This window comes from Musca autumnalis, unplaced genomic scaffold, assembly GCF_047663935.1.
Source record: "Musca autumnalis isolate F117 unplaced genomic scaffold, ASM4766393v1 scaffold_4, whole genome shotgun sequence".
In the NCBI taxonomy this organism is placed as follows: domain Eukaryota; kingdom Metazoa; phylum Arthropoda; class Insecta; order Diptera; family Muscidae; genus Musca; species Musca autumnalis.
The window spans coordinates 208942417-209014505 of record NW_027411977.1 but is presented as its reverse complement, the minus strand read 5'-3'; positions in this window follow the sequence as shown (position 1 = coordinate 209014505).

The window sequence follows — 72089 nt, the reverse complement described above, 5'->3', positions numbered from 1 at the left end:
TGTTGTCAAAACAAACTCAAAGCAAACAAAAAGTCAAATAATGTCTATTAAAAAGAACCTAAAAGAAAATGATGAAACAAAACACGTACTATTTGTAAATGACTTTTTAAGTCGTGAGACAATGGGTCTATTCAATTATGCAAAAACTCTAAAAAAGATTGGGTTTCGCTCGGTTTATGCTGTTGATGGTAGAGTATTTGCTAGAAGAAGCGAATTGTCGAAACCAAGGGTTATTCGAAATGAAGACGATGTCAATAAATTGCTTCTTGAAGCATCAACACACAGATCTGGAAGAGATTTAAATGCAGTTGAAGAAGATGATGAAACATACCTTTCTTCGTAACTACGATATATGTAGCAGTTATTATTATATTGATGCTCAACTTCATTTATTTCAAAAACTGAGAAGCCAATTGATAATTCCCTTCGCCGGGATGAAATCATGATATTGGTAGCGATCAGTAAAATTTTGCAACACTGTCAGTTCGTTTTGAAAAACATTACTCTCTGTAATAGAGGGTAATAAATGAAGTTGAGCCAATGGGGGAATACTCCACACAAACAATCGAAAATGAGATTGAACTTCAACAATAAACAAAACAAACAAGAAATTTCTCAAATTTACGCAATAGATGGCTACAGAGTTGTACACTGCTGTAGAGCAGATGGATATGGGGGAACTTCTGTATACGTTAGGGGTGATATAGAATTCGATATCGTTGAATGTGTCAGTAGAAACTTTATTGAGTACATTGAAATAAAATTAAATAATGTGAAATGGCATGGGAAACCTATACGTCTGATCTCATTTTATAGATCCCAGAAATGTTTGATTAGCACGTTTCTATCGTTTATTGAGGATATGTTTAATGTTTATGGAAGGTACCCCTGTGTATTTTTTGGAGATTCCAATATAGATTCACTGGATGCTAATGCATCCGATGAACTTTTAAATGTTCTTGCTAGTTATAATTTTAAAAATTGTCATACTAACATAACACGACCGGTAAGTGGTACATCAATCGATCACGTGTACTCTCACTTTGATGGGATTTCGCGAATTATTTCGGTGGAATGTGGCTTATCCGATCATAATTTTGTTCATTTTTGTGTTGGAGTTGCCACCGAATATCATGCCAATGAAGCGGAAACATATTCAGTCATTAATCAGGATCAGTTAGATTCGTGCTTGCATAGAGAATTTTCGCAGTTTAGATTGACGGGTAGTCCCTCGGCTGATATGAAATCCCTGATTACCTTAATGCAGCACTGTTTAGAAAAATCCTCGACTAACAAAACCTATACCCGACCAGGAAAACATAAAATTACGCCATGGATAAATGGAAATTTAGGGAAATTGATCAAATATAAAGAAAAACTGTTGAAATCTAGGAGGAAAAATCATGGCAACCACTTAATAGAAAGTCAACTTAAATCAATAAGCAAAGTAATAAGAACTGCCTGCAGGGATTCCAGGAATAATTTTTACATTGTTAATCTGGAAAACCTTCGCAGTGAACCAGGTAAATGCTGGAAGTTTTTAAACAAGCATTTGGGGGGACCAAAGACCCATCTCAAATTATTGTGAAGAATAATGATGGTAGTTTAATAACAGACGACATTCAAAAAGCTAACACCCTTAATAAATACTTCCTGGATTCTGTTGATGACCTAAAATCATGTATAAAACAAAATTATGACGATTATTGGAATTTTATGAGAACCGTAATTTGGTCTAGATGCAGCTTAAATCTGAATCATTCAACTGAGAATCAAATACTTGATACCATATCAATGATGTTCATTAGAAAAGGTTCTGGATTTGATAATATTTCTCCTAGAATTGTGTCACGATTTAGCAGTGTTCTTGCTCCATATCTTGTTGCTATTTTTAATAATATGATAGATACTGGTATATATCCAGAAGTCCTTAAGATCCATAAGGTTGTTCCAATACCCAAGGAACCAAACGTTAGTGCAGTGGGTAGTTATAGACCAATTGCTGTTTTACCTGTGTTCGATAAAATATATGAAAAGATTTTGTTTGATCAAATTGCAAATTATCTGGAAAACAATAGCATCCTTACTGATAATCAGTATGGTTTTAGGAAAGGCTGTGGGACGGAAGAAGCTGCTGTCAATGTTATATCAACTATTTGTAATGGCTTGGATGAGGGTGCCAAAGGAGTGGCAGCAATATTTTATGATTTTTCTAAAGCATTTGACCTTGTGGATCATACGATTCTTTTGGAAAAATTACAATTTTATGGCCTTAGAGGTAACACGATAAAAATCTTAAAAAGTTATCTAGAAAATAGAAGACAATTTGTGCAAATAAGAGATAAGAGAAGCTCTGAAGCCTGTGTAAAGTATGGGATACCCCAAGGAAGTGTTCTTGGTCCTTTACTTTTCAAATTATATATTAATGATATTTCCAATTTGGGACTGTGTGGTAAGATCTTTTTATATGCGGACGATATTTGTCTTGTTTACCCTTACAAACACGAAACAGTGGCTAGAATTAACATTGAACGCGATTCTTCATTAATAAACGAGTACGCAAGGATAAACAGATTGGTTTTAAATGCAAGTAAAACTAAGCTAATAAGGTTTAAACCCCATTATGATAACAATAGTTTCAGTGTGAACGTAAATGGCACTCAAGTGGTGGAAGTCAACTCTTTACAATACCTAGGATTGAGATTACAAAGTAATTTATCTTGGGATAACCACATTCTACATGTAAAACATAAGGTTTCTGCGGCATTGGGAATTCTATATAAATTTAAACATTTATTCAATTATGAAACGAAGTACCTAATTTATCAGGCTTTAGTTCACAGTAATCTAAGCTATTTAACTTTATTATATGGGTTTAGAAGGAGCGTTGAATTAAAATCCTTACTTAGATTACAGAACAAAGCTCTGAAATGCGTAGCAAATCTACCAATCTTATACCCTACAATAAAGCTATACAAAGAAGTGTACCCCTCTGTATTACCACTATACAGTATTTTTAAAATGCAATTATTGATGTATGTTTACAAATGTGTCCATGACATTGGACATCATACGGTTCGATTTATCGTAAATCAAAATAACTATAACACAAGGAATGACACAAACTTAAAGGTGGCTAGGTGCAGGCTTGAAATTACTAAGCCGAATGTGTTATATGTAGGTAGTGTTGAGTACAACAGATTACCGCATGAATTGAGAGACATGCAGCGAATTTCTGCATTTTAAAGAAATTTAAAGAAACATCTTTATGATGAATTAAATGAAATTTTACATTAAAATAATATATTTTTTTAATTTACAGTTTATGATAGATAATATTTATTTATGTAATAATTAAAGTACAATGCAATTTAACTTGCCAACTGTAGTCTCTACAATGTCTATATGACGCTGAGGCATCATTAAATAACGATTAATTTTCTGTACTTTTCTTTATCTTTTAGTTGATAACATAGTTTAAGTACTGAATTGTTAAATAAAGAATTAAAAACAAAAAAATAAAATCCCAATTGTTTGTCATCGCGGATTTGTAAGAGTAAGACATTAGGTCAAACTATTAGAAAGGTGCAGGCGTGACCACGACAGACGACCATTTTTCTTTCTTATTTCAGAAAATACGTAGATGTTGTTATTTTCTGAAGAAAGGAATATCAATTTTTCTCACTGATTTCCGGATCAGAAGGAGGGTAGAATTGAAACATATGTCAATTGGTTAAGTACTTCTAAATCACATGTCGCCAAATAAATATCACACTTTGCAAGGCACTGATACTACCCGTGCTAATAAATGTATGGATCTCAAGTATGGATGTATGGATCGGATTTATGGATTATGGATTTACTCCATAGTCATTTTAGATATGAAAATATTAATGTAGATTTTGTAACCGTATTTTTTTAATCCAAACACTTTTTTTGTTTAATATCTCATAACAATATTTTATTTATTTATAGAAACAGATGTTGAAACAATTAAAAAGAATAGAAATAACAATGTTTCACAAGATATTACATTTTTAAACAATCTAAATATTCACGTCCAGATTGAATTTTATTCTTAACACGACCTAAAGACAGGATCGACACTAAGTTCGGAATTACAACCAATTAAAATATTTTTGAAAATTTTCTTGGTAAGGTTTTCCACAGATCCTGCAATTTGTAGCTGTTTGAGCAATTCCCCCTTTATTATTCGGCTTGGGTCGGGGAGTCGGTCGATGCTTTCTTTTATCACTGTGAGCTAATACGTTTGGAGAAAATATTTGAATAGTCAGCAACAGGATGAGAAGAAACACCGTCCAAGTCGGAACCAACAACATTGTGGTCTAATATAAACGAACTGCTGATAATAACAAAATATTAAGGGCCTTTTATATGTTTTTTTTGCGTAGCTATATTTGTAGATTTATATATGTACACATTTTATTTTAATAACACGAAATGGAAAGAAAGTAAATAATGAAATCATCACATAGTCACAAGTGAATTAAATTTAATTTTAAACTTGGATAATTTCATGATATCCGTGATTTCCGGTTGCCAGTGAGTAACAGTAACTTTGGTGAATATAAATAACATCTAACATTTTGTATGTCCTCCACCCTAATGTGGAGGTCATCAAGATGGAGAATAATTTTAACTATGTAATTCCATTCGTAAGACATGCAAATAATTGTCGGAGACTCTATAAAGACGGAGGTCCTATAGAGAGCCGATTTTTGGAATACTGACGGTTTCAGCGTCATTATCAAACCGAAAATTATAATTATCAAAAGTCGATGGAGATATAAAAATTTTAGTATAGATTTATCAGTATATGATTTATTTTTCATATAGCTCCCGTAGTAGGGTACCTTCGGATTTCTGGTATTTTGAAGGTTGTGGTCTCAATATTCCACCGAAATTTCTGAAATTTGGTATTAAATCTTCGTAGGTGAAATTTGTCGGTTATAGCTTCCATAGAACGGTATATCCCAAAATTTCGGTATTTGGAAAGTTGTGGCCTCAATATCCCACCAAAATGTCTGAATGCTAGTACTCAGACTTCGTTGGGGGTATAAAACTTTTCACCTGAAATTTTTCGTTATTGGTCCACGTCGTGATATAGCCCCAAAATAGCCATACCTCCCGATTTTCGTTATTTGGAAGTTTGTGCCCTCAATATCCCACCGCAATGGCTGAAATTTGTTATTTAGTCTTCGTTGGGGTTATAAAACTTTTGATCTGAAAATTTTCGGTGTAGGTCCCCGTCTTCATATAGCCTCCATAGAAGGGTACCTCCCGATTTTCGGTTGAAATTTGGTATTTAGTCATCATTGGGGATATAAAATAAAACTTTACACCTTTTGTCGGTACATGCCCACGTCCGCATATAACCCGCACAGAAGAGTTCCTCCCGATTTCGATATTTTGAAGGATGTGGCAAAGCGAAATAGCTGAATGTTGGTATTTAGCGTTCGTTTAGGGTATAAAACACTGCAGTTGAAATTTGTCGGTACATGTCCACGCCTTCATATAGCCCCCATAGAAGGGTACCTCCCGATTTTCGGTATTTTGAAGGTTGTGAAGTCAATATTCCAACGAAATTTCTGAAATTTGGTATTTAGCCTCGCTGGTGGTATGAAATTTTCTACATGAAATTTTTCGGTGTAGGTCCCCGTCTTCATGTAGCCCCCATAGAACGGTACTTCCCGATTTTCCGTATTATGAAGACTGTGGCCCCAATATCCCACCAAAATGGCCGACATTTAGCATTTAGTCTACCTTGGGGGGTATAAAACATGCCACTAGAAATTGTCGGTATAGGTCGACGTCTTCATATAACCCCCATCCCTAGAACGGTCCCTCCGAATTTTCGGCATTTTTATAATTTTGGCCCCAATATCCTACCGAAGTTGTATCTCCCGGTATCTTCCGATTTTCGGTATTTTGAAGGTTGTGGTCTCAATATTCCACCGAAATGGCTGAAATTTTGCATTTTTCATCGGTGGGGGCTTACAATTATCCGCCTGAAATTTGTCGGTATAGGTCAACGCCTTCATATAGCCCCCACAGAACGGTACCTTCCGATTTTCGGTATTATGAAAATTGTGGTACCAATATCCCACCAAAATGGCCGCAATTTGGTGTTTAGCCTGCTTTGGGGGTATAAAATGTGTAAAATATGCCACTAGAAATTTGTCGGTATAGGTCCACGTCTTTATATAACCCCCATCGATAGAACGGTCCCTCCAAATGTTCGGCATTGTCATAATTTTGGCCCCAATATCCCACCGAAATTGCTGAAAATTTGGTATGTAGTCTTCGTTGGAGGTATTAAACTTTGCACCTTAAATTTGTCAATATAGGTCCACGTTCTGATATAGCCCCCATAGAACGGTATCACTCGATTTTCGGTATTTCGAAGGTTGTGGTCTCAATATTCCACCGACATGGCTAAAATTTGGTATGTAGTCTTCGTTGCAGGTATTAAACTTTCCATCTGAAATTTGTCAATATAGGTCCACGTTCTAATATAGCCCCCATAGAACGGTACCTCCCGATTTCGGTATTTTGAAGGTTGTTGTTTCAATACTCTACCGAATTGGATAAAATTTGGTATTTAGTCATGTTTGGAGGTAAAATTGGCGCAAATTTGGCGGTATAGGTCGTTTCACCTCGTCATATAGCCCCCATAGAACAATACCTGCCGATTTTCGTTATTTGGAAGATTGTACCTTTAATATCCCACCGAAATGGCTGAAATTTGGTATTTAGTCTTCGTGGGTTGTATAAAACTTTTGACCTGAAATTTGTTGTACTGCTCCATCTCGTCATATAGCCCCCATTTTTCCATTTTTCTTCAATAAAACTGGATGGTATAAAATGTTCGGCCGAACTTAATAGTATTTACTTTCTTAGCTGGCCCATTAGAGAACATTTGTTCCATAGGCCGAACTAAGAAAATATCTCCAATTCTCTCTATTTGTTGCTTCGCACTCTGGAATACCGTGCCTTTTCATCTCATCATCCAATTGTTTGCGCCATCTATTCCTTGGCCTGCCAATTCTGCGTGCACCGCCAAGCGGTCCGTATGTATACGCCTTTTTAGCGGGTTCATCATCGCTCATTCTTATGATATGGCCTAGCCAACGCAATCGCTGCATCTCGATACGTTTAACAATATTGATGTCGTTGTATAGCAGATACATTGGTCCGTAGATCTTTCGAAGAATTTTTCTCTCAAACACACCAAGCACTGCCATGTCTGCTTGCGCAAGTACCCAGGCTTCGGAGCCATACATCAGCACGGGTAGTATCAGTGTTTTGTAGAGCGTTATTTTTGTTTTACGAGATATGGCTTTGTTTTTAAACTGCTTCCTTAAGCCAAAGTAGCATCTGTTGGCCAATACAATTCTTCTTTTTATTTCACAACTGATGTCGTTTGTTGTGTTTACGGAGGTGCCGAGGTAGACGAAGTCTTTTACTACCTCAATATTCCACAGTCGGTCCGAGCTCAATGGACGCATTACGCGTCGACACTATCAACTTGGTCTTCTCGCCGTTTACCGCCAGACCCACTTTAGCAGATTCTCCTTCGACATTCATAAAGGTATCAGCTACTTCTTTTACTGACCGGCCCATGATGTCTATATCATCAGCATAAGCAAGTAAAATTTGACTATTGGTGAAGATTGTGCCACTTCTTTTGACGTTTGCCTCTCGTATAACCTTTTCCAGCAGGATGTTGAAGAGACCACACAAAAGGCTGTCTCCTTGTCTGAAACCTCTTTTAGTACCAAACTCTTCGGAGAGGTTCTTTCCTATTATAACTGAGGACCTTGTGTCTGTTAAAGTCATTTTACAAAGCCGGATGAGCTTTGCGGGGATACCAAATTCAGACATGGCTTGAAATACCTTTGAACGCAGCGGGCTGTCGAAGGCTGCTTTATAATCGACAAAAAGGCGGTAGGTGTCGATCTGGATGTCTTGGGTCTTCTCCGGGATTTGCCGCAGGGTAAATATCTGGTCAATGGTGGACTTGCCAGGTCTAAAGCCGCACTGATAGGGTCCAATAATTTCATTGACCATAGGCTTTAGTCTCTCACACAATATGCGAGATACTATCTTATATGCAATAGGGAGCAGACTTATGCCCCTGTAATTGGAGCACACAGTCTTATCACCCTTCTTGTGGACTGGACATAGGATGCTCACGTTCCAATCGTCGGGTACGCGTTCTTCCTGCCAGAAGGTGCTAACTAGCTGATGCATACACCTTATCTGCGTGTCGCCTCCGGTTTTGAACAGCTCGGCTGGTAGGCCATCTGCTCCTGCCGCCTTATTATTCTTTAGCCGGTTTATTGCTGTCCTTACCTCATCTTGGCTGGGCGGTATACATTCAATACCATCTTCTGTGATTGGATCTGTGGTATCTTCGCCGTCTTCACTGCTATCGGATACCAACAGTTTGGAAAAATGTTCTTTCCATATCCTGAGCACACTATCTGTATCAGTTACCAAATTACCTTGTTGGTCTCTACAGGAGGATATGCCTGTACCAAAGCCATCAGTTTGATGTTTGACTCTTTGGTAGAATTTTCGGACTTCGTTCTGTCTCCTGTACATCTCTATTTGTTCACACTCCCTCTTTTCCATCTCTCTCTTTTTCCTGCGGAAAAGACGTTTCTCCTATCTCCTTTTTCCCGATACCTCTCTCGTGCGCTACGCGTTGCTACTGATTGTAAAGTAGCCATATATGCCGCATTTTTTCTTCGGTAGCAGCACGGCACTCCTGGTCATACCATGGATTCTTTGGTGGAGGTCTCTGGTATCCAAGTACTGATTTTGCGGCAGTTTGCATGGAGTGGGCAATATTCTGCCATTGTGCTGATATGTTATCGGGACGAGAAGCGCTTTCATTAAGCAATTGGGTCAGTTGAGTGGAATATGCTGTGACTATCTGTTGCGTTTGCAGCTTAGCGATGTCCAACTTTCGTGTTGTGTCCGTCCGTGCTTTATTTGCAACGTTAAGACGGGTACGTACCTTTGCTGCAACGAGGTAATGGTCCGAATCTATGTTTGCTCCTCGGAACGATCGTACATCCAACACGCTCGATGAATGTCTTCTATCTATCACAACGTGATCAATTTGATTTATTGTTCTTTGGTCTGGAGGCAGCCAAGTGCCCTTATGAATATCGAGATGCTTAAATCTGGTACTGCTAACTACCATGTTTTTTGCCGCTGCGAAGTCTATCAGCCTCATTCCATTGTCTGATGTTTCACTATGTAGACTGAATTTCCCAACTGTTTGTCCAAAGATATTCTCCTTTCAAATTTTGGCATTAAAATCGCCTAGAACAATTTTAATGTCATGGGCAGGACAACGGCCATATGTTTCTTCTAAGCGCTCGTATAAAATATCTTTGGTCTGTTCGTCCTTGTCTTCGGTTGGAGCATGAGCGCAGATATAGCTGATGTTGAAGAATTTTGCTTTTAATCGAATTGTAGCAAGTCTTTCATTCACTGGGGTGAAGCTCGAGACCAGATGTTTTAACCTCTGACCAACTACAAAACCGCAACCAAACTCATGCTTTGTGTCATGGCAGCTATAATACAGTGCGTCACCTTTAGGTGTTGTTGTGACATCTTTCCCAGTCCATCGTATTTCCTGTATGGCAGTAATGTCGGCCTTGTACTTTTCAAGTACATCTGCCAGCGAGTAAACTGCACCTTCTCTATAAAGAGTGCGAACATTCCAGGTGCAGATTCGCAGATCATGGTCCTTAAAACGTTTGCGGGGGTCGTCAACTTTAGAGGGGTTTGTTTTTCTTTTTTTTCGTTTTTTCATAGTAGGCTGCTTTTTTCTAGGGGAGGGTTACTAACCCGACGCCCAAACCCAAGTTTTTAATGTTCTTATGGGTGAACGCGCGGCACATGTTAGCTCACTACCTTTAACGGGTGTTAAAGGCAGTTCCCCAGGTGACTCCACGGGGAGGTCAGTGTCCACTTGGGATGAAAGAGGGACCAAGATAAATCCTGGGCTGTGCCATGTTAAACCCGGTCAGGACCGTTGCTTGGTATCTTCCATCCCCTACGTCACCCAAGTCTGGATTATCATTTTTTTTGCAGAAATCGTTTTTACCCACAATACGGAGCTAAGACAGTTCTTTCAACGATTGGACCATAATTGTGGCATTTAGAGAATTGTCGTGAAAGTGCACTTTTGGTCTCATACAAATTACTATGGAAACAAAGATAGCAGCTAGGTTGGCACGGGTTAACCATAACTGATCACCATAAAATTGCATATACGGTTTTTATATCAGATGGAAAAATTTTAGTAGGTAGGAAATCAAAAAAAATTGTTTTTTTGGGTCACTCTAGTGGACACATACCGAAAAATTTCAAGAGGAAAGTTGTATAGCACCCACAAATACAAAATGTCAAATTTCAGTCATTTCGGTGGAATATTGGGAGGTACTGTTCTATGGGGGCTATATGAAGACGTGCACCTATACCGTCAAATTTCAGATGGAAAGTTTTATACCTCTAACAAAGACTAAATACCAAATTTCAGCCATGTCGGGGTTATAATCAGGCTAAAACCCTAAAAATACCGAAAATCGGGAGGTATGTCAAAACGTGGACCGATATAGCTCATCCTAGGAGTAATCAAATCTGCAATACCAAATTACGAAGCTCTATCTTGAAAATTGCGAGCTGTATCTTGATTTCAACAGACGGACGGTTGGATGGACAGCCAGCCAGAGATGGTTATATCGACTTAGAATTATATGCTGATCAAGAATATATGTATATACTTTCTATGATCTGCGACAAATATTCCGATGTGTTACAAACGGAATGTCAAATTTAATTATACCCTCCATATTATTGTGGAGGTTATAAAAACACCTTTTTTAATGTAGATAACCTGTTCAAGAGCTTTTTTTCCAACAGAAGATCCAAAAGATGTATTTTTCCCATAGAAGATTTTAAAGGTCTTTTTAGGGAACTATCTTCTCATTAAAAATGTCCTTCTTTTCTTGAAAAGTTTTGTTTCCATAGATGATATTCCCACAAAAGACTTTTTCAAAAGGGCTTCTCCCACCAAACAAAACCTTCGGAAAATATATTCTCCAATAGAACACCTTTTCAAAGGTCTTATTCCCACATAAGACCTTAACAAGGCCTTCTTTCCAATGAAGACCGTAAATAGGTATTTTACCTTATCAAAAGATCGTTTTCCATAAAATATCCTTTCAAAGAAAATTCCGTAGGTTCTTCTCAGAATTGGAAGACTTTCGTAGGGGTCTTCTTTGAGCTATACCTCTTTTAGGTTTTCTATGGGAAGGAAATGTAGATGACCTTCTCAAAAGGTCTTTTTCTCCTTTCCTTTCTTGAAAAGTCTTTTTCTCGTAGAAGATGTTCCCACAAAAGACCATTGCAAAAGTTCTTCCCCCAAGAAAACTCTCTCAAAAGACCATCTTCCCACAGAACATCTTTTCGAAAGGTCTTCTCCCTCTAGAAAGCCTTTTGAAAAGATCACCTTTACTTGGAAGACCTTCTAAATATGTCTTCTATACCCAGAAAGCCTTCGCAAAAGATCTTCTCCCATAGAAGACATTCACAAGAAATCTTCTCTCATAGAAGACTTTTTTCAAAAGGTATTTTTCCACAGAAGACCTTAACAAGGCCCTCTTCCCATTGAAGACCTAAAAAGGTATTTTTCTTTAGAAGAATTTCAAAAGGTCTTACCCCCATCACTAAAAGAAACACATATAAAGACATTTTTCCTTCTCAAAAGGTCTTCTTTCCATAAAATACCTTCTCATAGAAAAATCCAGAGGTTCTTCTAAGAAATATGAGACTTTTTAGGGTCTTCTATGAAATAAACCTCTTTTAGGTCTTCTGTGGGAAGAGAACCCTTTTTATGGAGATGACTTTCTCACAGGGTCTTTTCCCCACAGAAGACCTATAATATGTTTCTTCCCATAGAAGATCTTAAAGGTCTTTTTATGGAAGGGTATTCACAATTAAAAAGGCCTTCTTAAAAGGTCTTCTTCTCCTAAAAATCGTCTTCTCGTAGGAGAACTTCCCACAGAAGACTTTATAAAAAAGTCTTCTCCCTCCCCCATTAAAATCTCAAAAGACTTTCTTAACACATAAGATCTTTTCAAAATGTCTCCTAACCCCAGAAAAGCTTTTCAAGAGATCTTCTACCTTAGAAGACCTCTTCTTATCCCCACAGATGGCCTCCTAAGAAGGCATTTTTCCCACAGAAGACCTAAATATATATTCTTCCCATATAAGATCTAAGAGTCTTTTTTAGGAAATGGTCTTCCCCATTAAAAAGGTTTTTTTCCGATAGAAGACCTTTTTAAAGGTCCTTCTTCTCTTATAAAGTTTTCCCCCCATAGAATACTTTTTAAAAAGGTATCCAAATGATTTTCAAAAAATCATTTATAAGATTGTAGTACTTGCGATACTGAGTTATTTGATACATATATTGTGAATGTAATCTGCACAGCTTCATAGAAATCTCCATCAAAAAATCCTAAAAATCATATTTTTCGGGTCTTATATTTGCAATTGTCATTCGATTACCTCGTACTCCATTGCACATTTTAGTTTTTTACGTTCCGGATTTAATTTTAATTCATCTACTAAAACGCGAGTTACGAGAAATTCCAAGGTAGAAAAAAATCACCTAAAAGTGTTTTTAAAATTATCGCGTATCTTATCGCGTTTTCTGCGCGCCATTTCTACAGCAATGAAAAAACTGATATAGCATTTTCGATTTTGCGGAAACAGAGTTTTAACAAGTAAAAAAGTATCAGTCGGCTTTTCCGACAGAGATATACCCTCAGCCTATATGAATTGAAAGTTTCATCTACGGACAGATCGAATGTATTTAGGGTCTTCTAGGGGTTTTTACACCTTTCGGGCTGTTTTCTCAAGAAGTATAGAATTGCGCCTGAAAAAACGTTTACCGTCGTAATGGAGGCACCGAATGCTAGTTACTTCAATAAAAATCTAAGTAATTCTAGAGCAGGTCTTAGAGTGAACTTATCCAAAATTTTGTGTGGGAGGTACCCGAAGGAGTAAACACATATAGTCCATACTCGAACCTGATATATTTCTGGTAGATATATTAGGATGTGTAAATTATGGACTAAATCGATCACCCCTATCAAGAGTTATCGTGCGCACAATTTTTCTGAACATTTTTGAATTCTTGTGGGGGAGGTACCTAAGGAGTGGACCATATGGCTTATATTCGAACTTAAAATAAATTTGGACAAAATATGACGAAGGCCAACTTTTGGACTGAATCGTGCTCTCCAGCCACTACACATGGTGTCATAGGGTTTTTACACCTTTCGGGCTATTTTCTCAGGAAGTATGGACTTGCCCCTGATGAAACTCGTACCGTCGTATAGGGGACAGTAAATACATGTTGCTTCAATAAAAATCAAAGCGATTCGAGACAGGTGCTAAACTGAACTTTTCCGAAATTTGGTGTGAGAGGTACCTGAAGGAGTTGACATACATATATTGTCCATATTCAAATCAGATCTATGTCTCATAGAAATATTACGATGTTCAAAGTATGGACAAAATAGGTTACTCCCTTCAAGAGTTATCGTGCTCACAAATTTTCAGAACATTTTCGAGGCACCGAAAGGAGTGGACCGATAAAACCGATATAACCCATCTTCGAACTTAAACTAATTTTGGACAAAATATTACCGAAGCCAAATGTTTGACTGAATCGGTTGATCCATTCGAGAGTTATCGTGCGCACCAGCCAGACAGACAGACGGACGGACATGGCTACATCAACTCCAAATTGTCTGAAACGGCTTTCGTCCAAACATACTTGGGGTCTGAAACCATTATTTCGATGAGACACATTTTGCCCGTATGAAAGAGTATACCTCGTTAGCATAAATGCTGAGGGTGTAGATACCTCGAAATACACAAACTTGGGCAACGTCAGTTTATGGGGGTGTGGAGGTGGAAGGGAGAGGATTTTGTGTATTTGTAGACTAAAAAAGCGCGATAACAAAAGTCCAATTCACAGCCAATTCGGTTGAAAATAGCAAAAAATCTAAAATCTGGTGGGACTATAACAAAACGTGGACCCATGTTGTCTGGTTTTTTTGCAAGGTATGTTTTTTAGGTTAGGTTAAGTTTAGGATGCGCAGCTGCCGTGCTGGCAACCACTCCACTCGGAGACCTTGAGGTCCATTGTGATCATCCTGACTATTGAGGTATATGTGTTGTATGTGATGATGATGTTATGATGTGATGGAAATGTAAGTCGGCTATGGATGAATTGATTGTGGATCCGGCTATATGGTGATGTGTGCATGCAAATGGTGATGATGTGAAGTAGAAATGTGATGTGATGTTTGTTATGGATGAGGCTGTATGCTATTACGTGTCTGTAGATGATGATGTACGGATGATGGGTATATGGTGATTTGTGCATACGGTGATGATGGTGTGCAAGAGACATGGCTGTGATGTATATTCTGAATGGTGCTTTTTGCCTGCAGATGGTGATACAGGGCTGTTGATGATGATGATGATGAAGTGTGCTGTATGGGAGGAGATGGTGTATTAGGCTGGAAAGACGGGAAAGGAAGGAAGTTGAGAGTGATGAGACGAGAGGGAGAGAGAGAAATAAGAAGAATGAGTGATTGTAGAGGAAAATACCAGATTTAGAAGATGATTGATTATAAAAAAAGTATATATAGGACTACTCAAAGCCTATGTTGATCTGCCCCAGTGCCAATTTAGGCACTTGCAGTAAGCTAACAGGACTGTAGGGTCAATGGAGGAGAAGAAAGAGAGAGATTCAATCACATGCGCGCCAAAAAGTCTATGTCTTTTGACCATCAGTCTAGGACACCTACACAGAAGGTGCTCGATTGTCTCCGTCTCCTCCTCATCCTCGCATAACCTACAATACTCAATGTTGTTATCATCCCACTTACAAGTCATACATCTTATTCGGCAATGGCCAGTTATGACCCCTGTAACGATTCTGATTTCTGACTTGCAAAGTGAGTGAAGGGACGCAGTTCTACGCCCTGAGATTGACGGCCAGATTGACTTAGATACCTTACATCCAGGTATGTCTTGCCAAATTCTTACGGTTTTCTCTGCGTAGAACTGCCTGAGTTTGCCGAGGAAGTAGCAGAGCGGTGGCTTTACGCAGTCCTCCACCCTTAGGTGCGAGGATTGGGAGCCACGCCTCGCCAATTCATCAGATATCTCATTACCCTCAACATCACAGTGCCCTGGTACCCAACAAAAAATTGACGTCCAAATTGCTTCTTTTTATGAAAAGACCTACAGTTTTGAACAATCCTAGATTTGATGGTGTAGGATCCAAGCGCCTTCAAGGCAGCTTGGCTGTCCACGTAAATGGTCGCTGTCATACCTGCATTGTGCGTCATTTTCTCTAGTAGCTCTAAGGCTTTTAAAACAGCAAAAACCTCTGCCTGAAAGACACTGCAGTCGTCGCTAAGTTTATATGAGCGGCTAATATTCAACTCTTCACAGTACACACCAGCTCCCGTACCATCTTCCATTTTTGAGCCATTGGTAAAAATGGGTATACGATCGGGCAGTGGTCTGTCCTGCCTGCTCCCAAGCACTTCTGTCAGGGATAAACACATTCACTTTGTGAAACTCCAGGAATGGTGAAATATAGTCAGTATCACCCCCTCTGTCACATAGTCCAATCTGGCTGTCTATCCGTTTCAGAATACTAGCATGTCCAAGCTCTGACCAACGCCACTGATTTATCTCCTTAAGCCTCAAGGCACTCCTGGATGCTTGGTACTGTGTCACAATGTCCAGTGTGTGGAAATTCAAAACAGCATTCAGGGCTGTCTGAGAGGTGCTTTTTGCTGCCCCAGTTATGAGAACTGATGCAGCCCGTTGCACTGAAGATATCCTAGACAGGTTGGCGTTAATGTTCAGGGCTTGCCACCAGACGAGACATCCATAGGTCAGAATGGGGCAGACCACTGCCCTATACAGCCAATGTATTACATGTGGCCTTAAGCCCCAGCTCTTACCTATGGAGTTTTATACCCCCAACGAAGTCTGAGTACTAACTGGGATATTGAGGCCACAACTTTCCAAATACCGAAATTTTGGAATGTACCGTTCTATGGAAGCTATAACCGACAAATTTCACCTACGAAGACTAAATACCAAAGTTCAGAAATTTCGGTGGAATATTGAGACGACAACCTTCAAAATACCAGAAATCCGAAGGTACCCGTCTACGGGAGCTATATGAAAACTCTATCGTATACTGATAAATCTCTACTAAATTTTTTTATATCTCCATCGACTTTTGATAATTATAATTTTCGGTTTGATAATGACGCTGAAACCTTCAGTATTCCAAAAATCGGGTATTTATAGGACCTCCGTCTTTACAGAGTCTCCGACAATTATTTGCATGTTTTACGAATGGAATTACATAGTTAAAATTATTCTCCATCTTGATGCCCCCCTCCACATTAGGGTGGAGGACATACAAAATGTTAGATGTTATTTATATTCACCAAAGTTACTGTTACTCACTGGCAACCGGAAATCACGGATATCATGAAATTATCCAGGTTTAAAATTAAATTTTCTTTACTTGTGGCTATGTGATGATTTCATTATTTACTTTCTTTCCATTTCGTGTTATTAAAATAAAATGTGTACATATATAAATCTACAAATATACCTACGCAAAAAAAACATATAAAAGGCCCTTAATATTTTGTTATTATCAACAGTTCGTTTATATTAATTAGACCACAATGTTGTTGGTTCCGACTTGGACGGTGTTTCTTCTCATCCTGTTGCTGACTATTCAAATATTTTCTCCAAACGTATTAGCTCACAGTGATAAAAGAAAGCATCGACCGACTCCCCGACCCAAGCCGAATAATATAGGGGGAATTACTCAAACAGCTGCAAATTGTAGGATCTGTGGAAGTGATTTGTCAAAACCTTACCAAGAAAAATTTCAAAAATATTTTAATTGGTTGTAATTCCGAACTTAGTGTCGACCCTGTCTTTAGGTCGTGTTAAGAATAAAATTCAATCTGGAAGTGAATATTTAGATTGTTTAAAAATGTAATATCTTGTGAAACATCGTTATTTCTATTCTTTTTAATTGTTTGAACCTCTGTTTCTATAAATAAATAAAATATTGTTATGAGATAGACATTAAACAAAAAAGTGTTTGAATGAAAAAATACGGTTACAAAATCTACATTAATATTTTCATATCTAAAATGACTATGGAGTAAATTTGGAAGAGCGATCCATATATTCATACTTGAATTCCATACATTTATTAGCACGGGTAGTATCAGTACCTAGCAAAGTGTGATTTTTATTTGGCGACATGTGATTTAGAAGTACTTAACTAATTGACATATGTTTCAATTCTATCCTCCTTCTGATCCGGAAATCAGTGTGAAAAATTGATATTCCTTTCTTCACCTTTTTAATAGTCTGACCTAATGTTTTGGTTTAAGGAATTCGCGATGACAAACAATTGGGATTTTGGTCAGCAATATAGTCACTGTATTCCGGCATGAATATAAGTATGTATGTACTTCCACTTTAATGAAATTTTGGCGTACATCAATAAGGCCCCATGAAATAACACCCCAAATTAAAAATGAAAATAGGCCCCAATTAGGGCCTCAGTCGAAATATTTTTGAAAAAAATAGTGCGATCTTTTTTTACAAAAATATTTTTACTATTAAAAAAATACAGAGTTTTTGTAAAGAAATTCAAATACTTAAAAAATTTCCCGATTTTATTATGTCCGCTTTGCTGCTCGGACAAAACTCCCAACCAATTTTGGGAGCTATGCCCGTGGGTGTTACGTCCGGGCACCGTTTTTTTATTGTTTGTTCTTAATAAAATTTATGAAATTACACCATAATTTTCCTTCGTTTTCTTAATAATAACTTTCGAAAATTCACCCCAATTTATTGTTTCTATTAAACACTGGATTGCATTTGGGGCCTAAACATGTGAAAAAAGGCCTCAAAGCAAAATGCAATTAGACCCCAATTTGATTTTCAAATTTTCGATTTACTTGTTGTGAAGACAAATTGGCCCCAACAGCTGAATGAAAAAAGGTCCCAGAAAGAAGAAAATAGGCCCCAAAAGCATTGTTGTTGTTTTCCATATACGTGTTTGGGGCCTATTTTCATTTTTTAATTTTGGGGTGTTATTTCATGGGGCCTTATTTCTGTACGCCATTTCATTAAAGTGGAAGTACATACATACTTATATTCAAGCCGGAATACATTGACTATATTCCAGACCAAAATCCAAATTGTTTGTCATCGCGGATTTCTAAGACCAAGGCATTAGGTCAAACTATTAAAAAGGTGTAGGCGTGACCACGACAGACGACCATTTTTATACCCTCAGCCTTTAGGCTATGGAGGGTATATACACTTTGATAGGATGAAAATGTGCCTCATCGAAATAATGGTTTTAGACCAAAAGTATGTTTGGACGAAATGTGTTTCAGACAATTTGGAGTCGATCTAGCCATGTCCGTCTGTCTGTCTGTCTGTCCTGCTGGCTGGAGCACACGATAACTCTCGAACGGATGAACCGATTCGGTTCAAATTTTGGCTTTCGTAATATTTTGCCCAAACTTAGTTTAAGTTTGAAGATGGGCTATATCGGTCCACTCCTTCCGGTACCTCCCCCACAAAAGTTCGAAAATGTTCGGAATGTTTGTGCGCACGATAACTCTTGAAGGGAGTGACCGATTTGGTCCATACTTTGTATAGCGTAAACTTTCTACCAGGGTTATGTGAGGTTCCAATATGATCTCAATAGGTCCACTCCTTCGTGTACCTCCCACACAAAATTTCGGAAAAGTTCAGTTTAGGGCCATCTCTCGAATCGCTTTGATTTTTGCTTTAGAAACTTGTATTCAGTGCCCTTCATACGACGGTACAAGTACCATCAGGGGCAAGTCCATACTTCCTGAGAAAATAGCATGAAAGTTGCAAAAAACCCCTATGACACCGTGTGAGGTGGTTGGAGCTCAAGGTAACTCTCGAACGGATCTGCCGATTCGGTCCAAAATATGGCCTTAGTAATATTTTGTCCAAACATAGTTTAAGTTTGAAGATAAGCCATATCGGTCAACTCCTTCAGGTACCTCCCCCACAAAAGTTCAAAAATGTTTGGAAAAATTGTTCGTACGGTAACTATTGAAGGGAGTGGCCGAATTGGTCTATTCTTTTCACATCTTAATATATCTACCAGATATAGGTCAGGTTCAAATATGGACTATATTTGTCCACTCCATCCGGTACCTCCCACACAAAATTTCGGATAAGTTCACTTTAAGACCTAATATCGAACCACTTTGATTTTTGTTGAAGCAACTTGCATTCGCTGCCTCAATTACGAAGGGAAAAGTTTTTTTAGGGGCAAGTCCATACTTCTTGAGCAAACAGCCCGAAGAGTGTAAAAACCCCCTATAGCACCATATGTTGTGGCTGGAGATCCACTTCCATAACGGTCAATGTCGATCCATTCCTTTTAGTATCTCCTCCGCAAAACTTTTGATCTTTAATCCTAATCAACATTTTTGTCGGTTCAAACTCCCAAAATTTTTAAAACCCAATAAATACATACGTATTTTGGAAAAAAATTGTTTCAATATACACAGGCTGAGGGTATATCTCTGTCGGCAAAGCCGACTGATACTTTTTTACTTGTTCTTTCTTATTTCAGAAAATACGTATTTGTTGTTATTTTCTGAAGAAAGGAATATCAATTTTTCTCACTGATTTCCGGATCAGAAGGAGGATAGAATTGAAACATATGTCAATTGGTTAAGCACTTCTAAATCACATGTCGCCGAATAAAAATCACACTTTGCCGGGCACTGATACTACCCGTGCTAATAAATGTATGGATCTCAAGTATGGATGTATGGATCGCTCTTTCAAATTTACTCCATAGTCATTTTAGATATGAAAAAATATTAATGTAGATTTTGTAACCGTATTTTTTAATCCAAACACTTTCTTTGTTTAATGTTTATCTCAAAACAATATTTTATTTATTTATAGAAACAGAGGTTCAAACAATTAAAAAGAATAGAAATAACGATGTTTCACAAGATACTACATTTTTTAAAAATCTAAATATTCACTTCCAGATTGAATTTTATTCTTAACACGACCTAAAGACAGGGTCGACACTAAGTTCGGAATTACAACCAATTAAAATATTTTTGACAGATCCTGCAATTTGCAGCTGTTTTAGTAATTCCCCCTATATTATTCGGCTTGGGTCGGGGAGTCGGTCGATGCATTCTTTTATCACTGTGAGCTAATACGTTTGGAGAAAATATTTGAATAGTCAACAACAGGGTGAAAAGAAACACCGTCCAAGTCGGAACCAACAACATTGTGGTCTAATTAATATAAACGAACTGTTGATAATAACAAAATATTAAGGGCCTTTTATATGTTTTTTTTGCGTAGCTATATTTGTAGATTTATATATGTACACATTTTATTTTAATAACACGAAATGGAAAGAAAGTAAATAATGAAATCATCACATAGCCACAAGTGAAGTAAATTTAATTTTAAACTTGGATAATTTCATGATATCCGTGATTTCCGGTTGCCAGTGAGTAACAGTAACTTTGGTGAATATAAATAACATCTAACATTTTGTATGTCCTCCACCCTAATGTGGAGGGGGCATCAAGATGGAGAATAATTTTAACTATGTAATTCCATTCGTAAGACATGCAAATAATTGTCGGAGACTCTATAAAGACGGAGACCCTATAGAGAGCCGATGTTTGGTATTTTGAAAGTTTCAGCGTCATTATCAAACCGAAAATTGTAATTTACTCTTCGATGGAGATATAAAAGATTCCAGTAGAGATTTATCAGTATATGATAAAGTTTTCATATAGCTCCCGTAGACGGGTACCTTCGGATTTCTGGTATTTTGAAGGTTGTCGTCTCAATATTCCACCGAAATTTCTGAAATTTGGTATTTAGTCTTCTTAGGTGAAATTTGTCGGTTATAGCTTCCATAGAACGGTATATCCCAAAATTTCGGTATTTGGAAAGTTGTGGCCTCAATATCCCACCAAAATGTCTGAAAGTTAGTACTCAGACTTCGTTGGGGGTATAAAACTTTTCACCTGAAATTTTTCGTTATTGGTCCACGTCGTGATATAGCCCCAAAAGAGCCATACCTCCCGATTTTCGTTATTTGGAAGGTTGTGCCCTCAATATCCCACCGCAATGGCTGAAATTTGTTATTTAGTCTTCGTTGGGGTTATAAAACTTTTGACCTGAAAATTTTCGGTGTAGGTCCCCGTCTTCATATAGCCTCCATAGAAGGGTACCTCCCGATTTTCGGTTGAAATTTGGTATTTAGTCAACATTGGGAATATAAAATAAAACTTTACACCTTTTGTCGGCACATGCCCACGTGCGCATATAACCCCCACAGAAGAGTACCTCCCGATTTTCGATATTATAAAGGATGTGGCAAAGCGAAATAGCTGAAAGTTGGTATTTAGCGTTCGTTTAGGGTATAAGACACTACAGTTGAAATTTGTCGGTATAGCCCCACGCCTTCATATAGCCCCCATAGAAGGGTACCTCCCGATTTTCGGCATTTTGAAGGTTGTGGACTCAATATTCCACCGAAATTTCTGAAATTTGGTATTTAGCCTTCGCTGGTGGTATGAAATTTTCCACATGAAATTTTTCGGTGTAGGTCCCCGTCTTCATGTAGCCCCCATAGAACGGTACTTCCCGATTTTCCGTATTATGAAGACTGTGGCCCCAATATCCCACCAAAATGACCGAAATTTAGCATTTAGTCTACCTTGGGGGGTATAAAACATGCCACTAGAAATTGTCGGTATAGGTCGACGTCTTCATATAACCCCCATCCCTAGAACGGTCCCTCCGAATATTCGGCATTTTCATAATTTTGGCCCCAAAATCCCACCAAAATTGCGGAAATTTGGTATGTAGTCTTCGTTGGAGGTATTAAACTTTGCACCTTAAATTTGTCAATATATGTAGGTTCACGTTCTGACATAGCTCCCATAGAACGGTACCTCCCGATTTTCGGAATTTTGAAGGTTGTGGTCTCAATATTCCACCCAAATGGCTGAAATTTGGCATTTTTCATCGGTGGGGGCTTACAATTATCCGCCTGAAATTTGTCGGTATAGGTCAACGCCTTCATATAGCCCCCACAGAACGGTACCTCCCGATTTTCGGTATTATGAAGGTTGTGGCATCAAAATTCCACCGAAATGGTTGAAATTTGGTATTTAGTCTTCATTGGGGATATAAAATAAAACTGTACACCTCTTGTCGGTACATGTTCACGTCTTCATATAATCCCCATAGAAGAGTACCTCCCGATTTTCGGTATTTTGAAGGTTGTGGTCTCAATATTTCACCGAAATGGCTGAAATTTGGCATTTTTCATCGGTGGGGGCTTACAATTTTCCACCTGAAATTTGTCGGTATAGGTCAACGCCTTCCTATAGCCCCCACAGAACGGTACCTCCCGATTTTCGGTATTATGAAGGTTGTGGCATCAAAATTCCACCGAAATGGTTGAAATTTGGTATTTAGTCTTCATTGGGGATATAAAATAACTGTACACCTCTTGTCGGTACATGTTCACGTCTTTATATAACCCCCGTAGAAGAGTACCTCCCTATTTTCCATATTTTGAAGGATGTGGCAACAATATCAAAGCGAAATAGCTGAAATTTGGTATTTAGTGTTCGTTTAGGGTATAAAACACTATAGTTGAAATTTGTCGGTATATGCCCACTCCTTCGTATAGCCCCCATAGAAGGGTACCACCCGATTTTCCGTATTATGAAGACTGTGGCCCCAATATCCCACCAAAATGGCCGAAATTTGGTATTTAGTCTACCTTGTGGGGTATAAAACATGCCACTAGAAATTGTCGGTATAGGTCCAAGTCTTCATAGAACCCCCATCCATAGAACGGTCCCTCCGAATTTTCTGTACTTTCATAATTTTGGCCCCAATATCCCACCGAAATTGCTGAAATTTGGTATGTAGTCTTCGTTGGAGGTATTAAACTTTCCACCTTAAATTTGTCAATATAGGTCCACGTTCTGATATAGCCTCCATAGAACGGTACCCCGCGATTTTCGGTATTTTGAAGGTTGTGGTCTCAATATTCCACCGAATTGGATAAAATTTGGTATTTCGTCTTCGTTGGAGGTTAAGCACTTTCCAATGGAAATTTGGCGGTATAGGTCCACGTCTTTATATAGCCCCCATAGAGCAATACCTGCCGATTTTCGTTATGTGGAAGATTGTACCTTCAATATACCACCGAAATGGCTGAAATTTGGTATTTAGTCTTAGTGGGTTGTATAAAACTTTTAACCTGAAATTTGTTGTACTGCTCCATCTCGTCATATAGCCCCCATTTTTCCATTTTTCTTCAATAAAACTCGTGGTGGATGGTATAAAATGTTCGGCCGAACTTAATAGTACTTACTTACTTAGCTGGCCCATTACAGAACATTTGTTCCATAGATTCTCCTTCGACCTTCATAAAGGTATCTGTTACTTCTTTTACTGATCGTCCCATGGTGTCTATATCATCAGCATAAGCAAGTAACATGTGACTATTGGTGTAGATTGTGCCACTTCTTTTGACGTTTGCCTCTCGTATAACCTTTTCCAGCAGGATGTTGAGGAGATCACACGAAAGGCTGTCTCCTTGTCTGAAACCTCTTTTAGTACCAAAATCTTCGTAGAGGTTCTTTCCTATTTTAACTGAGGATCTCGTGTCAGTTAGAGTAATTTTATAAAGCCGGATGAACTTTGCGGGGATACCAAATTCAGACATGGCTTGGAATACCTTTGAACGCAGCGGGCTGTCGAAGGCTGCTTTATAATCGACAAAAAGGTGGTAGTTGTCGATCTGCATCTCTTGGGTCTTCTCCAGGATTTGCCGCAGGACAAATTTCTGGTCAATGGTGGACTTGCCAGGTCTAAAGCCGCATTGGTATGGTCCAATTATTTCGTTGACCATAGGCTTTAGTCGTTCGTCTCCGGTTTTGAACAGCTGGGCTGGTAAGCCATCGGCTCCTGCTGCCTTATTATTCTTCAGCCGATTTATTGCTGTCTTTACCTCATCTTGGCTGGGCGGTATACATTCAATACCATCTTTTGGGATTGGGACTGTGGTATCTTCGTCGTCTTCGCTGCTATTGGAAACCAACAGTTTTGAAAAATGTTCTTTCCATATCCTGAGTTCACTATCTGTATCAGTTACCAAATTACCTTGCTGGTCTCTACAGGAGGATGTGCCTGTACCAAAGCCATCAGTTTGATGCTTGACACTTTGGTAGAATTTTCGGACTTTATTCTAGCTCCTGTACATCTCGAGTTTTTCACAGTCCCGCTTTTCCATCTCTCTCTCTTTTTCCTGCGGAAAATACGTTTCTTCTCTCTCCGTTTCTCCCTGTATCTCTCTCGTGCGCTACGCGTTGCTACGGATTGTAAAGTAGCCCTATATGCCGCATTTTTCTCTTCGGTGGCAGCACGACACTCCTGATCATACCATGTATTCCTTGGTGGAGGTCTCTGGTATCCAAGTATGGATTTTGCGGCTGTTTGCATGGATTGGGCAATGCTTTGCCATTGCGCTAATATGTTATCGGGATGAGGAGTGCTTTGATTAAGCAATTGGGCTAGTTGAGTGGAATACGCTGCGACTGTCTGTTGTGATTGCAGCTTACCGATGTCTAACTTTCGTGTTGTGTCTGTTCGTACTTTGTTTGCTACGTTTAAACGGGTGCGTACCTTTGCTGCAACAAGGTAGTGGTCCGAATCAATGTTTGCGCCTCGGAACGATCGTACATACAACACGCTCGATGAATGTCTTCCATCTATCACAACATGATCAATTTGATTTCTTGTTTTCTGATCTGGAGACAGCCAGGTGACCTTATGAATATCGAGATGATTAAATCTGGTACTGCTAACTACCATGTTTTTTGCAGCTGCAAAGTCTATCAGCCTCATACCATTGTCAGATGTTTCACTGTGGAGACTGAATTTCCCGACTGTTGGGCCAAAGATATTTTCCTTTCCAATTTTGGCATTAAAATCGCCTAGAATAATTTTAATGTCATGGGCAGGATAACGGTCATACGTTTCTTATCTTTGGTCAGTTCGTCCTTATCGTCAGTGGGAGCATGAGCGCAAATAAAGCTGATGTTGAAGAATTTTGCTTTTATTCCGCCCAACTACAAATCCGCAACCAAACTCATGCTTTACGTCATGGCAGCTATAATACAGTTCGTGACCTTTAGGTGTTGTTGTGACGCCTTTCCCAATCCATCGTATTTCCTGTATGGCAGTAATGTCGGCCTTGTACTTTTCAAGTACGTCTGCCAATGCGAAGACTACGCCTTCTTTATAAAGAGTGCGAACATTCCAGCTGCAGATTCGGAGATCATGGTCCTTAAAACGTTTGCGGGGTTCGTCGACTTTAGAGGGGATTGTTTTTCTTTTCTTTCGTTTTTTCATAGTAGCCCGTTTTTTCTAGGGGAGGGTTACTAACCCGACGCCCAAACCCAAATTTTTAACGTTCTTATTGGTGAACGCGCGGCACATGTTAGCTCACTACCTTTAACGGGTGTTAAAGGCAGTTCCCCAGGTGACACCACGGGGAGGTCAGTGTCCACTTGAGATGAGAGAGGGACCAAGATAAATCCTGAGCTTTGCCACGTTAAAACCGGTCAGGACCGTTCCATGGTATCTTTCATCCCCTACGTCACCCATTTTAATTTCTTACTAATTTTAATTTCTCATAACAATATTTTATTTATTTAACGGGTTAAATGAATGATAACACAACAACAATAACAATTTTTCACAAGATCTTACTTCTTTAATTAATCTAAATAAATTCGGTGCTATGTCTAAGATCACAACTACTGCATTCAGGAAACTCTGTCTGTCATCAGTTTGCCAGTAAATCATTTTATCGTCTATGTTGTTTTGTAATCACTCCTTAAGTTAGTCCTTGGTCACACTAGCGAGTTTCTTGAAACGAATAATAGGAAGAGGCAACACCGCAAACACAGAAAACCTTGTACAGCGATATCACTACATCTTACCCCTCGCCAATCAACTCAAAGTCGCCATGTTGAAACAGCGCTAATGTGACCTTCGACTTAATGAATTGCGGCGTAAGGCAACTTATTGACGTTGTTCCTTACATTTCTAAATATTTTTGCGTAATGTTGTTGTTTCTGCAAACGACCACAGTAGAATGTCTTACAATTTTTATTTACTAAAAGAACTGCGCCTGAATGAATAGTCAGCAACAGGATGAGAAGAAACACCGTCCAAATCGGAACCAACATCATGATGGCCTTTTATAAACGAACTGTTAATAATTACAAAATATTAATGGGCTTTTATATGTTTTTTTTATGGGTAGATTATTTTTATAGACATTTTATTTTAATATTCTGAAATGGAAAGTAAAGAATATAGTCATAATTTATAGCCACCCGGAAAGTATTTTGTGGTTTAAATTAAGGGGAAAATGTTTCAATTTATAGATCTTTTTCTATTTTAATATCATGCGATCTAACGTCAAGATTAAATCATCATAGAAAACATTCAAGAGCATTTTTTTCGAAATAGCAAAAGCAAATTGATACAAAAATCTTGGAATAATGGACGAAATTTCAATCTTAAGTCGTTAAAGAATATTTTTACACGCAACTCACTAGCGTGGATTATTTAAAGAATATTTTCAGGTGACTCACAAGCGTGGATTATTTAAAGACAATTTTTCAGGCAACTCACAAGCGTGGATTATTTAAAGAACATTTTTCAGGCAACACACAAGCGTGGATTATTTAAAGAACATATTTCAGGTAACCCACAAACGTGGATTGTTTAAAGAATATATTTCAGGTAACCCACAAACGTGGATTGTTTAAAGAATATATTTCAGGTAACCCACAAACGTGGATTGTTTAAAGAATATATTTCAGGTAACCCACAAACGTGGATTGTTTAAAGAATATTTGAATAGAAAATTATTTAAATTTAATTTATTTTAAGAATAATTTTACATGCAACCCACAATTGTAGATTATTTAAAGAATATTTTTCAGGCAACCCACAAGCGTGGATTATTTAAAGAATATTTTTCAGGCAGGCCACAAGTCTGGATTATCATTATTTTTGTTGCAGAAATCGTTTTTACCCACAATACGGAGCTAAGACAGTTCTTTCAACGATTGGACCATAATTGTGGCATTTAGAGAATTGTCGTGAAAGTGCACTTTTGGTCTCATACAAATTACTATGGAAACAAAGATAGCAGCTAGGTTGGCACGGGTTAACCATAACTGATCACCATAAAATTGCATATACGGTTTTTATATCAGATGGAAAAATTTTAGTAGCTAGGAAATCAAAAAAAAAAAATTGTTTTTTGGGTCACTCTAGTGGACACATACCGAAAAATTTCAAGAGGAAAGTTGTATAGCACCCACAAATACAAAATGTCAAATTTCAGTCATTTCGGTGGAATATTGGGAGGTACTGTTCTATGGGGGCTATATGAAGACGTGCACCTATACCGTCAAATTTCAGGTGGAAAGTTTTATACCTCTAACAAAGACTAAATACCAAATTTCGGGGTAATAATCAGGCTAATCAGGGTATATCAAAACGTGGACCGATATAGCTCATCCTAGGAGTAATCAAAACTTCTATACCAAATTACGAAGTTCTATCTTGAAAATTGCGAGCTGTATCTTGATTTCAACAGACGGACGGTTGGATGGACAGCCAGCCAGAGATGGTTATATCGACTTAGAATTTTATGCTGATCAAGAATATATATACTTTCTATGATCTGCAACAAATATTCCGATGTGTTACAAACGGAATGTCAAATTTAATTATACCCTCCATATTATGGTGGAGGTTATAAAAACACCTTTTTTAATGTAGATAACCTGCTCAAGAGCTTTTTTTTTCCACAGAAGATCCAAAAGATGTATTTTTCCCATAGAAGATTTTAAAGGTCTTTTTAGGGAAGTATCTTTTCATTAAAAATGTCCTTCTTTTCTTGAAAAGTTTTGTTTCCATAGACGATATTCCCACAAAAGACTTTTTCAAAAGGGCTTCTCCCACCAAACAAAACCTTCGGAAAATATATTCTCCAATAGAACACCTTTTCAAAGGTCTTATTCCCACAGAAGACCTTAACAAGGCCTTCTTTCCAATGACGACCGTAAATAGGTATTTTACCTTATCAAAAGATCGTTTGCCATAAAATATCCTTTCAAAGAAAATTCCGTAGGTTCTTCTCAGAATTGGAAGACTTTCGTAGGGGTCTTCTTTGAACTATACCTCTTTTAGGTTTTCTATGGGAAGAAATGTAGATGACCTTCTCAAAAGGTCTTTTTCTCCTTTCCTTTCATGAAAAGTCTTTTTCTCGTAGAAGATGTTCCCACAAAAGACCATTGCAAAAGTTCTTCCCCCAAGAAAACTCTCTCAAAAGACCATCTTCCCACAGAACATCTTTTCGAAAGGTCTTCTCCCTCTAGAAAGCCTTTTGAAAAGATCACCTTTACTTGGAAGACCTTCTAAATATGTCTTCTATACCCAGAAAGCCTTCGCAAAAGATCTTCTCCCATAGAAGACATTCACAAGAAATCTTCTCTCATAGAAGACTTTTTTCAAAAGGTATTTTTCCCACAGAAGACCTTAACAAGGCCCTCTTCCCATTGAAGACCCTAAAAAGGTATTTTTCTTTAGAAGAATTTCAAATTTCAAGAATTTCCATCACTGAAAGAAACACATAAAAAGACATTTTTCCTTCTCAAAAGGTCTTCTTTCCATAAAATACCTTCTCATAGAAAAATCCAGAGGTTCTTCTAAGAAATATGAGACTTTTTAGGGTCTTCTTTGAAATAAACCTCTTTTAGGTCTTCTGTGGGAAGAGAACCTTTTTTATGGAGATGACTTTCTCAAAGGGTCTTTTTCCCCACAGAAGACCTAAAAGATGCTTCCTCCCATAGAAGATCTTAAAGGTCTTTTTATGGAAGGGTATTCATAATTAAAAAGGCCTTCTTAAAAGGTCTTCTTCTCCAAAAATCGTCTTCTCGTAGGAGAACATCCCACAGAAGACTTTATGAAAAAGAAAATCTTCTCAAAAGACCTCCTTAACACAAAAGATCTTTTTAAAATGTTTTCTAACCCCTGAAAACTTTCTCAAAAGATCTTCTCCCTTAGAAGACCTTTTCAAAAAGTCTTATCCCCACAGATGACCTCCTCAGACGGCATTTCTCCCACACAAGACCTAAATACACAGAAAAAAATAATTACTGCATTTCAGAAATAGTGTTCATAAAGTCTTGCCAAGGTTCAAATTTCTGCATTTTATGAACGCCTTGCACAAAGCAAAAAAAAAAAAGAAAAATACTGGTTTTTTCTGAGAGATTGAAAAAAAAAACAATTTTGGCGAGTTGTTTTTGTGTTTATTGACTAACAACCACACCACCAATTAAAGCAGAGACAAACCGTCGTTGTTGCTGCTTTTTATTAATTATTATTATTTATTTTGTATTATTGTAATTTACCGTTTCTTCTAATGATTTTCACTGTAGTCTTGTGAGCATAGCAGAACAATACGAACCATATGTACATACATACATGTTGAGTCTATCAGCACTAGGTTGAGATATTAGATGTTGCCTTTATATTAAAGAAATTGAAAAATTGTAGATGCGAACTTTTCACCACCAAACGCACTGTAGTTGTTTGGTTTGTCAGTTAACTGAAAACAATTGTTGCGACCAACAGTGGTAGTTGAAGGATGTGGTTATGGTGTGTATGTGTGTGTTGTGGTTTGTTCATATCCCTGCCAGCATTTGAAAGTGTGTTTCTCACTCCATTGCCTAAGAAGCCACTCCGGAGACACGCCAAGGAAAATCGTTGGTGAATTACACAAACTATGATTACCTTTTGTCGCGTATGCCGACACTTCGGAGTGACCTCTGAGTGACTTCCAAGGCGATTGCTTACATTTTTTTAAAGATTCACCACATTTGAACAAATATAGAACATTTTTCTAACTGGTGATTTTATGAGACGGTGGTGCAGTGGTAAGCATACTCGCATTGCACTCTGAAGGTCCGGGTTCGCTTCCCAATTCACATTTTAAAAAATTAACAAGTAAGAACGGCGTTAAGTTCGGCCGGGCCGAACTTGTTATACCCTACACCACATGTTGTATTGAAGTAAAATGGAATAATTAGTTTCCTTTTGTGTATGAAGAAGACTTAATACTAAATTTCAGCAAATTCGGTAAAACAATGTGAGGCACCATTCTATGGGGGCTATTGCAAAACGTCGATCTATACCGACAAATTTCTGACGGAAAGTTTTTAGGCTCAAAGAAGACTAAATACCAAATTTCTTATATTTCTGTAAGAGAATGTGGCTAAAACTTAAAAAATACCGAAAATCAAGAAGTACTCTTCTATGGGGATATAGGAAGACGTCGACCTATACTGATAATACTCTTCTGGAATATTTTATAACTCTTGGAAGACGATATAACGAATTTCAGCCATTTCGGTTGGATATTGACGTCACAATCTTCAGTATTACGAAAATCCGGAGGTACCGTTCTATGGGGTCTATATCGAAACGTGGACCTATACCGACGAATTTTATTCAGAAATGGGGCAACATGAAAGAGTGGACCTGTACAGACATATTTCTGGCGAACAGTTTTATATAACATTGAAGACTAAATACCAAATTTCAGCCATTTTGGTGGAATATTGAAGACACAACCTTCAAAATACGAAAAATCGGGGGGGTCCTTTTTCATGGGGGCTATATGAAGGCGTGGACCTATACCGACAAATTTAAAAGGGAAGTTTGAGTACCCCCAACGAAGTCTAAATACCAAATTTCAGCCATTTCGGTGGAATATTGAGGCCACAACATTCAAAATACCGAAAATCGGGAGGTACCGTTCTATGGGGGCTATATGAAGGCATGGACCGATACCGACAAAGTTCTGGAGGAAAGTTTTATACCACCAACGTAGACTAAGTACCAAATTTCAGCCATTTCGGTGTGATAATGAAGCAAAAACCTTCAAAATACCGAAAATCGGGAGGTACCGTTATATGGGGGCTATATGAAGGTGTGGACCGATACCAACAAAATTTTGGGTGAAAGTTTTATACCCCTAAAGAAGACTACGTACCAAATTTCAGCCATTTTGGTAGGATAATGAAGCTAAAACCTTCAAAATACCGAAAATCGGGAGGTACCGTTATATGGGGGCTATATGAAGGTGTGGACCGATACCGACAAAATTCTGGGGGAAACTTATGTACCCATAAAGAAGGCTACGTACCAAATTTCAGCCATTTTGGTAGGATAATGAAGCAAAAACCTTCAAAATACCGAAAATCGGGAGGTACCGTTCTATGGGGGCTATATGAAGGTGTGGACCGATACCAACAAAATTCTGGGGGAAAGTTTTATACCCCTAAAGAAGACTACGTACCAAATTTCAGCCATTTTGGTAGGATAATGAAGCTAAAACCTTCAAAATACCGAAAATCGGGAGGTACCGTTATATGGGGGCTATATGAAGGTGTGGACCGATACCGACAAAATTCTGGGGGAAACTTATGTACCCATAAAGAAGACTACGTACCAAATTTCAGCCATTTTGGTAGGATAATGAAGCTAAAACCTTAAAAATACCGAAAATCGGGAGGTACCGTTCTATGGGGGCTATATGAAGGTTTAGACCGATACCGACAAAATTCTGGGGGAAAGTTTTATACCCCTAAGGAAGACTACGTACCAAATTTCAGCCATTTTGGTAGGATAATGAAGCTAAAACCTTAAAAATACCGAAAATCGGGAGGTACCGTTCTATGGGGGCTGTATCAAAACGTGGACCGATATATCCCATTTTCAATACCAACCATCCTGCAAGTAATAAAAACTTCTGTACCAAATTTTGACTCTCTATCTATAAAATTGCGAGCTGTATCTTGATTTCAACAGACAGACAGACGGACGGACGGACGGACAGACGGACATGGTCAAATCGACATAGAATTGTATGCTGATCAATAATATATATACTTTATAGGGTCTCCGACGAATATTTCGATGTGTTACAAACGGATTGACAAATTTAATTATACCCTCCATATGGTGGAGGGTATAAAAAAAAAACTACATTCCACTTTAAACTTGTTGTTTTTTAAATTTGAAAACAACAAATATGAGATTAAGCTTGACTTACATACAAATCATTAGAATAAGCAAGTAACATGTGACTATTGGTGTAGATTGTGCCACTTCTTTTGACGTTTGCCTCTCGTATAACCTTTTCCAGCAGGATGTTGAAGAGATCACACGAAAGGCTATCTCCTTGTCTGAAACCTGTTTTGGTACAAAACTCTTCGGAGAGGTTCTTTCCTATTTTAACTGAGGATCTCGTGTCAGTTAAAGTCTTTGAACGCAACGGGCTGTCGAAGGCTGCTTTATAATCGACAAAAAGGTGGTAGTTGTCGATCTGCATCTCTTGGGTCTTCTCCAGGATTTGCCGCAGGGTAAATATCTGGTCAATGGTGGACTTGCCAGGTCTAAAGCCGCATTGGTATGGTCCAATTATCTCATTGACCATAGGCTTTAGTCGTTCGCACAATATCTCTGACACGATCTTGTAGGCAATAGGGAACCCCTATAATTAGAGCATACAGTCTTTTCTCCCTTCTTGTGGACGGGGCACAAGATACTCAGGTTCCAATCGTCCGGTACTCGTTCTTCCTGCCAGATGGTGCTAACTAGCTGATGAATACCTTATCAGCGTGTCGCCTCCGGTTTTGAACAGCTCTGCTGGTAAGCCATCGGCTCCTGCTGCCTTATTATTCTTCAGCCGATTTATTGCTGTCTTTACCTCATCTTGGCTGGGCGGTATACATTCAATAGCATATTCTGGGATTGGGACTGTGGTACCTTCGTCGTCTTCGCTGCTATTGGATACCAACAGTTTTGAAAAATGTTCTTTCTATATCCTGAGGACACTATCTGTATCAGTTGCCAAATTACCTTGCTGGTCTCTATAGGAGGATGTGCCTATACCAAAGTCATCAGTTTGATGCTTGGTTCTTTTGGTAGAATTTTCGGAGTTCATTCTGGCTCCTGTACATCTCCCGCTTTCTCCTCTCTCCTTTTCTCCCTGTATCTCTCTCGTGCGCTACGCGGTGCTACGGATTTTAGTGTAGCCCTATATGCCGCATTTTTCTCTTCGGTGGCAGAACGACACTCCTGATCATACCATGGATTCCTTGGTGGAGGTCTCTGGTATCCAAGTATGGATTTTGCGGCTGTTTGCATGGAGTGGGCAATGCTTTGCCATTGCGCTGATTTGTTATCGGGATGAGGAGTGCTTTGATTAAGCAATTGGGCTAGTTGAGTGGAATATGCTGTGATTGCAGCTTACCGATGTCTAACTTTCGTGTTGTGTCTGTTCGTACTTTGTTTGCTACGTTTAAGCGGGTGCGTACTTTTGCTGCAACAAGGTAGTGGTCTGAATCAATGTTTGCGCCTCGGAACGATCGTACATCCAACACGCTCGATGAATGTCTTTCATCTATCACAACATGATCAATTTGATTCCTTGTTTTCTGATCTGGAGACAGCCAGGTGCCCTTATAAATATCGAGATGATTAAATCTGGTACTGCTAACTATCATGATTTTTGCAGCTGCAAAGTCTATCAGCCTCATACCATTGTCAGATGTTTCACTGTGGAGACTGAATTTCCCGACTGTTGGCCCAAAGATATTCTCCTTTCCAATTTTGGCATTAAAATCGCCTAGAATGATTTTAATGTCATGGGCAGGGCAACGGTCATATGTTTCTTCTAAGCGCTCGTAAAATATATCTTTGGTCTTTTCGTCCTATTCTTCATGCTCCCACTGAAGAAAAGAGCGCAAATAAAGCTGTTGTTGAAGAATTTAGCTTTTATTCGAATTGCAGCAAGTCTTTCATTCACTGGAGTGAAGCTGGATACCAGATGTTTTAGTCTCCGACTAACTACAAATCCGCAACCAAACTCATGCTTTACGTCATGGCAGCTATAATACAGTGCGTCACCTTTGGGTGTTGTTGTGACGCCTTTCCCAATCCATCGTATTTCCTGTATGGCAGTAATATCGGCCTTGTACTTTTCAAGTACGTCTGCCAATGCGAAGACTGCACCTTCTCTATAGAGAGTGCGAACATTCCAGGTGCAGATTCGCAGATCATGGTCCTTAAAACGTTTGCGGGGTTCGTCAACTTTAGAGGGGTTTGTTTTTCTCTTCTTTCGTTTTTTCATAGTATGCTGTTTTTTTAGGGGAGGGTTACTAGCCCGACGCCCAAACCCAAGTTTTTAACGTTCTTATGGGAGAACGCGCGGCACATGTTAGCTCACTACCTTTAACGGGTGTTAAAGGCAGTTCCCCAGGTGACACCACGGGGAGGTCAGTGTCCACTTGAGATGAAAGAGGGACCAAGATAAATCCTGGGCTTTGCCATGTTAAAACCGGTCAGGACCGTTGCTTGGTATCATCCATCCCTACGTCACCCCTTAGAGTGAACTTATCCAAAATTGTGTGTGGGAGGTACCCGAAGGAGTGAACACATATAGTCCATACTCGAACCTGATATATTTCTGGTAGATATATTAGGATGTGTAAATTATGGACTAAATCGATCACCCCTATCAAGAGTTATCGTTTGAATTCTTTTTGGGGAGGTACCTAAAGGATTGGACCATATGGCTTATATTCGAACTTAAAATAAATTTGTACAAAATATGACGAAGGCCAACTACTACAGACGGTGTCATAGGGTGTTTCTGCAACTTTCAGATTATTTTCTCAGGAAGTATGGATTTGCCCCTGATGAAACTTGTACCGTCGTATAGGGGACAGTAAATACATGTTGCTACAACAAAAATCAAAGCGATTCGAGAGCAGTTCCTAAACTGAACTTTTCCGCAATTTAGTGTGAGAAGTACCTGAAGGAGTTGACATATATTGTCCATATTCAAACCAGATCTATGTCTCGTAGAAATATTACGATGTTCAAAGTATGGACAAAATCGGTTACTCCCTTCAAGATTTATCGTGCTCACAAATTTTCAGAACATTTTCGAGGTACCGGAAGGAGTGGACCGATCAAACCGATATAATCCATCTTCGAACTTAAACCAATTTTGTACAAGCCAAATTTTGGACTGAATCGTTTGATCCGTTCGAGAGTTATCGTGCGCACCAGCCAGACAGACAGACGGACGGACATGGCTTAATCAACTCCAAATTGTCTGAAACGGATTTCGTCCAAACATACTTGGGGTCTGAAACCATTATTTCGATGAGACACATTTTGCCCGTATGAAAGAGTATACCTCGTTAGCATAAATGCTGAAGGTGTAGATACCTCGAAATACACAAACTTGGGCAACGTCAGTTTATGGGGGTGTGGAGGTGGAGGGAAGAGGATTTTGTGTATTTGTAGACTAAAAAAGCGCGAAAACAAAAGTCCAATTCACAGTAAATTCGGTTGAAAATAGTAAAAAATCTAAAATCTGGTGGGACTATACCAAAACGTGGACCCATGGTGTCTGGTTTATTTGCAAGGTATGTTTTTTTAGGTTAGGTTAGGTTTAGGATGCGCAGCTGCCGTGCTGGCAACCACTCCACTCGGAGACTTTGGGGTCCATTGTGATCATCCTGACTATTGAGGTATATGTGTTGTATGTGATGATGATGTTATGATGTGATGGGAATGTAAGTCGGCTATGGATGAAGTGATTGTGGATCCGGCTATATGGTGATGTGTGCATGCAAATGGTGATGTTGTGAAGTAGAAGTGTGATGTGATGTTTGTTATGGATGAGGCTGTAAGCTGTTACGTGTCTGTAGATGATGATGTACGGATGATGGGTATATGGTGATTTGTGCATACGGTGATGATGGTGTGCAAGAGACATGGCTGTGATGTATATTCCGAATGGTGCTTTTTGCCTGCAGATGGTGATACAGGGCTGTTGATAATGATGATGAAGTGTGCTGTATGTGTAGGAGATGGTGTATTAGGCTGGAAAGACGGGAAAGGAGGGAAGTGTAGAGTGATGAGACGAGAGAGAGAGAAATAAGAAGAATGAGTGATTGTAGAGGAAAATACCAGATTTAGAAGAGGATTGATTATAAAAAAAAGTATATATAGGACTACTCAAAGCCTATGTTGATCTGCCCCAGAGTTAACTTAGGCTCTTGCACTAAGCTAACAAGACTGTAGGGTCAATGGAGGAGAAGAAAGAGAGAGATTCAATCACATGCGCGCCAAAAAGTCTATGTTTTTTGACCATCAGTCTAGGACACCTACACAGAAGGTGCTCGATTGTCTCCGTCTCCTCCTCATCCTCGCATAACCTACAATACTCAATGTTGTTATCATCCCACTTACATACATGTCATAGATCTTATTCGGCAATGGCCAGTTATGACCCCTGTAACGATTCTGAATTCTGACATGCAAAGTGAGAGAAGGGACACAGTTCTACACCCTGAGATTGCCGGCCAGATTGACTTAGATACCTTACATCCAGGTATGTCTTGCCAAATCCGTACGGTTTGCTCTGCGTAGAACTGCCTGAGTTTGCCGAGGAAGTAGCAGAGCGGTGGTATATTCAGTATCACCCCCTCTCTCACATAGTCCAATCTGGCTGTCTATCCGTTTCAGAATACTAGCATGTCCAAGCTCTGACCAACGCCACTGATTTATCTCCTTAAGCCTCAAGGCACTCCTGGATGCTTGCTACTGTGTCAGAATGTCCAGTGTTTGGAAATTCAAAACAGCATTCAGGGCTGTCTGAGAGGTGCTTTTTGCTGCCCCAGTTATGAGAACTGATGTAGCCCGTTGCACTGAAGATATCCTAGACAGGTTGGCGTTAATGTTCAGGACTTGCCACCAGACGAGACATCCATAGGTCAGAATGGGGCAGACCACTGCCCTATACAGCCAATGTATTACATGTGGCCTTAAGCCCCAGTTCTTACCTATGGAGTTCTTGCAAGAATAAAGTGCAATTAGACCTCTCTTAGTGCGCTCCTCCGTGTTCCTTTTCCATTTTAGCCGATGGTCGAGGATCACCCCCAGGTATTTCGAATCAGTAGAGAGGTATGTATGTTTAGTGTCTGCTATAATATTTTGTGCCCCTAGCTCAGAAGAAATATCAAATTTCATTCATTTTCGTTAATTAATGTGGCTAAAACTTTAAAAATACCAAAAAGTCGGGAGTACCGTTCAATGGGGGCTGTATCAAAACGTAGATCTGTACCGAGAAATTTCTGGAAGAACGTTTTGCAGCTGTAACGAAGACTAAATACCAAATTTCGGTTGAAAAATGTGGCTAAAACTTTCAAAATACCGAAAATCAAGGGGTGCCGTTCTTTGAGTGCTATATGGAGACGTGGACCTATAATGACTAATTTTTGGGAGAAAGTTTTGTAGCCTCGATGAAGACTAATTGCCAAATTTCAAACATTTGGGTGGGGTATTGAGGCCACAACCTTCAAAATACTGAAAATCGGGAGGTAATGTTCTGTGGGAGCTATTTGAAGAATGGAGCTATTATTCCGACTAGGAAAGCTTTATGCCCCTAACGAAGACTAAATACCAAATTTCAGATATTTCTATAGGAAATTAAGGTCACAACCTTCAAAATATCGAAAATCGGGAGGTACGGTTTTATAGGGGCTGAATGAAGACGTTGACCTTTACCGACAAATTTCTGGTGAAAAGTTGTATACCCGCAGCGAAGACTAAATGCCAAATTTCAGGCATTTCGGCCTCCAAAATACCGAAAATCGGAAGGTACCTTTCTATGGGGGGCTAGAGGAAGGCGTGGAGCTATGCCGATAAATTTCAAGCGAACAATTGCATACCCCCCACCGACGGCTAAATGCCAAATTTCTGCCATTTCGGTGGGATATTGAGGTTACAACCTTCAAAATAATAAAAATCTTGATGCACCCTGCTATGAAAGGGTATATGAAGACGTGGACCTACGTATACCGACAAATTTCTGGTGGTAAGTTTTATTCCCCCAACGAAAACTATGTACAGAATTTCAGCCATTTTGGTGTGATATTGATGCCACAACCTTCAAAGTACTGAAAATCGGGAGGTAACGTTCTATGGAAGCTATATACCATCAAATTTCAGGTTGAAAGTTGTATACCCCCCAAACGAAAACTAAATATCAAATTAAATCCATTTTGTTCAAAGTACCGAAAATCGGGAGGTACCCTTTTGTGCTGCCATTTCGGCGTGCTAATGACGCTAAAACTTTCAAAATAACGAAAATCGGGAGGTACCCTTCTATGGGGGCTATGACCTATACTGAAGGCTTGGACCTATAATGGCAAATTTTAAGTGGAAAGTTTTTTGTGCTGCCATTTCGGTGTGCTAATGACGCTAAAACCTTCAAAATAACGAAAATCGGGAGATACCCTTCTATGGGGGCTATGTCCTATACTGAAGGCTTGAACCTATAATGGCAAATTTTAAGTAGAAAGTTTTGTGCTGCCATTTCGGTGTGCTAATGACGCTAAAACCTTCAAAATAACGAAAATCGGGAGATACCCTTCTATGGGGCTATGCCCTATACTGAAGGCTTGAACCTATAATGGCAAATTTTAAGTAGAAAGTTTTGTACTGCCATTTCGTTGTGCTAATGACGCTAAAACCTTCAAAATACCGAAAATCGGAAGGTACCCTTCTATGGGGGACATGACCTATAATGAAGGCTTGAAATTATAACGCAAAATTTTAAGTGGAAAGTTTTGTGCTGCCATTTCGGTGTGCTAGTGACGCTAAAACCTTCAAAATAACGAAAATCGGGAGATACCCTTCTATGGGGGATCTGACCTATACTGAAGGCTTGGACCTATAATGGCAAATTTTAAGTGGAAAGTTTTTTGTGCTGCCATTTCGGTGTGCTAATGACGCTAAAACCTTCAAAATAACGAAAATCGGGAGATACCCTTCTATGGGGGCTATGCCCTATACTGAAGGCTTGAACCCATAATGGCAAATTTTAAGTGGAAAGTTTTGTGCTGCCATTTCGGTGTGCTGATGACGCTAAAACCTTTAAAATACCGAAAATCGGGAGGTACCCTTCTATGGGGGCTATGACCTATACTGAAGGCTTGGACCTATAATGGCAAATTTTAAGTGGAAAGTTTTTTGTGCTGCCTTTTCGGTGTGCTAATGACGCTAAAACCTTCAAAATAACGAAAATCGGGAGGTACCCTTCTATGGGGGATCTGACCTATACTGAAGGCTTGAACCTATAATGGCAAATTTTAAGTAGAAAGTTTTGTACTGCCATTTCGTTGTGCTAATGACGCTAAAACCTTGAAAATGCCGAAAATCGGGAGGTACCTTTCTATGGGGGCTACATCAAAACATGGGCCTATACCAATACCAAACTTCCGATGAGTAATAGAAACGTCTGTACCTAATTACAAAGCTCTATCTTAAATATTGCGAGCTGTATCTTGATTTCAAAAGATAGACGGGCATACGGACGGACGGAGATACGGACAAGGCTATATAACCTTAGAAATATGTCACAAACGGAATGACAAATTTAAGTATACATTTCTTATTATGGTACATACTTACTTAGCTGGCCCATTACAGAACATTTGCTCCGTAGGCCGAACTAAGAAAAGATCTCCATTTCTCTCTATTTGTTGCTTCGCACTCTGGAATACCGCGCCTTTTCATCTCATCAAGTGGATGTTTGCGCCATCTATTCCTTGGCCTGCCAATTCTGCGTGCATCGCCAAGCGATCCGTATTTATACGCCTTTTTAGCGGGTTCATCATCGCTCATTCTTATGATATGGCCTACCCAATCGTTGCATCTCGATACGTTTAACAATATTGATGTCGTTGTATAGCAGATACAGCTCGTGGTTCATACGACGTCGATATTCACCGTCAACGCAGATTGGCCCTTAGATCTTTCGAAGAATTTTTCTCTCAAACACACCAAGCACTGCCATGTCTGTTTGCGAAAGTACCCAGGCTTCGGATCCATACATCAGCGCGGGTAGTATCAGTGTTTTGTAGAGCGTTATTTTTGTTTGACGAGATGTGGCTTAGTTTTTAAACTGTTTACTTAAACCAAAGTAGCATCTGTTGGCCAATACAATTATTATTTTTATTTCACAACTGATGTCGTTTGTTGTGTTTACGGAGGTACCGATGTAGACGAAGTCTTTTACTACCTCAATATTATAGGAACCAACTTCCACAGTCGGTCCGCGCTCAATGGACGCATTGCGCGTCGACACCATCAACTTGGTCTTCTCACCGTTTACCGCCAGACCCACTTTAGCAGATTCTCCTTCGACCTTCATAAAGGTATCAGTTACTTCTTTTACTGATCGGCCCATGATGTCTATATCATTAGAATAAGCAAGTAACATGTGACTATTGGTGTAGATTGTGCCACTTCTTTTGACGTTTGCCTCTCGTATAACCTTTTCCAGCAGGATGTTGAAGAGATCACTCGAAAGGCTATCTCCTTGTCTGAAACCTCTGTTGGAACCAAACTCTTCGGAGAGGTTCTTTCCTATTTTAACTGAGGACCTTGTGTCAGTTAAAATCTTTGGACGCAGCGGGCTGTCGAAGGCTGCTTTATAATCGACAAAAAGGTGGTAGGTGTCGATCTGCATCTCTTGGGTCTTCTCCAGGATTTGCCGCAGGGTAAATATCCGGTCAATGGTGGACTTGCCAGGTCTAAAACCGCATTGGTATGGTCCAATTATCCCGTTGACCATAGACTTTAGTCGTTCGCACAATATCCCTGACACGATCTTGTAGGCAATAGGGAACCCCTATAATTAGAGCATACAGTCTTTTCTCCCTTTTTGTGGACGGGGCACAAGATACTGAGGTTCCAATCGTCGGCTACTCGTTCTTCCTGCCAGATGGTGCTAACTAGCTGATGAATACCTTATCAGCGTGTCGCCTCCCGTTTTGAACAGCTCTGCTAGTAAGCCATCGGCTCCTGCTGCCTTATTATTCTTCAGCCGATTTATTGCTGTCTTTACCTCATCTTGGCTGGGCGGTATACATTCAATAGCATCTTCTGGGATTGGGACTGTGGTATCTTCGTCGTCTTCGCTGCTATTGGATACCAACAGTTTTGAAAAATGTTCTTTCCATATCCTGAGGACACTATCTGTATCAGTTACCAAATTACCTTGCTGGTCTCTACAGGAGGATGTGCCTGTACCAAAGTCATCAGTTTGATGCTTGATTCTTTGGTTGAATTTTCGGACTTCATTCTAGCTCCTGTACATCTCCCGCTTTCTCCTCTCTCCTTTTCTCCCTGTATCTTACTCGTGCGCTACGCGTTGCTACGGATTTTAGTGTAGCCCTATATGCCGCATTTTTCTCTTCGGTGGCAGAACGACACTCCTGATCATACCATGGATTCCTTGGTGGAGTTCTCTGGTATCCAAGTATGGATTTTGCGGCTGTTTGCATGGAGTGGGCAATGCTTTGCCATTGCGCTGATATGTTATCGGGATGAGGAGTGCTTTGATTAAGCAATTGGGCTAGTTGAGTGGAATATGCTGTGGCTATCTGTTGTGATTGCAGCTTAGCGATGTCTAACTTTCGTGTTGTGTCTGTTCGTACTTTGTTTGCTACGTTTAAGCGGGTGCGTACTTTTGCTGCAACAAGGTAGTGGTCTGAATCAATGTTTGCGCCTCGGAACGATCGTACATCCAACACGCGCGATGAATGTCTTTCATCTATCACAACATGATCAATTTGATTCCTTGTTTTCTGATCTGGAGACAGCCAGGTGCCCTTATGAATATCGAGATGATTAAATCTGGTACTGCTAACTACCATGTTTTTCAGCTGCAAAGTCTATTAGCCTCATACCATTGTCAGATATTTCACTGTGGAGACTGAATTTCCCGACTGTTGGGCCAAATATATTCTCCTTTCCAATTTTGGCATTAAAATCGCCTAGAATGATTTTAATGTCTGGGCAGGGCAACGGTCATATGTTTCTTCTAAGCGCTCGTAAAATATATCTTTGGTCTTTTCGTCCTTTTCTTCAGTGGGAGCATGAGCGCAAATAAAGCTGATGTTGAAGAATTTAGCTTTTATTCGAATTGCAGCAAGTCCTTTCATTCACTTGGGTGAAGCTTGATACCAGATGTTTTAGCATCCGACTAACTACGAATCCGCAACCAAACTCACGCTTTACGTCATGGCAGCTATAATACAGAGCGTCACCTTTAGGTGTTGTTGTGACACCTTTCCCAATCCATCGTATTTCCTGTATGGCAGTAATACGGGCTTCTACTTTTCAAGTACGTCTGCCAATGCGAAGACTGCACATTCTCTATAAAGGGTGCGAACATTCCAGGTGCAGATTCGCAGATCATAGTCCTTAAAACGTTTGCGGGGTTCGTCAACTTTAGAGGGATTTGTTTTTTTTTCTTTCGTTTTTTCATAGTATACTGTTTTTTCTAGGAGAGGGTTACTAACCCGACGCCCAAACCCGAGTTTTGGGCGTCACATGTTAGCTCACTACCTTTAACGGGTGTTAAAGGCAGTTTCCCAGGTGACACCACGGAGAGGTCAGTGTCCACTTGAGATGAAAGAGGGACCAAGATAAATCCTGGGCGTTGCCATGTTAAATCCGGTCAGGACCGTTCCTTGGTATTTTCCATCCCCTACGTCACCCTTCTTATTATGGTGGAGGGTATAATTAGTGCCTTACAAACATTTATATCGTGCAGACGTATTGAGTATCAGCCTTTAGCTTAAAGAGGGTATATACACTTTGATAGACGGTTTTACAATTGATTTAGTCATGTCCGTCCGTCTGTCTGTCGGTCTGGCTGGTGCACACGATAACTCTCGAACGGTTCAACAGATTTGGTTCAAATTTTGTTATATCTTAATATTTTGTCCAAACTTTATTAAAGTTCTTAGATAGGCAATATGGGTCAACTCATTCCGGTACCCATGCCACAAAAGTTCAAAAAAATTTCGCTAAAATGATGTGCACGCTAACTCTCCACAAGGGAAACCAAATTGATTATAACTTTGCATATGGTAATATAACTTCCAGGCATAGATCAAGTTTGAATATGGTCTAATTCGGTATACTTCAGCTATAATTTATTGTTAATTTTTGAAATACATATTCATAATTTTCACTGATTTTTTTTTTTAAATTTGTTAATGTTTCTCAAACTTTATGTTGAATTATGACGTGCAATATCATGCGCAGCTATATGTTGCACAATTTGGGATGGGATGAATATGTTCTTGGGCGTCGTGTATAGTACCATTGGAGACTATCTGGAAACCACCATTATGATGCCTTCTTTTATGACCATGGGATAATATATGTGCCGAATAGTTTGGAATGATCAGCAACAAGCTCAAAATAATTAACTTCCAAGTACAGTGAAACAACATGCTGGCCTTTTATAATGAACTAACGAATGAAACTGTAAAGAATGCCACAATTTAAATGCTCTTTTATATGTTTACCAGATATTGGCTGATATGCAATGAATACAATGACCACATCTTAGTCACCATCAAAGGAAGTGGGATTTCCTTTATTAAATAATGTTACAGAATTTAAATTGAATGATTTCATTATGACGATGAGCATCATCATTTATTTCTGCAAAATGAAGTGGAGTTTTCTATTACTCGGTAAAAGCTGAAAATAGCCAGGAAAACCGATTGACACATACCACTTATTCTTCGGCTATAAAAGTGTTCCTAACCATGCTGAGTTTAATATCCTTGAAATGCAAGACGGCATTGAAAGTTGAAATAGAAACAAACCTTTCGGAATAGATCAAAAAGTCAGAAAATCCACAAATTGTACTTGAATATACTTCTAAGCAGAACGGATAGATTTTACTTTTTCATTTTTTTTTGTATTGGGGAGAGGAAGATATTCGAATACATACACAAATAGAGGAGCGAATGAATGGTTGAAATTAACGAAGATGGTAATATAGGGCGAGACGAAGAGAAACTTTTCGATCGTTTCTATAATTTTAAGTTACTTTCATGCACTGTAACGCTCCAAAAGTCGTGATCTCGGATCTCTCGTTTTTGGTTTCAGGAAATTGATTATGTTTTAAAAAATAAACTTAATTCAAAGGACTTTTGAATTAAATTTTAAATTAACGGCCGAACGTCATACACTAGACCCATACTACCACAGTAATGAACACCCCTAGTGGGAACTGTGTTTTAACTTGAAGTTGGTCGCACTTGGTTGGCGCAGCCACTACCGCCACGCTATAAAAGGAAATGCCTTGTAGTCACTCGGGACCAGGGATGGAAAATTCAGTACAATAGTACTTTTTTCAGTACCATTTCACTATAAAAAGTACCGAAGTACCCCCGCAGCCAATTCAGTACCATTTCAAATACTCTAGTCCCACAGGTTGAAAAATTTTCTGTGAAACTAAAAATGCAAAATTTACACAGCTCCCAAGATTAAAATGTTTATATATGCAAAATGTATGTACATTCATATTGGGAATATACCAAAATATGAACCTTTATTGATCATTTTCTTCGCGCAGCTCTTCCACTCATTTAGAAACCAAGCTACAGCCACTAAATCATACTAGTCATTTAAAAGACTTCACATCGAGCGGTATCGTAGTACCTTCTGAGAAGATGCAAGATCTCTTCTATGGGCTACATTAGTTCTGGCAAACTATCGATAGTCCGACTATCGCATTGAATACTGACGTAAAACAAAGTTAATATCGGTCGCTAAGACATGTTTTGGGCTACCTGTTACGAATTATTTAAAAAATAATTTGATTAGAGTTCAATAAAAATGATTTACGACAGCGATCAAAACGAAAGTCGGACTATCGATAGTTTGCCGCCACTAGGCTATATTAAAACATGCATCTATACCCACAATTGTCTATTGGAATGTTTTATACCCATATCGAATAAAAAACCTAATTTCAGTTATTTCGATGGGATAATGAGCCTACACCTTTAAAATTCCGAAAATCGGATAGTACCGTTAAATTGGGGCTATAGCAGAACGTAGACCTGCACTGTCAAATTTCTGGGAGTGAATTTTGCAACCCCAACGAAGACTAAATACCAAATTTCAACAATTTTGGGTCAAACCTTCAAAATATCGAAAATCGTTAGGAACGGGTAGAGTCTTAGACGGATATTTTCATGTGTTATACACGGAAACAAAGTTAATACACTCCAGGAAGGTAAACACAAATATATGATTTTGGAACATTCTTCAAATTTCATGATATAAACCTTTGTTGTTGTTTTTACCGAGTAAACATTTTTACTTAAAAAAGTACCTTTTCAATGAAAAAAGTACCATTTTAGTACATTTTTGAATTTTTAATTTTCCATCCCTGCTCGGGACAGACAGTTGTCTGTTGACCGCTGACGAGTTAACTGGGGTATGACAAGTACCAATCTTTTGACTCTGTGGGATAGTAGTGAGTTAACTCGGGTATGATAAGTACCAATCTTTTAACTTTTGTCGTACGCCAGCGTTGCTGTGGTTTGTTTCTCTTTTTCGTTGTTACAACATAAATAAACATTTACGGCAGGGCTGAGCGCGCATGTGTGCTAGCACACAGGCAAATTATGAAAACGTACTCTTAATTTTGTTTATACCCTCAGCATTTATGCTAACGAGGGTATATCACCAATATTTTTGAAAATTTAACATAGCTGAAGCCAAGGTTTGCCCTTTTAGAACACGCGACTTGTGATTGTATATTATACAAATTAAATGTTTATGGATAAAATGAAACGTTTTTGGACGTGGCAAAAAATATTGGCCTCAAAAGTTAATTTGCGTGGAAGCTGTGGCTATATTTATGTTAGAAAATGGGTAAAAATGGGTTGAAGCCAACGTGTCTTTTTTTGTTTTCTCTCGATTTGTGAGTAAACCACACTTCTCACGATTTTCCTGTCAAAGTAAAAGTAGAAGCCAACTAAATAAGGATAATCTCACTAATGTATAACTTTTCAAAATTTCATCAGCGTCTACCAATAAATGACGTTGACATTTTGAAGCCAAATTTACAGTGTTTTTTGACATTTTCTTCTAGTCGCGTTCCGCAAACAGATTTTTCAAAAAGGCTTTAATAGGATTATAGTACTTGCGATTCTGAGCTTTTTGATACGTATATCGTGAATGTAGCCTCCACAGCTTCACTGAAATATGTATCGAAATGACGAAATGTTGTGTGAATATTTTTCTAAAAATCATATTATTCGGGCCTAATTTTTACAATTGTCATTCGATTTCCTCGTACTTGATTGCACATTTTAGTTTTTTACGTTCCGGATCTAATAAATCATTCTCCGTGAAAATTCATCCACTAAAACGCGTGTTACAAGAAAATCCTAAGTAGAAAAATCACCTAAAATTGTTTTTGGAAATATCGCGTATTTTATCGCGTTTTCTGCGGTTCGTTTCCACTGCAATGAAACAACTAATACAGCATCTTTGTTTTAGCGGAAACAGAGATTTGAAAACTTCACTGATAAGGGAGCTACATTCATTTTATCCCAAAAAATAGTGTGTGATGCTACATCCACGGTTCTTCGTTGACCGTCTTGAAATAGATATATATCGATGTAGATTTTTATGGTGGACACTGAAATCGGATGCGGACAAAAAGCATACGCACTCCGCGCAAGTTAGCGACGTTATATAGGTTTTTAGGAACTAAGATGCAGCCGGTGCTACATCTTAGCCACCAAATTAAATTTCGAAAACTATATTCAAATTAAAAGATACGGTATTACTGTACATGAAAATCACATGCGGACAAACTGATTTTGATAATTACGCGATTTACACGTATTTAAAAATGCATATAAATAAAAATGGGTTATTTGACCTCTATTTCCATTTCAGAAGCTTTGACATATATCCCCATCAACCCAATTAGCTTCCCTAATGGGAAAGCTTTAATATGAATGTCAATAAAGCAAAATCCGTCTATTTTGTTGGGAGATTTAAGCAAAATGAAGGAAGTATTCCTATAAATTTTTACAATATTTTCTACTACATAATGCATGTGAAAAATATTTTTTTAAACAAAAAATTATTTTTTTGACCGAAATATGTGCTTATTTTGGCTGTAACATCCAAACTATAACACCAATCTGTATGCTTGTAGTCTCATTTGATTTGCCGTGAAGTTTGGATCCACAACAATTTTTTTTGTAATTTTATGACCACTAAATGGGCCTTAATTTTGAAAAAAGTAGACTTATATTCAATAATTTATCAATTTTTTGTACATTCCGCGAATTCTGTGTAATATTTTGCAGGTATTATGCAATCTACTCGCTGAAGTAACTTCGAGAGAACTTTTTTGTAACAATTGTGCTCATTAAAATAATTAGCGTTTCTATAATATTTTCTTTCTTAAAAAGCGAAATAAAAGCGCCATAGCTTTTGTCCGCAACAACCAAAAATTGGCTCGCGACCAGATTCGTACTCGGAATTTTTTTCTTAACCTACATATCAAAAATCGTTGATGTAGCGCGAAAAAAAATTATCCTTTTTTTTCTGAAATGGAATATGAAATAATTGACAATATTCCTGATATACACTTTCATACGGGCAAAATGTGCCTCATCGAAATAATGGTTTTAGACCCCAAGTATGTTTGGACGAAATGTGTTTCAGACAATTTGGAGTCGATTGAGCAATGTCCGTCCGTCTGTCAGGCTGGCTGGAGCGCACGATAACTGTCGAACGGATGAACCGATTCGGTTCAAATTTTGGCTTTCGTAATATTTTGCCCAAACTTAGTTTAAGTTCGAAGATGGGCTATATCGGTCCACTCCTTCCGGTACCTCCCACACAAAAGTTCGAAACTGTTCGGAAAATTTATGCGCACGATAACTCTTGAAGGGAGTAACCGATTTGGTCCATACTTTGCACATCCTGAAACGTGTACCAGACTTAGATAAGGTTTCAATATAGGCTCAATCGGTCCACACCTTCGGGTACCTCCCACACAAAATTTCGGAAAAGTTCAGTTTAGGACCATCTCTCGAATCGCTTTGATTTTTGTTTTAGCGACTTGTATTCACTGTCCCCCATACGACGGTACAAGTTTCCTTAGGGGCGAGTCAATACTTCCCGAGAAAATAGCCTGAAAGTTGCCAAAAGCCCCCTATGACAAGATAACTCTCGAACGGATCTGCCGATTCGGTCCAAAATTTGGCCTTAGTAATATTTTGTCTAAACTAGTTTAAGTTCGAAGACAAGTCATACCGGTCCACTCCTTCAGATACCACCCCCAAAAAAGTTCAAAAATGTTCGGAAAACTTGTTCGTACGGTAACTCTTGAAGGGAGTGGCCTAATTGGTCCACACTTTACACATCCTAATATATCTACTAAATATAGATCAGGTTCAAATATGGACTATGGACTTGTCCACTCCATCCGGTACGTCCCACACAAAATTTCGGATATGTTCACTTTAAGACTTGCTATCGAATCACTTTGATTTTTGTTGAAGCAACTTGCATTCGCTGCCTCAATTACGACGGTAAAAGTTTTTCCAGGGACAAGTCAATAATTCTTGAGCAAACAGCCCGAAGGTTGTAAAAACCCCCTATGGCGCCATATGTAGTGGCTGGAGATCCACTTCCATAATGGTCAATGTAGATCCATTCCTCTTAATATCTCCTCCGCAAAACTTTTGATCTTTAATCCTAATCAACATTTTTGTCCGTTCAAATGCCCAACATTTTTAAAACCCCCTAAATACATACATATTTTGGGAAAAATTTGTTTCAATATACACAGGCTGAGGGTGTATCTCTGTCGGCAAAGCCGACTGATTCTTTTTTACTTGTTTTCTTTTTTATACACTCCACCATAGTATGGAGGGTATATTAAGTTTGTCATTCCGCTTGTAACACATCGAACTAATCATTTGCGACCCTATAAAGTATATATATTCTTGATCAGGATAAAATTCTAAGACGATCTAGCCATGTCCGTCTGTCCGTCCGTCCGCCCGTCTGTTGTAATCACTCTAGCATACGCAAAAATTGAGATAGAGTGCTGAAATTTTGCACCCGAGGGTCTTTTTTCCATAGGCAGGTAAAGTTCGAAGATGGGCTATATCGGTCCACTCTTTGATATAGCCCCCATATAACGGTACCTCCGGATTTGAGGTATTTTGACGTTCTTCGCCACATTTGCAGACCGAATTAGCTATAACTTGGCACTTAGGGTTCCAAGTGATCAACAAACATATATCCCAAAGCATATGGGCATAGGTCCATGTTTTGGTATAGTCATCATATAACGGTACCTCCCGATTTTCGGTATTTTGAGAATTTTAGCCACAATTTTTAACCGAACTATCTGCAATTTGACATTTGAGCTTCTTAGTGGTCATGAAACATCTCCACCAAACATCGTCAACATAGGTCCATGTTTTGGTATAGCCCTCATATATCAGTACCTACCGATTTTCGGAATTTTGAGAATTTTGGCTACAATTTTTAACCGAACTAGCTGTAATTTGCCATTTGAGGTTCTCAGTGGTCATAAAATATCTCCACCAAACATCGTCAACACAGGTCCATGTTTTGGTATAGCCCCCATATATCGGTACCTCCCGATTTTCGGTATTTTGAGAATTTTAGTTACAATTTTTAACCGAATTAGCTGTAATTTGCCATTTGAGGTTCTCAGTGGTCATGAAATATCTCCACCAAACATCGTCAACATAGGTCCATGTTTTGGTATAGCCCCCATATAACCGTACCTCCCGATTTTCGGTATTTTGAGAATTTAAGCTGCAGTTTTTAACCGAACTAGCTGTAATTTGACATTTGAAGTTCTCAGTGGTCATAAAACATCTCAAAAAGAACATCGTCCACACAGGTCCATGTTTTGGTATAGCCCCCATATAACGGTATCTCCCGATGTTCCGTATTTTGAGAATTTTAGCTGCAATTTTTAACCGAACTAGCTGTAATGATCGGTATTTTGAGAATTTTAGCTACAATTTTGTCTATTCAAAAATAATCGTCAATATAGATCCATGTTTTGGAATATCCCCCATATAACAGTACCTCCCGATTTTCGGTATTTTGAGAGTTTTAGCTGCAATTTTTAACCGAACTAGCTGTAATTTGACATTTAAAGTTCTCAGTGGTCATAAAACATCTCAAAAGGAACATCGTCCACATAGGTTCATGTTTTGGTATAGCCCCATATAACGGTATCTCCCGATTTTCGGTATTTTGAGAATTTTAGCTGCAATTTTTAACCGTACTAGCTGTAATGATCGGTATTTTGAGAATTTTAGCTACAATTTTTTCCATTCAAAAATAATCGTCAATATAGGTCCATGTTTCGGTATATCCCCCCATATAACGGTACCTCCCGATTTTCGGGAATTTTCAGTGGCCACGAAATTTCTTCACTAAAATTCGTCAACATGGGTCCATTTTTGAGGGTCTACATTGTTTTGATGAAACTAACCTCAAATTGACTCTTGAAGTTCCCTGCAGCTATAAAACTTTTCCGCCAAAAAAATTTAAAGATAGGTTGACTCTTTGATATAGCCCCGTAGGTGGTACCTTTCACCTAGCTGAACACATTTTTTAGATTAGATTAGATAACACTGTGCAACAAAATGGAGGTGAAAGTCTGGGGCACGGAAAATTCCTCTAGGGGAAAAAAGGAAGATAATCGAATCGAGAGTAACAACAGGGCTCTCGCAGCTGCGAAATGCTGGTTTATAATAAAGAGCTGTGTGCATGGTGTAATAGGAGACACAGACGTTTTGTGATATGTATGCGTAAAACGCGTGTGTATCGTGCTTTGTTGTTGTTAACCAACGTAACCCTGCCAACATTTTTTTCAATTTTTGGAAGATTGTTCGCTTAGATTAATCTTCTGTGATTCCCTACGGCGCTTATTAACAACCGAATACGAAAAGAAAAGAACATCGTTGAGTAAAGACGGTATAGTGAGTGAACAAATACGTATTTTGTCTCTTCTTAAAAAAAATATTGCTTTTTAGTAAATTAAATGTTCAATACATTTTATAATTGAATCAAAAAGGTGAATGGAAATATTTTATTGGACAAGGATACATGCATACATACAAATGTATATTTGAAATATGGATGTACCTATTTATCTACATATCGTCACCATAAATGCCCGAAGACGTAACCCACAAAACCAAAACTTTACAGGAGAAGCAAAAAACGTTATAAAATTAAAAACTGTTTTATGGAATATTAATCTTATGGCGGCAAGTATATGGGATATTATCGATCATATACGAAGGGGAATTAGTAGTGAAACTAAAACCGCTGAAGTGCTTAGTTTTGAGATCCTCCATTACAACAAAATCTGCAATATTATCCCATTTTCCGAAATGCCATTTCTTGAATAGCATCGTTGTTTTTGAACGTAGAAGCTTGAAATTTTGTCAGAGCATGTATTTTAGCTTTATGTATCAGATTACGTCAAAAAACGAATTTAGATTTTCATGTCGGTTACGTCTTCGGGCATTTATGGTGACGATATACAAAATTGAAATTTGTTTGTACGTTTGTTGGTTTGTTTGTGCCCTATAGACTCGAAAACCGCTGAACAGATCTTACTGAAATGTTTAGGTTACATTGCTACATGGCCTGTAATGAAAATAGCCTATATCATTTTTTTTGAAATTTCGCGTTGATCTGGAGATATAGCACCAAACCGCAGGTACCTCCAAAAAAATTTAGATTTTGTATGCAAATATCTTTAGAACCAATTTCGCTGAAATTTTGAATTTCTGATGGAATTTGTTCCAGAAATAAATGTGCCAAATTATATTGAGATTGGTTCTGATTTGGATATAGCTCCCATATACATATATTTTCGGCTGATTTCATTATTTTATGCACCAAACACGATATATATGTCAAATTTAGCTGAAATTTTGAATTTCTGGCGGAATTTGTTCTAGAAATAAATATCGTGATCGGTTCAGATTTGAGTATATGTCTCATATATATTTTCGACAGATTTCCTGTATTTTATGCACCAATATTTTATGTCCAATTTCGCTGAAATTTGGAATGTGTTACAAAACATGTTCTAGAAATAAATGTGCCAAATTATATCGAAATCGGTTCAAATTTGGATAGAGCACCCATATATATTTTCGGCCGATTTTCCGCATTTGATGCACCAAACACACTATATATGTCCAATTTCGCTGAGATTTGGAGGGTATGACGGAATTTGTTCTAGAAATAAATGTGCTAAATTATATAGAGATCGGTTCAGATTTGAATAGAGCTCCCATATATAATTTCGGCCGATTTCCATATTATGTTATTATGATACATATGGTATATGATATATATAATATATTATATATATATATATATATATATATATATATAATATGATATATATGATATACTAGCAAAGTACCCGCTACTTCGTATGCGAAAGGATATAAAAAACAAATAAACAATATATAATATGGAAATGGAGAACACTGAAAGTTGTATTGTACTTATACCGCTTTAGTTCGATTTTCAAAAAGATCAGCCGTAACTCACCCTTACATGTAAACAGCGAGACCAACATTGCACACCAATACTCACACCAAATCCAAAAAATACAGATTCCAGCACTGTCCCTACACCCAAAAACAAATTGAGTGTCATTAAGTACTCTTCATACCCATAAGCACGATTTTCCAAAAATACCTCAATCCTTCACTTCACCAGTATTCTTAATTCCAAAAAACAGGATTCCAGCGCTATCAGTGCACTCAAATTCAAATTGTACCATTTGGTATATTTCGTACGAATTTCAAAAACTACCTCCATGTCTCAATCCTACACTCCAACCGTAGTCTTACCAAATTCCAGGGTTCCAGATCTATCCGCTCCGCCAAATACCCACTGTACCAAATTTAGTACCATTTAGTACTTTTCGTTCCCATAAGTACGAGTTACCAAAACTACCACAATCCTACACTCCAACAGAAATCTCAATTCCACATTTCAGGATTCTAGGTCTATCCGTTGACCCAAATTCAAAATATACCAAATGTAGTGCTTTTCATATCCATAAGTACGAATTTCCAAAACTACCCCAATCCTACACTTCAACATTAATCTCAATTATGAATTTAAGGTTTCCAGCTGTATTCGTTCACCCAAATCCAAACTTTACCAAATTTAGGATTTTTCTCACCCGTAAGTAAGAATTTGCAAAACTAATTCCATCTTGCACCCAAACTGCAAGCTTAATTCTAAATTTCATTATTCCAGCTCTGTTTGTTCACCCAAATCCAAATTTGGAGAGAAATTTTGAGGTCCTTTAAGAAATCCTGCGAACAATACCAGAATCCTCTTCTTCGATACCAAGCTTATCCTCGAGGCGTCGCGATATCTCCGAAACTAGAAGAGATAGAACAAATCTGGCAAAAATTCGAGATCAAATCTGGCAAAAATTCGAGATTATTTTTATAAAAGTCGCGATATCTCCGAAACTAGAAGCGATAGAGCAAATCTGGCAAAAATTCGAGATTATTTTTATAAAAGTCGCGATATCTCCGAAACTAGAAGAGATAGAGCAAATCTGGCAAAAAAATATTCGAGATCATTTTTATAAAAGTCGCGATATCTCCGAAACTAGAAGAGATAGAGCAAATCTGGCAAAAATTCGAGATCATTTTTATAAAAGTCGCGATATCTCCGAAACTAGAAGAGATAGAGCAAATCTGGCAATAATTCGTGATCTTTTTTATAAAAGTCGCGATATCTCCGAAACTAGAAGAGATAAAGCAAATCTGGCAAAAATTCGAGATCATTTTTATAAAAGTCGCGATATCTCCGAAACTAGAAGAGATACAGCAAATCTGGCAAAAATTCGAGATCATTTTTATAAAAGTCGCGATATCTCCGAAACTAGAAGAGATAAAGCAAATCTGGCAAAAATTCGAGATCATTTTTATAAAAGTCGCGATATCTCCGAAACTAGAAGAGATAAAGCAAATCTGGCAAAAATTCGAGATCATTTTTATAAAAGTCGCGATATCTCCGAAACTAGAAGAGATACAGCAAATCTGGCAAAAATTTGAGATCATTTTTAAAAAAGTCGCGATATCTCCGAAACTAGAAGAGATAGAGCAAATCTGGCAATAATTCGAGATCATTTTTATAAAAGTCGCGATATCTCCGAAACTAGAAGAGATAGAGCAAATCTGGCAATAATTCGAGATCTTTTTTATAAAAGTCGCGATATCTCCGAAACTAGAAGAGATAGAGCAAATCTGGCAAAAATTCGAGATCACTTTTATTAAAGTCGCCATATCTCCGAAACTAGAAGAGATAGAGCAAATCTAGCAAAAATTCGAGATCAATTTTATAAAAGTCGCGATATCTCCGAAAGAAGAAGAGATAGAGCAAATCTGGCAAAAATTCGAGATCATTTTTATAAAAGCCGCGATATCTCCGAAACTAGAAGAGATAGAGCAAATCTGGCAAAAATTCGAGATCATTTTTATAAAAGTCGCGATATCTCCGAAACTAGAAGAGATAGAGCAAATCTGGCAAAAACTCGAGTTCTTTTTTATAAAAGTCGCGATATCTCCGAAACTAGAGGAGATAAAGCAAATCTGGCAAAAATTCGAGATCATTTTTATAAAAGTCGCAATATCTCCGAAACTAGAAGAGATGGAGCAAATCTGGCAAAAATTGGAGATCATTTTTATAAAAGTCGCGATATCTCCGAAACTAGAAGAGATAGAGCAAATCTGGCAAAAATTCGAGTTCTTTTTTATAAAAGTCGCGATATCTCCGAAACTAGAAGAGATAAAGCAAATCTGGCAAAAATTCGAGATCATTTTTATAAAAGTCGCGATATCTCCGAAACTAGAAGAGATAAAGCAAATCTGGCAAAAATTCGAGATAATTTTTATAAAAGTCGCGATATCTCCGAAACTAGAAGAGATAGAGCAAATCTGGCAAAAATTCGAGATCATTTTTATAAAAGTCGCGATATCTCCGAAACTAGAAGAGATAAAGCAAATCTGGCAAAAATTCGAGATCATTTTTATAAAAGTCGCGATATCTCCGAAACTAGAAGAGATAAAGCAAATCTGGCAAAAATTCGAGATCATTTTTATAAAAGTCGCGATATCTCCGAAACTAGAAGAGATAGAGCAAATCTGGCAAAAATTCGAGTTCTTTTTTATAAAAGTCGCGATATCTCCGAAACTAGAAGAGATAAAGCAAATCTGGCAAAAATTCGAGATCATTTTTATAAAAGTCGCGATATCTCCGAAACTAGAAGAGATAGAGCAAATCTGGCAAAAATTCGAGTTCTTTTTTATAAAAGTCGCGATATCTCCGAAACTAGAAGAGATAAAGCAAATCTGGCAAAAATTCGAGATCATTTTTATAAAAGTCGCGATATCTCCGAAACTAGAAGAGATAAAGCAAATCTGGCAAAAATTCGAGATCATTTTTATAAAAGTCGCGATATCTCCGAAACTAGAAGAGATAGAGCAAATCTGGCAAAAATTCGAGATCATTTTTATAAAAGTCGCGATATCTCCGAAACTAGAAGAGATAAAGCAAATCTGGCAAAAATTCGAGATCATTTTTATAAAAGTCGCGATATCTCCGAAACTAGAAGAGATAGAGCAAATCTGGCAAAAATTCGAGTTCTTTTTTATAAAAGTCGCGATATCTCCGAAACTAGAAGAGATAAAGCAAATCTGGCAAAAATTCGAGATCATTTTTATAAAAGTCGCGATATCTCCGAAACTAGAAGAGATAGAGCAAATCTGGCAAAAACTCGAGTTCTTTTTTATAAAAGTCGCGATATCTCCGAAACTAGAGGAGATAAAGCAAATCTGGCAAAAATTCGAGATCATTTTTATAAAAGTCGCAATATCTCCGAAACTAGAAGAGATGGAGCAAATCTGGCAAAAATTGGAGATCATTTTTATAAAAGTCGCGATATCTCCGAAACTAGAAGAGATAGAGCAAATCTGGCAAAAATTCGAGTTCTTTTTTATAAAAGTCGCGATATCTCCGAAACTAGAAGAGATAAAGCAAATCTGGCAAAAATTCGAGATCATTTTTATAAAAGTCGCAATATCTCCGAAACTAGAAGAGATAAAGCAAATCTGGCAAAAATTCGAGATAATTTTTATAAAAGTCGCGATATCTCCGAAACTAGAAGAGATAGAGCAAATCTGGCAAAAATTCGAGATCATTTTTATAAAAGTCGCGATATCTCCGAAACTAGAAGAGATAAAGCAAATCTGGCAAAAATTCGAGATCATTTTTATAAAAGTCGCGATATCTCCGAAACTAGAAGAGATAGAGCAAATCTGGCAAAAATTCGAGTTCTTTTTTATAAAAGTCGCGATATCTCCGAAACTAGAAGAGATAAAGCAAATCTGGCAAAAATTCGAGATCATTTTTATAAAAGTCGCGATATCTCCGAAACTAGAAGAGATAGAGCAAATCTGGCAAAAATTCGAGTTCTTTTTTATAAAAGTCGCGATATCTCCGAAACTAGAAGAGATAAAGCAAATCTGGCAAAAATTCGAGATCATTTTTATAAAAGTCGCGATATCTCCGAAACTAGAAGAGATAAAGCAAATCTGGCAAAAATTCGAGATCATTTTTATAAAAGTCGCGATATCTCCGAAACTAGAAGAGATAGAGCAAATCTGGCAAAAATTCGAGATCATTTTTATAAAAGTCGCAGATATCTCCGAAACTAGAAGAGATAAAGCAAATCTGGCAAAAATTCGAGATAATTTTTATAAAAGTCGCGATATCTCCGAAACTAGAAGAGATAGAGCAAATCTGGCAAAAATTCGAGATCATTTTTATAAAAGTCGCGATATCTCCGAAACTAGAAGAGATAAAGCAAATCTGGCAAAAATTCGAGATCATTTTTATAAAAGTCGCGATATCTCCGAAACTAGAAGAGATAGAGCAAATCTGGCAAAAATTCGAGTTCTTTTTTATAAAAGTCGCGATATCTCCGAAACTAGAAGAGATAAAGCAAATCTGGCAAAAATTCGAGATCATTTTTATAAAAGTCGCGATATCTCCGAAACTAGAAGAGATAGAGCAAATCTGGCAAAAATTCGAGTTCTTTTTTATAAAAGTCGCGATATCTCCGAAACTAGAAGAGATAAAGCAAATCTGGCAAAAATTCGAGATCATTTTTATAAAAGTCGCGATATCTCCGAAACTAGAAGAGATAAAGCAAATCTGGCAAAAATTCGAGATCATTTTTATAAAAGTCGCGATATCTCCGAAACTAGAAGAGATAAAGCAAATCTGGCAAAAATTCGAGATCATTTTTATAAAAGTCGCGATATCTCCGAAACTAGAAGAGATAAAGCAAATCTGGCAAAAATTCGAGATCATTTTTATAAAAGTCGCGATATCTCCGAAACTAGAAGAGATAGAGCAAATCTGGCAAAAATTCGAGTTCTTTTTTATAAAAGTCGCGATATCTCCGAAACTAGAAGAGATAGAGCAAATCTGGCAAAAATTCGAGATCATTTTTATAAAAGTCGCGATATCTCCGAAACTAGAAGAGATAGAGCAAATCTGGCAAAAATTCGAGATCATTTTTATAAAAGTCGCGATATCTCCGAAACTAGAAGAGATAGAGCAAATCTGGCAAAAATTCGAGATCATTTTTATAAAAGTCGCGATATCTCCGAAACTAGAAGAGATAGAGCAAATCTGGCAAAAATTCGAGATCATTTTTATAAAAGTCGCGATATCTCCGAAACTAGAAGAGATAGAGCAAATCTGGCAAAAATTCGAGTTCTTTTTTATAAAAGTCGCGATATCTCCGAAACTAGAAGAGATAAAGCAAATCTGGCAAAAATTCGAGATCATTTTTATAAAAGTCGCGATATCTCCGAAACTAGAAGAGATAGAGCAAATCTGGCAAAAATTCGAGTTCTTTTTTATAAAAGTCGCGATATCTCCGAAACTAGAAGAGATAAAGCAAATCTGGCAAAAATTCGAGATCATTTTTATAAAAGTCGCGATATCTCCGAAACTAGAAGAGATAGAGCAAATCTGGCAAAAATTCGAGATCATTTTTATAAAAGTCGCGATATCTCCGAAACTAGAAGAGATAGAGCAAATCTGGCAAAAATTCGAGATCATTTTTATAAAAGTCGCGATATCTCCGAAACTAGAAGAGATAGAGCAAATCTGGCAAAAATTCGAGATCATTTTTATAAAAGTCGCGATATCTCCGAAACTAGAAGAGATAGAGCAAATCTGGACAAAAATTCGAGATCATTTTTATAAAAGTCGCGATATCTCCGAAACTAGAAGAGATAGAGCAAATCTGGCAAAAATTCGAGTTCTTTTTTATAAAAGTCGCGATATCTCCGAAACTAGAAGAGATAAAGCAAATCTGGCAAAAATTCGAGATCATTTTTATAAAAGTCGCGATATCTCCGAAACTAGAAGAGATAGAGCAAATCTGGCAAAAATTCGAGATCATTTTTATAAAAGTCGCGATATCTCCGAAACTAGAAGAGATAGAGCAAATCTGGCAAAAATTCGAGATCATTTTTATAAAAGTCGCGATATCTCCGAAACTAGAAGAGATAGAGCAAATCTGGCAAAAATTCGAGATCATTTTTATAAAAGTCGCGATATCTCCGAAACTAGAAGAGATAGAGCAAATCTGGCAAAAATTCGAGATCATTTTTATAAAAGTCGCGATATCTCCGAAACTAGAAGAGATAGAGCAAATCTGGCAAAAATTCGAGTTCTTTTTTATAAAAGTCGCGATATCTCCGAAACTAGAAGAGATAAAGCAAATCTGGCAAAAATTCGAGATCATTTTTATAAAAGTCGCGATATCTCCGAAACTAGAAGAGATAGAGCAAATCTGGCAAAAATTCGAGATCATTTTTATAAAAGTCGCGATATCTCCGAAACTAGAAGAGATAGAGCAAATCTGGCAAAAATTCGAGATCATTTTTATAAAAGTCGCGATATCTCCGAAACTAGAAGAGATAGAGCAAATCTGGCAAAAATTCGAGATCATTTTTATAAAAGTCGCGATATCTCCGAAACTAGAAGAGATAGAGCAAATCTGGCAAAAATTCGAGATCATTTTTATAAAAGTCGCGATATCTCCGAAACTAGAAGAGATAGAGCAAATCTGGCAAAAATTCGAGATCATTTTTATAAAAGTCGCGATATCTCCGAAACTAGAAGAGATAGAGCAAATCTGGCAAAAATTCGAGATCATTTTTATAAAAGTCGCGATATCTCCGAAACTAGAAGAGATAGAGCAAATCTGGCAAAAATTCGAGATCATTTTTATAAAAGTCGCGATATCTCCGAAACTAGAAGAGATAGAGCAAATCTGGCAAAAATTCGAGATCATTTTTATAAAAGTCGCGATATCTCCGAAACTAGAAGAGATAGAGCAAATCTGGCAAAAATTCGAGATCACTTTTATAAAAGTCGCGATATCTCCGAAACTAGAAGAGATAGAGCAAATCTGGCAAAAATTCGAGATCATTTTTATAAAAGTCGCGATATCTCCGAAACTAGAAGAGATAGAGCAAATCTGGCAAAAATTCGAGATCATTTTTATAAAAGTCGCGATATCTCCGAAACTAGAAGAGATAGAGCAAATCTGGCAAAAATTCGAGATCACTTTTATAAAAGTCGCGATATCTCCGAAACTAGAAGAGATAGAGCAAATCTGGCAAAAATTCGAGATCATTTTTATAAAAGTCGCGATATCTCCGAAACTAGAAGAGATAAAGCAAATCTGGCAAAAATTCGAGATCACTTTTTATAAAAGTCGCGATATCTCCGAAACTAGAAGAGATAGAGCAAATCTGGCAAAAATTCGAGATCATTTTTATAAAAGTCGCGATATCTCCGAAACTAGAAGAGATAGAGCAAATCTGGCAAAAATTCGAGATCACTTTTATAAAAGTCGCGATATCTCCGAAACTAGAAGAGATAGAGCAAATCTGGCAAAAATTCGAGATCATTTTTATAAAAGTCGCGATATCTCCGAAACTAGAAGAGATAGAGCAAATCTGGCAAAAATTCGAGATCATTTTTATAAAAGTCGCGATATCTCCGAAACTAGAAGAGATAGAGCAAATCTGGCAAAAATTCGAGATCACTTTTATAAAAGTCGCGATATCTCCGAAACTAGAAGAGATAGAGCAAATCTGGCAAAAATTCGAGATCATTTTTATAAAAGTCGCGATATCTCCGAAACTAGAAGAGATAGAGCAAATCTGGCAAAAATTCGAGATCATTTTTATAAAAGTCGCGATATCTCCGAAACTAGAAGAGATAGAGCAAATCTGGCAAAAATTCGAGATCATTTTTATAAAAGTCGCGATATCTCCGAAACTAGAAGAGATAGAGCAAATCTGGCAAAAATTCGAGATCACTTTTATAAAAGTCGCGATATCTCCGAAACTAGAAGAGATAGAGCAAATCTGGCAAAAATTCGAGATCATTTTTATAAAAGTCGCGATATCTCCGAAACTAGAAGAGATAGAGCAAATCTGGCAAAAATTCGAGATCATTTTTATAAAAGTCGCGATATCTCCGAAACTAGAAGAGATAAAGCAAATCTGGCAAAAATTCGAGATCATTTTTATAAAAGTCGCGATATCTCCGAAACTAGAAGAGATAGAGCAAATCTGGCAAAAATTCGAGATCACTTTTATAAAAGTCGCGATATCTCCGAAACTAGAAGAGATAGAGCAAATCTGGCAAAAATTCGAGATCATTTTTATAAAAGTCGCGATATCTCCGAAACTAGAAGAGATAGAGCAAATCTGGCAAAAATTCGAGATCATTTTTATAAAAGTCGCGATATCTCCGAAACTAGAAGAGATAGAGCAAATCTGGCAAAAATTCGAGATCATTTTTATAAAAGTCGCGATATCTCCGAAACTAGAAGAGATAGAGCAAATCTGGCAAAAATTCGAGATCATTTTTATAAAAGTCGCGATATCTCCGAAACTAGAAGAGATAGAGCAAATCTGGCAAAAATTCGAGATCACTTTTATAAAAGTCGCGATATCTCCGAAACTAGAAGAGATAGAGCAAATCTGGCAAAAATTCGAGATCATTTTTATAAAAGTCGCGATATCTCCGAAACTAGAAGAGATAGAGCAAATCTGGCAAAAATTCGAGATCATTTTTATAAAAGTCGCGATATCTCCGAAACTAGAAGAGATAGAGCAAATCTGGCAAAAATTCGAGATCACTTTTATAAAAGTCGCGATATCTCCGAAACTAGAAGAGATAGAGCAAATCTGGCAAAAATTCGAGATCATTTTTATAAAAGTCGCGATATCTCCGAAACTAGAAGAGATAGAGCAAATCTGGCAAAAATTCGAGATCATTTTTATAAAAGTCGCGATATCTCCGAAACTAGAAGAGATAGAGCAAATCTGGCAAAAATTCGAGATCATTTTTATAAAAGTCGCGATATCTCCGAAACTAGAAGAGATAAAGCAAATCTGGCAAAAATTCGAGATCATTTTTATAAAAGTCGCGATATCTCCGAAACTAGAAGAGATAGAGCAAATCTGGCAAAAATTCGAGATCATTTTTATAAAAGTCGCGATATCTCCGAAACTAGAAGAGATAGAGCAAATCTGGCAAAAATTCGAGATCATTTTTATAAAAGTCGCGATATCTCCGAAACTAGAAGAGATAGAGCAAATCTGGCAAAAATTCGAGATCATTTTTATAAAAGTCGCGATATCTCCGAAACTAGAAGAGATAGAGCAAATCTGGCAAAAATTCGAGATCATTTTTATAAAAGTCGCGATATCTCCGAAACTAGAAGAGATAGAGCAAATCTGGCAAAAATTCGAGATCATTTTTATAAAAGTCGCGATATCTCCGAAACTAGAAGAGATAAAGCAAATCTGGCAAAAATTCGAGATCATTTTTATAAAAGTCGCGATATCTCCGAAACTAGAAGAGATAGAGCAAATCTGGCAAAAATTCGAGATCACTTTTATAAAAGTCGCGATATCTCCGAAACTAGAAGAGATAGAGCAAATCTGGCAAAAATTCGAGATCATTTTTATAAAAGTCGCGATATCTCCGAAACTAGAAGAGATAGAGCAAATCTGGCAAAAATTCGAGATCATTTTTATAAAAGTCGCGATATCTCCGAAACTAGAAGAGATAGAGCAAATCTGGCAAAAATTCGAGTTCTTTTTTATAAAAGTCGCGATATCTCCGAAACTAGAAGAGATAAAGCAAATCTGGCAAAAATTCGAGATCATTTTTATAAAAGTCGCGATATCTCCGAAACTAGAAGAGATAGAGCAAATCTGGCAAAAATTCGAGTTCTTTTTTATAAAAGTCGCGATATCTCCGAAACTAGAAGAGATAAAGCAAATCTGGCAAAAATTCGAGATCATTTTTATAAAAGTCGCGATATCTCCGAAACTAGAAGAGATAGAGCAAATCTGGCAAAAATTCGAGATCATTTTTATAAAAGTCGCGATATCTCCGAAACTAGAAGAGATAGAGCAAATCTGGCAAAAATTCGAGATCATTTTTATAAAAGTCGCGATATCTCCGAAACTAGAAGAGATAAAGCAAATCTGGCAAAAATTCGAGATCATTTTTATAAAAGTCGCGATATCTCCGAAACTAGAAGAGATAAAGCAAATCTGGCAAAAATTCGAGATCATTTTTATAAAAGTCGCGATATATCCGAAACTAGAAGAGATAGAGCAAATCTGGCAAAAATTCGAGATCATTTTTATAAAAGTCGCGATATCTCCGAAACTAGAAGAGATAAAGCAAATCTGGCAAAAATTCGAGATCATTTTTATAAAAGTCGCGATATCTCCGAAACTAGAAGAGATAGAGCAAATCTGGCAAAAATTCGAGATCACTTTTATAAAGTCGCGATATCTCCGAAACTAGAAGAGATAGAGCAAATCTGGCAAAAATTCGAGATCATTTTTATAAAAGTCGCGATATCTCCGAAACTAGAAGAGATAAAGCAAATCTGGCAAAAATTCGAGATCATTTTTACAAAAGTCGCGATATCTCCGAAACTAGAAGAGATAGAGCAAATCTGGCAAAAATTCGAGATCATTTTTATAAAAGTCGCGATATCTCCGAAACTAGAAGAGATAGAGCAAATCTGGCAAAAATTCGAGATCATTTTTATAAAAGTCGCGATATCTCCGAAACTAGAAGAGATAAAGCAAATCTGGCAAAAATTCGAGATCATTTTTATAAAAGTCGCGATATATCCGAAACTAGAAGAGATAGAGCAAATCTGGCAAAAATTCGAGATCATTTTTATAAAAGTCGCGATATCTCCGAAACTAGAAGAGATAAAGCAAATCTGGCAAAAATTCGAGATCATTTTTATAAAAGTCGCGATATCTCCGAAACTAGAAGAGATAGAGCAAATCTGGCAAAAATTCGAGATCACTTTTATAAAGTCGCGATATCTCCGAAACTAGAAGAGATAGAGCAAATCTGGCAAAAATTCGAGATCATTTTTATAAAAGTCGCGATATCTCCGAAACTAGAAGAGATAAAGCAAATCTGGCAAAAATTCGAGATCATTTTTATAAAAGTCGCGATATCTCCGAAACTAGAAGAGATAGAGCAAATCTGGCAAAAATTCGAGATCATTTTTATAAAAGTCGCGATATCTCCGAAACTAGAAGAGATAAAGCAAATCTGGCAAAAATTCGAGATCATTTTTATAAAAGTCGCGATATCTCCGAAACTAGAAGAGATAAAGCAAATCTGGCAAAAATTCGAGATCATTTTTATAAAAGTCGCGATATCTCCGAAACTAGAAGAGATAGAGCAAATCTGGCAAAAATTCGAGATCATTTTTATAAAAGTCGCGATATCTCCGAAACTAGAAGAGATAGAGCAAATCTGGCAAAAATTCGAGATCACTTTTATAAAGTCGCGATATCTCCGAAACTAGAAGAGATAGAGCAAATCTGGCAAAAATTCGAGATCATTTTTATAAAAGTCGCGATATCTCCGAAACTAGAAGAGATAAAGCAAATCTGGCAAAAATTCGAGATCATTTTTATAAAAGTCGCGATATCTCCGAAACTAGAAGAGATAGAGCAAATCTGGCAAAAATTCGAGATCATTTTTATAAAAGTCGCGATATCTCCGAAACTAGAAGAGATAGAGCAAATCTGGCAAAAATTCGAGTTCTTTTTTATAAAAGTCGCGATATCTCCGAAACTAGAAGAGATAGAGCAAATCTGGCAAAAATTCGAGATCATTTTTATAAAAGTCGCGATATCTCCGAAACTAGAAGAGATAGAGCAAATCTGGCAAAAATTCGAGATCATTTTTATAAAAGTCGCGATATCTCCGAAACTAGAAGAGATAGAGCAAATCTGGCAAAAATTCGAGATCATTTTTATAAAAGTCGCGATATCTCCGAAACTAGAAGAGATAGAGCAAATCTGGCAAAAATTCGAGATCACTTTTATAAAAGTCGCGATATCTCCGAAACTAGAAGAGATAGAGCAAATCTGGCAAAAATTCGAGATCATTTTTATAAAAGTCGCGATATCTCCGAAACTAGAAGAGATAGAGCAAATCTGGCAAAAATTCGAGATCATTTTTATAAAAGTCGCGATATCTCCGAAACTAGAAGAGATAGAGCAAATCTGGCAAAAATTCGAGATCACTTTTATAAAAGTCGCGATATCTCCGAAACTAGAAGAGATAGAGCAAATCTGGCAAAAATTCGAGATCATTTTTATAAAAGTCGCGATATCTCCGAAACTAGAAGAGATAGAGCAAATCTGGCAAAAATTCGAGATCACTTTTATAAAAGTCGCGATATCTCCGAAACTAGAAGAGATAGAGCAAATCTGGCAAAAATTCGAGATCATTTTTATAAAAGTCGCGATATCTCCGAAACTAGAAGAGATAGAGCAAATCTGGCAAAAATTCGAGATCACTTTTATAAAAGTCGCGATATCTCCGAAACTAGAAGAGATAGAGCAAATCTGGCAAAAATTCGAGATCATTTTTATAAAAGTCGCGATATCTCCGAAACTAGAAGAGATAGAGCAAATCTGGCAAAAATTCGAGATCACTTTTATAAAAGTCGCGATATCTCCGAAACTAGAAGAGATAGAGCAAATCTGGCAAAAATTCGAGATCATTTTTATAAAAGTCGCGATATCTCCGAAACTAGAAGAGATAGAGCAAATCTGGCAAAAATTCGAGATCATTTTTATAAAAGTCGCGATATCTCCGAAACTAGAAGAGATAGAGCAAATCTGGCAAAAATTCGAGATCACTTTTATAAAAGTCGCGATATCTCCGAAACTAGAAGAGATAGAGCAAATCTGGCAAAAATTCGAGATCATTTTTATAAAAGTCGCGATATCTCCGAAACTAGAAGAGATAGAGCAAATCTGGCAAAAATTCGAGATCATTTTTATAAAAGTCGCGATATCTCCGAAACTAGAAGAGATAGAGCAAATCTGGCAAAAATTCGAGATCATTTTTATAAAAGTCGCGATATCTCCGAAACTAGAAGAGATAGAGCAAATCTGGCAAAAATTCGAGATCACTTTTATAAAAGTCGCGATATCTCCGAAACTAGAAGAGATAGAGCAAATCTGGCAAAAATTCGAGATCATTTTTATAAAAGTCGCGATATCTCCGAAACTAGAAGAGATAGAGCAAATCTGGCAAAAATTCGAGATCATTTTTATAAAAGTCGCGATATCTCCGAAACTAGAAGAGATAGAGCAAATCTGGCAAAAATTCGAGATCACTTTTATAAAAGTCGCGATATCTCCGAAACTAGAAGAGATAGAGCAAATCTGGCAAAAATTCGAGATCATTTTTATAAAAGTCGCGATATCTCCGAAACTAGAAGAGATAGAGCAAATCTGGCAAAAATTCGAGATCACTTTTATAAAAGTCGCGATATCTCCGAAACTAGAAGAGATAGAGCAAATCTGGCAAAAATTCGAGATCATTTTTATAAAAGTCGCGATATCTCCGAAACTAGAAGAGATAGAGCAAATCTGGCAAAAATTCGAGATCACTTTTATAAAAGTCGCGATATCTCCGAAACTAGAAGAGATAGAGCAAATCTGGCAAAAATTCGAGATCATTTTTATAAAAGTCGCGATATCTCCGAAACTAGAAGAGATAGAGCAAATCTGGCAAAAATTCGAGATCATTTTTATAAAAGTCGCGATATCTCCGAAACTAGAAGAGATAGAGCAAATCTGGCAAAAATTCGAGATCACTTTTATAAAAGTCGCGATATCTCCGAAACTAGAAGAGATAGAGCAAATCTGGCAAAAATTCGAGATCATTTTTATAAAAGTCGCGATATCTCCGAAACTAGAAGAGATAGAGCAAATCTGGCAAAAATTCGAGATCATTTTTATAAAAGTCGCGATATCTCCGAAACTAGAAGAGATAGAGCAAATCTGGCAAAAATTCGAGATCATTTTTATAAAAGTCGCGATATCTCCGAAACTAGAAGAGATAGAGCAAATCTGGCAAAAATTCGAGATCACTTTTATAAAAGTCGAGATATCTCCGAAACTAGAAGAGATAGAGCAAATCTGGCAAAAATTCGAGATCATTTTTATAAAAGTCGCGATATCTCCGAAACTAGAAGAGATAGAGCAAATCTGGCAAAAATTCGAGATCATTTTTATAAAAGTCGCGATATCTCCGAAACTAGAAGAGATAGAGCAAATCTGGCAAAAATTCGAGATCACTTTTATAAAAGTCGCGATATCTCGGAAACTAGAAGAGATAGAGCAAATCTGGCAAAAATTCGAGATCATTTTTATAAAAGTCGCGATATCTCCGAAACTAGAAGAGATAGAGCAAATCTGGCAAAAATTCGAGATCATTTTTATAAAAGTCGCGATATCTCCGAAACTAGAAGAGATGGAGCAAATCTGGCAAAAATTCGAGTTCTTTTTTATAAAAGTCGCGATATCTCCGAAACTAGAAGAGATAAAGCAAATCTGGCAAAAATTCGAGATCATTTTTATAAAAGTCGCGATATCTCCGAAACTAGAAGAGATAGAGCAAATCTGGCAAAAATTCGAGATCATTTTTATAAAAGTCGCGATATCTCCGAAACTAGAAGAGATAGAGCAAATCTGGCAAAAATTCGAGATCATTTTTATAAAAGTCGCGATATCTCCGAAACTAGAAGAGATAGAGAAAATCTGGCAAAAATTCGAGATCATTTTTATAAAAGTCGCGATATCTCCGAAACTAGAAGAGATGGAGCAAATCTGGCAAAAATTCGAGTTCTTTTTTATAAAAGTCGCGATATCTCCGAAACTAGAAGAGATAAAGCAAATCTGGCAAAAATTCGAGATCATTTTTATAAAAGTCGCGATATCTCCGAAACTAGAAGAGATAGAGCAAATCTGGCAAAAATTCGAGTTCTTTTTTATAAAAGTCGCGATATCTCCGAAACTAGAAGAGATAAAGCAAATCTGGCAAAAATTCGAGATCATTTTTATAAAAGTCGCAATATCTCCGAAACTAGAAGAGATGGAGCAAATCTGGCAAAAATTGGAGATCATTTTTATAAAAGTCGCGATATCTCCGAAACTAGAAGAGATAGAGCAAATCTGGCAAAAATTCGAGATCATTTTTATAAAAGTCGCGATATCTCCGAAACTAGAAGAGATAAAGCAAATCTGGCAAAAATTCGAGATCATTTTTATAAAAGTCGCGATATCTCCGAAACTAGAAGAGATAGAGCAAATCTGGCAAAAATTCGAGTTCATTTTTATAAAAGTCGCGATATCTCCGAAACTAGAAGAGATAAAGCAAATCTGGCAAAAATTCGAGATCATTTTTATAAAAGTCGCAATATCTCCGAAACTAGAAGAGATGGAGCAAATCTGGCAAAAATTGGAGATCATTTTTATAAAAGTCGCGATATCTCCGAAACTAGAAGAGATAGAGCAAATCTGGCAAAAATTCGAGATCATTTTTATAAAAGTCGCAATATCTCCGAAACTAGAAGAGATGGAGCAAATCTGGCAAAAATTGGAGATCATTTTTATAAAAGTCGCGATACCTCCGAAACTAGAAGAGATAGAGCAAATCTGGCAAAAATTCGAGATCATTTTTATAAAAGTCGCAATATCTCCGAAACTAGAAGAGATGGAGCAAATCTGGCAAAAATTGGAGATCATTTTTATAAAAGTCGCGATATCTCCGAAACTAGAAGAGATAGAGCAAATCTGGCAAAAATTCGAGATCATTTTTATAAAAAATTCAAGTTCAACTTCATTTTTATAAAAGTCGCGATACCTCCGAAACTAGAAGAGATAGAGCAAATCTGGCAAAAATTCGAGATCATTTTTATAAAAGTCGCGATATCTCCGAAACTAGAAGAGATAGAGCAAATCTGGCAAAAATTCGAGATCATTTTTATAAAAGTCGCGATATCTCCGAAACTAGAAGAGATAGAGCAAATCTGGCAAAAATTCGAGATCATTTTTATAAAAGTCGCGATATCTCCGAAACTAGAAGAGATAGAGTAAATCTGGCAAAAATTCGAGTTCTTTTTTATAAAAGTCGCGATATCTCCGAAACTAGAAGAGATAGAGCAAATCTGGCAAAAATTCGAGATCATTTTTATAAAAGTCGCGATATCTCCGAAACTAGAAGAGATAGAGCAAATCTGGCAAAAATTCGAGTTCTTTTTTATAAAAGTCGCGATATCTCCGAAACTAGAAGAGATAGAGCAAATCTGGCAAAAATTCGAGATCATTTTTATAAAAGTCGCGATATCTCCGAAACTAGAAGAGATAGAGCAAATCTGGCAAAAAATCGAGATCATTTTTATAAAAGTCGCGATATCTCCGAAACTAGAAGAGATAGAGCAAATCTGGCAAAAATTCGAGTTCTTTTTTATAAAAGTCGCGATATCTCCGAAACTAGAAGAGATAGAGCAAATCTGGCAAAAATTCGAGATCATTTTTATAAAAGTCGCGATATCTCCGAAACTAGAAGAGATAAAGCAAATCTGGCAAAAATTCGAGATCATTTTTATAAAAGTCGCAATATCTCCGAAACTAGAAGAGATGGAGCAAATCTGGCAAAAATTGGAGATCATTTTTATAAAAGTCGCGATATCTCCGAAACTAGAAGAGATAGAGCAAATCTGGCAAAAATTCGAGATCATTTTTATAAAAGTCGCGATATCTCCGAAACTAGAAGAGATAGAGCAAATCTGGCAAAAATTCGAGATCATTTTTATAAAAGTCGCGATATCTCCGAAACTAGAAGAGATAGAGCAAATCTGGCAAAAATTCGAGTTCTTTTTTATAAAAGTCGCGATATCTCCGAAACTAGAAGAGATAGAGCAAATCTGGCAAAAATTCGAGATCATTTTTATAAAAGTCGCGATATCTCCGAAACTAGAAGAGATAGAGCAAATCTGGCAAAAATTCGAGTTCTTTTTTATAAAAGTCGCGATATCTCCGAAACTAGAAGAGATAGAGCAAATCTGGCAAAAATTCGAGATCATTTTTATAAAAGTCGCGATATCTCCGAAACTAGAAGAGATAGAGCAAATCTGGCAAAAATTCGAGATCATTTTTATAAAAGTCGGGATATCTCCGAAACTAGAAGAGAAAGAGCAAATCTGGCAAAAATTCGAGATCATTTTTATAAAAGTCGCGATATCTCCGAAACTAGAAGAGATAGAGCAAATCTGGCAAAAATTCGAAATCATTTTTATAAAAGTCGCGATATCTCCGAAACTAGAAGAGATAGAGCAAATCTGGCAAAAATTCGAGATCATTTTTATAAAAGTCGGGATATCTCCGAAACTAGAAGAGATAGAGCAAATCTGGCAAAAATTCGAGATCATTTTTATAAAAGTCGCGATATCTCCGAAACTAGAAGAGATAGAGCAAATCTGGCAAAAATTCGAGATCATTTTTATAAAAGTCGCGATATCTCCGAAACTAGAAGAGATAGAGCAAATCTGGCAAAAATTCGAGATCACTTTTATATAAGTCGCGATATCTCCGAAACTAGAAGAGATAGAGCAAATCTGGCAAAAATTCGAGATCATTTTTATAAAAGTCGCAATATCTCCGAAACTAGAAGAGATGGAGCAAATCTGGCAAAAATTGGAGATCATTTTTATAAAAGTCGCGATATCTCCGAAACTAGAAGAGATAGAGCAAATCTGGCAAAAATTCGAGTTCTTTTTTATAAAAGTCGCGATATCTCCGAAACTAGAAGAGATAAAGCAAATCTGGCAAAAATTCGAGATCATTTTTATTAAAGTCGCGATACCTCCGAAACTAGAAGAGATAGAGCAAATCTGGCAAAAATTCGAGATCACTTTTATAAAAGTCGCGATATCTCCGAAACTAGAAGAGATAGAGCAAATCTGGCAAAAATTCGAGATCATTTTTATAAAAGTCGCGATATCTCCGAAACTAGAAGAGATAGAGCAAATCTGGCAAAAATTCGAGATCATTTTTATAAAAGTCGCGATATCTCCGAAACTAGAAGAGATAGAGCAAATCTGGCAAAAATTCGAGATCACTTTTATAAAATCGCGATATCTCCGAAACTAGAAGAGATAGAGCAAATCTGGCAAAAATTCGAGATCATTTTTATAAAAGTCGCGATATCTCCGAAACTAGAAGAAATAGAGCAAATCTGGCAAAAATTCGAGATCATTTTTATAAAAGTCGCGATATCTTCGAAACTAGAAGAAATAGAGCAAATCTGGCAAAAATTCGAGATCATTTTTATAAAAGTCGCGATATCTCCGAAACTAGAAGAAATAGAGCAAATCTAGCAAAAATTCGCGATCATTTTTATAAAAGTCGCGATATCTCCGAAACTAGAAGAAATAGAGCAAATCTGGCAAAAATTCGAGATCATTTTTATAAAAGTCGCGATATCTCCGAAACTAGAAGAAATAGAGCAAATCTGGCAAAAATTCGAGATCATTTTTATAAAAGTTGCGATATCTCCGAAACTAGAAGAAATAGAGCAAATCTGGCAAAAATTCGAGATCATTTTTATAAAAGTCGCGATATCTCCGAAACTAGAAGAAATAGAGCAAATCTGGCAAAAATTCGAGATCATTTTTATAAAAGTCGCGATATCTCCGAAACTAGAAGAAATAGAGCAAATCTGGCAAAAATTCGAGATCATTTTTATAAAAGTCGCGATATCTTCGAAACTAGAAGAAATAGGGCAAATCTGGCAAAAATTCGAGATCATTTTTATAAAAGTCGCGATATCTCCGAAACTAGAAGAAATAGAGCAAATCTGGCAAAAATTCGAGATCATTTTTATAAAAGTCGCGATATCTTCGAAACTAGAAGAAATAGAGCAAATCTGGCAAAAATTCGAGATAATTTTTATAAATGTCGCTATATCTCCGAAACTAGAAGAAATAGAACAAATCTGGCAAAAATTCGAAATAATTTTTATAAAAATTTCAAGTTCAACTTCATTTTTATTAAAGTCGCTATATCTCCGAAACTAGAAGAGATAGAGCAAATCCGGCAAAAATTCGAGATCATTATTATAAAAGTCCCGATACCCAGCAAAAAAAGTCCTCCCAAAATCATGGGTTTTGTAAGGAATTTTTGGCAGCCGTAACTACTCGCAAACCCCCTTTCTTCCCCATTATTTTTACAAGG